This window comes from Suncus etruscus, chromosome 14, assembly GCF_024139225.1.
Source record: "Suncus etruscus isolate mSunEtr1 chromosome 14, mSunEtr1.pri.cur, whole genome shotgun sequence".
In the NCBI taxonomy this organism is placed as follows: domain Eukaryota; kingdom Metazoa; phylum Chordata; class Mammalia; order Eulipotyphla; family Soricidae; genus Suncus; species Suncus etruscus.
Genome location: NC_064861.1, coordinates 86660730 through 86728447, shown reverse-complemented (window position 1 = coordinate 86728447; position 67718 = coordinate 86660730). Strand labels below are relative to the sequence as shown.

At 55.9% G+C, this 67718-nt stretch overlaps 4 protein-coding genes across 5 annotated transcripts; 1 reads left to right on the top strand and 3 right to left on the bottom strand.

Annotated features, from left to right (window-relative positions):
* The first annotated feature begins 3828 nt into the window (after positions 1-3828).
* On the top strand, positions 3829-5038 carry CNFN (cornifelin). Its single transcript, XM_049787319.1, has 4 exons — positions 3829-3868; positions 4148-4261; positions 4729-4865; positions 4949-5038. The coding sequence occupies exons 1-4, from the start codon at positions 3829-3831 to the stop codon at positions 5036-5038; spliced, it is 381 nt and encodes a 126-aa protein (XP_049643276.1).
* Positions 5039-10345: 5307 nt separating this feature from the next.
* On the bottom strand, positions 10346-47115 carry MEGF8 (multiple EGF like domains 8). The gene is made up of 41 exons (XM_049787235.1): positions 46408-47115; positions 40453-40616; positions 40042-40248; positions 39256-39436; positions 39094-39182; positions 37663-38078; positions 36618-36763; positions 36395-36517; positions 34257-34411; positions 33904-34023; positions 33447-33591; positions 33121-33284; positions 31619-31819; positions 31065-31265; positions 29937-30170; positions 29001-29119; positions 28782-28913; positions 28575-28688; positions 28033-28281; positions 27502-27701; positions 27076-27286; positions 26745-26994; positions 25804-25936; positions 23622-23869; positions 23437-23547; positions 23234-23352; positions 22602-22809; positions 22062-22242; positions 21546-21709; positions 20774-20918; positions 18086-18317; positions 17519-17642; positions 17227-17440; positions 16930-17144; positions 16181-16388; positions 15904-16063; positions 14478-14670; positions 13961-14131; positions 13307-13437; positions 12967-13099; positions 10346-11733 (listed from the first exon to the last, which is right to left on the bottom strand). Exons 1-41 carry the CDS (start codon positions 46580-46582, stop codon positions 10459-10461), a joined length of 8361 nt encoding a protein of 2786 aa, XP_049643192.1. The 5' UTR covers positions 46583-47115; the 3' UTR covers positions 10346-10458.
* A 630-nt stretch (positions 47116-47745) lies between these two features.
* TMEM145 (transmembrane protein 145) lies at positions 47746-59880 on the bottom strand. Of its 2 annotated transcripts, none has more exons than XM_049787166.1 (15): positions 59682-59880; positions 59086-59160; positions 58927-59004; positions 58759-58845; positions 58570-58671; positions 58396-58480; positions 58223-58294; positions 58044-58112; positions 57114-57194; positions 56961-57039; positions 56760-56853; positions 55204-55376; positions 53564-53684; positions 48986-49195; positions 47746-48087 (listed from the first exon to the last, which is right to left on the bottom strand). In XM_049787166.1, the coding sequence occupies exons 1-15, from the start codon at positions 59799-59801 to the stop codon at positions 48007-48009; spliced, it is 1527 nt and encodes a 508-aa protein (XP_049643123.1). In that variant the 5' UTR covers positions 59802-59880; the 3' UTR covers positions 47746-48006. The 2 variants fall into 2 exon arrangements, with proteins under 2 accessions (XP_049643123.1, XP_049643122.1); XM_049787165.1 differs by lacking the exon at positions 47746-48087 and adding an exon at positions 48306-48570.
* A 2276-nt stretch (positions 59881-62156) lies between these two features.
* PRR19 (proline rich 19) lies at positions 62157-63303 on the bottom strand. The gene is made up of 2 exons (XM_049787197.1): positions 62685-63303; positions 62157-62602 (listed from the first exon to the last, which is right to left on the bottom strand). The coding sequence occupies exons 1-2, from the start codon at positions 63301-63303 to the stop codon at positions 62157-62159; spliced, it is 1065 nt and encodes a 354-aa protein (XP_049643154.1).
* Positions 63304-67718: the final 4415 nt, after the last annotated feature.

Sequence of the window (67718 nt, the reverse complement as noted above, 5' to 3'; positions counted from 1 at the left end):
TCCTTGTGAAAGCTATGTTAGGCAACTGGACCCAAACCTGTCCAGCTCCAGGGCTCAGAGCAAGGGGCAGGAACTGGACCCTGACGACTCCTCCTGTTAGATTTTTAATTTTTGTTCTTTGTTTTGGGTTTGGAGGCCACACCCAGTGGTGCTAAGGAATTTCTCTGGCGCTGAGCTCAGGGATCATTCCTGGCAGTGTTCAGGGCACCTGTGGGGTGCTAGGGATTGAACAGGGTTGGTCCCCTAGTGCTTTCCCCTTTGTGCTAGCTCTCCTGCTGATCCTTCCTTAATATGGGGGTCTCCATCAGGCGCAGGGGCCTTAGAGATCAGTGCTCAGGCCTCCTGGGTCTTGTGAACTATCAGGGCCACCCCCAGCAATTTTGAGGTTCAGGGTCAAGGATCAAATCTCTGCAAGGACAAGCTTCACTCTAAGAGTTTTCTTTTTCTGTGATTTATTTTTACCATTTTTTTTGTTTATTGTTTTGTTTTATTTTCTTTGGGGTTCATACCAAGCATGTTCTGGACTTATGTCTGGCTCTTTGCCCACAGGTTGTTCCTGATGGGGTTCAGGTCACCACCAGGGTACAGAATTCAAGTCAGGTTAGCAAGGTGAAAAGCAAGTGCTCTCCCAACTGTACTATCTAGCCCTGGAAATCCTGCAAATAAAAATGCAGGAAACCCAAATAAATCTGAATTTCAGAGAAACAAATCCAATTTTTGGAATAAGTATACCGCAAAATTGTTTGAAGCATAATTTAAAAGCACGTTTGGGGGGCCAAAGTATAGTGGGCAGGGCATTTGACTTGTACACTGTTGACCCAGGTTCAATCCCCGGGATCCCATGTAGTCAGTTTCCTGAGTGCCTCCAGAGTGCCACAGAGCCAGAAGTAAGCCCTGAGCCAAAAATTAAAATATTTAAAAATAATATATATTAAAAATAATAATACAGATAAATAGGGGGCAGAGCAATAGCACAGCAAGGAGGGCATTTGCCTTTCATGAGGCCAACCTGTGTTTCATCTCCAGCATCCCATATGGTCCCCTGAGCCTGCCAGGAGTAGTTCCTGAAGGCAGAGCCAGGAATAATACCTGAGCACTGCCAAGTAGGGTCCAATAACAAAAAAATTTTAAGTAAATAATAATAATAATCTAAGTAAATAAATAGAAATATACTTTGAGCTGGAAGCTAACACAAAGCATAGAGTGTAGGCTTTGTATAAAGAAGTCCTGGAGTTCCATCTCTGGTTCCCTGAGCACCTCAGAAACACACCTCTGAGCACTAAACTGGGAGTAGTCCCTGAGCACCTGCCTTACATGCAGCTGACACGGGTTTGACTACTCATACCCTACATGGTCCCCTGAGCCCTGCCCAGAATGATCATGAGTACAGAGCTAAGAATAAGCCTTGAGCACCACTGGGTATAACCCAGAAGCAAACCAAAACAATGTAATAAAAAAAAATAAAAAATAGGGGCCGGAGAGATAGCATGGAGGTAAGTTGTGTTTGCCTTGCATGCAGGTCGGTGGTTTAAATCCCGACATCCCATATGGACCCTCGAGCCTGCCAGGAGTGCTTTCTGAGTGTAGAGCCAGGAGTAACCCCTAAGCACTGCCGGGTGTGACCAATAAATAAATAAATAATAAAATTTAAAATCAGAATAATATTTTTAACTTAAGTATTGGCCAGTTGTGTCTGAATGTATGATCTAAGCCGGAGTCTTGTATCTGAGCTGGCACCGTGTTTGGGTGCATGGAAGCAGGTGTCATCCCTCAATCTCAGGCTTTCCCCTTCCTGCCCCCCTCCCCGAAGCCGGCCACCTCACCACCCTCCTAGTCCCGATTTCCTCATCTCCCTGACACACACTGTAACTAATTGGGGGCCCCAGGCTGTGTCAGCGAGGGGAGCAAGCGGAAACTCGGACCAGCACTGGCCACCTTGGAAAGTCACCTCCTCCTCCTCCTCATCCCTGGTTGTGACTCACCTGCAGCCTGTGGCCCAGGAAACAGGGGTGGGGACAGAGGCAGAGACCCCAGGACAGAGACCCCAGAGGAGACAGAGTTTAGGAGAAAGGCGGGAGATGGGGAAAGAGCATTGTGTTGAGGGAATTTGGAGGGGAGACTTGCAGAGGGGAGCGTTGGAGAAGTGACCCTCAGATATTCAGACTCCTCCATCCACCGAGAACCCCACAGGGACAGACGCTGATGCCTCCCCAAATTCTGGCAACAGAGACAGCAGGCCATGGGGTGGTGCCCAGAGGCCAAGAGGCCAAGAACAGGTCTTGGGTTTGGGAGGCCAGATTGTGGGGGTGTGGGGCGGCTGGGATCGCAGGCCAGCAGGGTGAGCCACTTGCCATCACCCCATGCCCAACTCACCCCACTCCGTGAAGTGATGCCACCACCTTCTCCATAGGGTAACACCCTAATTTTCCGGTGCCTCCTACATTTTTGGGGGTGACACCCGTGCTGGGATCCCCACCCGGCTCTAACATTGCTTCCCTCACTGAGTCACCAGCAACCCTGCCAGGCCTGTTGGGGGCCAACTCCGTGACTCAGACCACCCCCCAGCTCTCCCTCAGAAGCCCCCGGGCCCCTTGCCTCAGACCCCTCCTCAGCCCTAGAACCTGCACCTCTTCCAACGGCCCACTCATCCAGCTCCTGGGGTACCTGGAGCCCCTCCTGCTGGGTCAGATCCTGGAAGTCCTGGGCACGTCTGCATCCCCCAACCCAGCCTCTCCACTCAGAGTCCCCTCACCCAGATTTGGTGGCCATTGGCTTACTGCCCTCAGCTCCAATATGAGTCACCCCAAAACCATAGTGGCCCCCAGAGCACACCCTCTCTAAACACAGTACTTCTCTCCCAGGACCCTGGGGGCTTGGGCACAGGCCCTTGTTTCTTCACAGCCCTGAGTCTCCACTTTCTACTACTTCCTCAGCCCTCTTGCTTTTTGTGTGTGTGTGTGTGTGTGTGTGATTTCCTCCAGATCACTGCATTCCTCTGGTCGCCCCCACCCAACTCCTCATTCCTGGACCCCCAGGAGTGTTCCACAGACAGAGTCCCACGAACCAGGCAGGAAGGGGCTGCTGTGGGGGGCCCAGGGATGGAGGGAATAAGAGACAGCTAGACCGGCTTGGCTCCCTGACTTCGTCAGAGCCCCACCCAGGCCTTGGGGCCACCCTAATATAAGCTGCTCCTAATATAAGCTGAGAACTCAGAGTGCCGTGTCGTCGTCGTCTGTAAGTCTGTCCCACTGCCACCTCTGTCGTTGTCGCTCTCCAAGCCTGCAGGTAGGAGTCCTGTCCTTTGCGCCCAGCTCCCTGCACAACTGCCTACAGCTTTGGGGACACTCAACCCCCCCCCTCACCTCTACCTGGTGCCCCCTAGATCCTCCTCCTGAAATTGGGTGAAATTGGGTGGAGTCTGGAAGCTCTGGGATCTAGCTCTGCTCGCCTCGCCTCGGCTGACCGAGGTTGCTTCTCTCTGGGAAATGGACTGGTGGTGCATTCTCGGCACCTGGCACGGGGTTGGGGGTACTCTACTCGCAGCATCCTGGCACCTGTTCTGCATTGCTCCCTGGGCTGGGCCTCTGGTTTGAGGAGGGTCCTCTGGGGTCTGTGGGGCAGCTGGACAGCAAAGAGGGAGTTTCCCTCCCGCACCCCTCCGCCTCTCCTAGCTAGTGGGTTCACCTGGCCTCTTTCTCCCCAGCGCCCCCAACCCTGCCCGGCCCCCCGAGTGTCCCCTTGCCCACCCCCGTATCCAGTGCCCCTTGAACAGATCCCGCCGGCTGTCACCACTGCGGTCCCCAGCGCCGCCTCCACGGGGCCAGAGAGATGCAATTCGAGATGCAGGAAAGCAGCGTGAAAGGAAAAGGTGGGCGCCCTGGCTGACTCGGAAGACCTCGGGCACCTGCTGGCACCCCAGAGACCCCCCGACACACCCCAGGCCCAGACGTGGAGGCGGCAGCGACGCTTCTCCAGGCCCGCCCACCCCCACCTAACCACCCCCAGTGCAGGGACCTGCCCCCGCCCACCCCCGAATGCAGGAGGCCGGGAGGGGAGGCGCAGAGGGGTCCCCTGGAGCGGCCTCTGGCCCTCCCAAGCCTGGCAGAGGGGCGGTGAGGCTACCGGTGACCCGTGTCCCCTTCCACAGCCATGTCGTACCCAGTGACCAGCCAGCCCCAGTGCGCCAGCAACTGCTGCTACCAGACACAGGCCAGCGACTGGCACACGGGGCTCATGGACTGCTGCAACGACATGCCCGTCTGTGAGTGCGGCCCCGACCCCTCTTGGGTCCCCCTGGGCCCCCAGCCTCCCTCCTTTGATCCGCACCCCATCCTAGGACCCCTACTCTCAACCCTCCAAGGCTCCACTCCCCGCCCCACCCCACCCCCGCCAGGTGCATCCACAACTTTCCTCTGAGTCACCCCAATTCCCACAAGGGTCGGGGGATCCTCGATCTAGGCCCCCGTGGGCCCAGCTCCTGACCACGTCCTGACCCAACACCCCCCCACACCCAGGTCTATTTTTTTTTTTACTTTATTTATTGATTGATTGGTTGGTTTGGGGGCCACACCCAGCAGAGCTCAGGGGTTACTCCTGGTTCTGCGCTCAGAAATCACTCCTGGCAGGCTCAGGGGACCCTATGGGATGCAGAGGATCGAACCGGGTCCCTCCCGGGTGGGCCGCATGCAAGGCAAACGCCTTACAGTGTGCTATCTCCTCCTCGGCCAGGTCTCTGCGGCACTTTCGCGCCCCTGTGCCTGGCCTGTCGCATCTCCGACGACTTCGGCGAGTGCTGCTGCGCGCCCTACCTGCCCGGCGGCCTGCACTCTCTGCGCACCGGGATGCGCGAGCGCTACTGTATCCAGGTGGGCGCGGGGTTCGCGGGGGTGCACGGCGCGGGGTTCGGGGGAAGGCGCGCGGCCTCTGACCTCTCTCTCCCACCCGCCAGGGCTCCATCGGGCACGACTGTGCGGCCCTCACGTTCTGTCTGCCCTGCTCGCTGTGTCAGATGGCTCGAGAACTGAAGATCCGAGAATAAAGGGGTCCCCCACCTCCCCGGTCCCTACTTTTCTGCTTGGTCTCTCTGGACGCCTCTGTGCCCACCTGGGAGGGCCTGCCCTTTCACTCCTCTCCCGGCTGTCCCGTGTACACCCATAATAAAAAAATTAAAACCTGAAAGCCAGCCCCACCCAACATGTTTCTGTTCCCGGGAGGAATCTGGGTGCGCAAGGTCTGGCAAGGGCGGTGGGGACACAGGGATGGTGCCTGGGTGTTAGGGGATTGCCAGATCTTTCCGTTTCTATTTTGGTGCTGTGTTTTGTTTCTTTTGAGGGAGGTGGCTTGTTGGGGAGCCACTCTGGGAATGCTCAAGCGACCACGGGGTTCCAAGGGTTGGAATTGGGGCCTTTTGCATGCAAGTCAACTCCTTGAGCTATTTTCCTACCTAGATCATTGGGGGGGACCCACACCCGGCAATGCTCAGAGGTTACTCCGGACTCTGAGCTCAGGGATCACTGCTGTCTGTGCTCTGTGGACATTATGGGATGCCACAAGTCAAACCTAGGTGGGCTGCGTGCAGGGCAAGTGCCTGAATTATCATCTCACTCCGACCCCACCTTTTGGTTTTTGCATTTAGGGTGGGGGGTGTGGAGCAGTTAGTTGGCACTCAGGGTCCCACAAATGCCAGGTCCCAGCAAGATTTTTGTGACATTGGCAAGTGCTCCCCTTTCTCTCCCAGGGTCCTTTCTTCTTTTGTGTTTTTTGTTTTTCGGGCCACCCCCGTTTGATGCTCAGGGGTTACTCCTGGCTAAGCGCTCAGAAATTGCCTCTGGTTTGGGGGGACCCTATGGGATGCCAGGGGATCGAACCGCAGTCCTTCCTTGGCTAGCACTTGCAAGACAGACATCTTACCTCTAGTGCCACCTCGCTGCCCCCCCAGGGCCCTTTCTAATGAATTCCCCAACATGTCTGCAGATCACCAAAGGTTCTGCCCAGATACTAATAATCAGAAAGAAAGCTTTGGCGTTCCAGTTCAATTCTTTGTTGTTGTTGTTGTTGTTGTTGTTGTTGGGCCACACTGAGTGATGCTCAAGGCTTACTCCTATCTCTGCACTCAGGGATAACTCCTGGTGGTGCTCTAGGGACCACATGAGATGCTGGGGATTGAACCCCAGTATGCTGCATGCAAGGCAAACTCCCTACCCACTGTACTATTGCTCCAGCCCTTTTTCTTTTCTTCCTTTTCTTATTTTTTTTTTATTTTTTATGGTACGTGGGGGTGGGGATGAGCCACACATAAAGTTCAGGGACTACTTCTGGCTCTGTGCTTGGGAGTGACTCCCAAGAGTGCCCAGGGACCACAGATGCTCAGAATTGAACCAAAGTGAGCTTTGTGCCAGACAAGTGCCTTAACTCCTGTCAGATCTTCTGGCCTCCTCCAGTTCTAAAAATCACACTAGGGAGGGGTTGGGAGAGCATAAAGGGGAGGGCACTTGCCTTGAACACAATAGACCCGGGTTCGATCCCCAGTATCACATATAGTTCCCAAGTACTGCCAGGAGTAATTCCTGAGTACAGAGCCAGAAATAACCCCTGGTACCATGGAGTATGGCCCCCCAAAAAACAACATAGAACAACTAGGGACGCCGCATGGCCCACTGAATATGGTGGGAAACATGGGACTCACACAGGGGTTAGAAAACTGTCCAGTATCAGGTGCCTCCCCCAAGTTGAAAGAAACCCCTGAGTTCAATCTACCCTCTTCACAGCAGAAGCCATTGTTAGCAGAAATGATCCATCCAGTGCCCAAACCTAACAGACCCTGATTCAGGGGCTGGAGAGATAGCACAGTGATAGGATGCTTGACTTGCATGCGACCAATCCAGGAGATGCTGATTTGATTCCTAGCATCCCAGATGATCCCCCAAGCCTGCCAGGGGCAATTTCTGAGTGAAGAGCCAGGAGTAACCCCTGAGTGCCAGGTGTACCCCCCCTTCAAAAAATAACATACCTTGATTTAGTCTTGACTTTTGCTGAATTCACAGTCCATCCTGAACTGCTTCCTCCTCTGCGGCTGATCCTAGCAGAACCCAAGACTGAAGTGGGGAGCTCAGATGGGATGTGAAGACTCACAAGTGAATCTGACCAACAGTCACTACAGCTAATGGCATAATTAATATATAATTAAGTGATTTTCTATTCACAGTAACTCTAATCGGTGCTTTTCTCTTTCCTCCCCGTCCGCTCTCTCTGATCCATATACCCAATTCTCAGAGACACCTTCACTTGAAATATTGAAATGGCACCTCAGATCTAACCTGCAGAACCAGGTGCCTCCCCAGAGCAGCTCTTTACATTCTGCCACTCAGAAGGAGGGAGGGAGGGGAGAAAAGGAGGAAGGGAGGAAAAGAGGGAGGGAGGGAAGGATGGAAGGAGGGAGGGATGGAGGTAAGGAAGGAGGGAGGGCAGGAGGGAAGGAAAGAGAGAAGGAAGGAGGAAGGAAAAAAGGAAGGAGGAAGGAAGGAGGAAGGAAGAGGGAAGGAAGGAAGGAGTGAGGAAGGAAGGGAGGGAGGGAGGGAGGAAGTAGGAGAGGGAGGGAGGGAGGAAGGAAGGAAGGAAGGGAGGGAGGGAGGAAGGGAGGGAGGGAGGAAGGAAGGAAGGAAGGAGGAAGGAAGGAAGGAAGGAAGGAAGGAAGGAAGGAAGGAAGGAAGGAAGGGAGGGAGGGAGGGAGGGAAGGAGGGAGGAAGGAAGGGAAGAAAGGAGGGAGGGAGGGAGGAAGAGAGGGAGGAAGGGAGGGAGGGAGTTGAGCTCCTGTGCACTGACATGCCCTTATGTGCAGTGTGGTCTTAAATCACATGTAGCACTGGGATGACAGACTCCAGGACTTCTGGGATGAGTCTGGCACAGAGAATGGTGCCCAGCACCTGGAGACACTGGGGATTCGAACTCACAACCACATGCTAGTGAGAAGCGCTCATCCTGAGCTGTTCCCCCAGGCCCTCCAGCACACCCTGTTTCTCTGAAATACTGAGTAGCAGTATTCTGGCTATGCGCTCAGAAGTCCTTCCTGGCTTGGGGGACCATATGGGACACCGGGGGATCGAACCTCGGTCCATCCAAGGCTAGCGCAGGCAAGGCAGGCACCTTACCTCTGGCGCCACCGCCCGGCCCCAACTCAAACTCTTTGAACAGGGCCAGGTCACTGTCCCTCAGACCACTGGAGGGCCAGACTATAGTTAAAAAAAGGGGGTGGGGATGGCGAGATATCATGGAGATAAGGCATTTGCCTTCCAAGCAGAAGGATGGTGGTTCGAATCCCGGCATCCCATATGGTCCCCCATGCCTGCCTCTGTGTCTGGCCATTACCAACATACCACCATATTTAATGTGTTTGGGGGGGCACTTCCCAATAGTTCTGGGGTCACCAGAACTATCCCATGGTTGTCAGGAATTATATGGTGCTCAGGATCAAACACAAGATGCTGTCCTGCAAGATGTCATCCCACCCTCTGAGATACCTCCCTGCCCTGCCAGGTGTCTGAGAGCCCTGTCTCGTCTGTTCCTTTTCCTGAAATCCCTGAAGTCTTGGGAGGTCACACGGGGTAAACCTCGTACCTTTACCTCAGGGAGACAGCAGTGAGGGCTGGCACAGGAAGAACGGGCATTCATGGAGGACTCACTGGGGGTCCAAGCACAGTGAACCCCTTCACTCCTTCCTACTCACATAGGTGACACAGCCCTTGGGGTAAGCTGCTCCCCCTCCTGGGGAAACTGGCCTCAGCAATAGCAGAAATGCAGCACCTCAACACTTGTCTCCGAGGGCTGGACTCAAGCCTGAAGTCAAAAGCACCCCATAGCTCCCGAGGGGACAGCAATAACCTTTGATTCACTCCTCTGGGACGCAGGAGCACAGAGCCGCACCAAAGCAGCTAAGATGAGCCAATGAAACTGCAGCGGTGACATGCAGGCCAAGTGCCCGCACACAGCTTCGGGCCCTGCTGGCACCGGGAGGCCACAGCTCAGAAAGCAAGGCTCATGGGGCAGCCTGAGCACTGCCCTGGAACTGTCCAGAGTGTAAGACCTGGTGAGATTTGCAGACGACACCTCAAGCTGTCCTGCACCCCGAGGGCCAACTTAGTAGAGCGTGGAGCCTAGGTGACATTGTCCAGGATTCATGCAGACCCCAGCGTGGAAGGAGCCGGGTAGTAGCTACCAGCACTTTGCACAAGTCCCTTGCATACTGCCCTCAGGCTCTGGTAGCACCACCTCTCAGGGACAAGAGCTCTGGAGGCGCCACCTGGAGGCCACTTGCGGGCTCACCCCACCCCTGCACACAAACCGCTCCAGACACAAGCTAGGGTCTCCAGTGTTCTTTATTGTTGACCCCATCACTCCCCTCTCCAGACACCCCAGCCTCGACTCACAGGCCGAGAACCCATTCTGAGGGGAGGGTGCAAGTGGGACCAGCTCCCCCAGACCCCAAAGGGCAACTGGGGTTCAGGTTCTGGGAAAGGAGTGCCCCCAGTTGGAAAGAGGAGAAGTTTAGAAGCCCAAGATGGTGACCAGACTGCAGGAGGAACCCCAGGTTTCATCTCCCAGTGAATTGAAGACTGACAGTTTCGTCTCTCACAGCCTCAGTCTCCTTCTGAGCCCCTCAAGACCCTCCAGATCCAGGACACAGCTCAGGTATCAGTGATGCACCTCAGCTCCCCCTAGCCCTGGGTTTTGGGGGAGCAGCTTTGTACTCCTGCCCTGTCCCTGCTGGGGGGCAGCCCCCCAAAACACCCAATGCGACTCCTGCTGATCTTCCTCCTGGGGGCACCCAGGGCTGAGACTGGGCTCAGCTTCCTCGTACCCCGATCCATTTCAACCAACAACTTGCCACCAATACATAGTAGAGACTACAAAGTGGGGATGACCCTGTACTCCCTAGCCCTGGCGCCCCTCCACACGTCCTCCATCCATCTCTACCTGTTCTGCAGACAGCACCCCAATCAGGCACCGCCTCCTGTGAGTCCCCTGGGTGCCCCCAGTCCATCTCACCTATCTCTCCCATTGCCCTCTCCCCTGCCTCTCCCTCCCCAACCTGTCCCGTGGTTTTCCACTGCCCTGAGAATAAGTGGGGCACCTGGCCCCCAACTTCATCTGCTGTGCACCACCGTGGGGACCGAGGCCTGGCCAGCCCGCAGATGCTTCCCATGAAACCAGCTGGGGTTTGGCCTGAAGGCCACGGCCTTGACCTCAAACACTTCCTGCCAGGAAGCCCTTCCCTGACAGGTCTCGTCCCAGCCGGAGACCAGCGTCCATGTTATCTCGGTCACTAGAACAAAATCCCAGGACACCGGGAGTTGCCGTGTGGCCCGCAGGGCCCTCAGCAGTATCCGGCACACAGGAGGTTTCAATAAATAATGCTCGAAAGTGGGACAAAGACGGCCCTGGCCACCGGGTCCAGGTGGCAGGTCAGAGCGACATGCTGGTGAGGTTGTCCTGGCTCAGTAGCCCTTTGCGGCCCGCACCCGCCCCGTGCCCACTGCCCCCCGCGCCCCCGCCGCCCCCGCAGTATTCGTGCAGCCTGTGGCGCAGCGTGACCAGGGCCGAGCCCAGGCAGGCGCCGTTGGGCGCGTGGGGCCCGCCGGGCAGCCGCAGCAGCAGCGTGGCCACCCCGGCCATGCCATCCTCGGTGGGCTCAAGGGTGATGGGCCCCGCGCGCAGCCCGGCCGTGCTGGCGGGGAGGGCAGGCGAGCAGCAGCCGCCGCCGCCGCCGCCCCCAGGACCCCACGGCCCACCGGCTCCGGTCAGCAGCAGGGGCGCCAGGAAGGGCTCGGAGCGGCGGAAGGCAGGAGGCGGGAGGCCGGCGGGCTTCCAGGAGGAAGCGGGCGCCGGGGCGGCGGGGTCGGGCGGGAAGCACACGGTGACCTTGGCGAAGGGCCGGCTGGCCATCTTGGTCATCTCCTGCAGGTGCCGCCGCTGCTCCTGCCGCTGGTCCAGGGCCTGCTTGGCCTTCCAGAGCAGCACGCAGAGCGACAGGAAGAGAAAGAAGCAGGAGAAGAAGACGGAGAAGAAGACGAACAGGTCGATGTGGGCCTGGTCCTGCCGGAAGAAGAGGAGGCCCTGCGAGTCGGCCGAGCCGTTGGCCCCCGGCCCGCTGGGGTCCCCCACGCCCAGCAGGAGCAGGTAGACGCGGCTGGACTTGAGCGCGTGATGCTCGTGCGGGTAGGTGATGACCAGCCGGTCCCGCACGCCCCGCACCACCAGCACCGTGGACGGCTCCGTCACCGTCACGTAGGTGATCAGGCCCCGGGGCCACACCTCCCGCACCCGGGGCTCGGCCGGGGCTCCGCTGCCGGCCCCCAGGCCCGCGGGATCGGCTGAGCGGGGACCCCCGTCGGCCGGGGGAGGTGGCGGCGGGGGCGGCGGCGGGGGCTGGATGTGCACGGTGTGGACTCCCGTGTCGGGTGCCACGCGGACCACGAAGGTGTCGTAGGAGGTGGACACGTAGAGGTCCACGGCGCCGAAGGTCACGTCCAGGGTCAGGCGGATGTCCACGTTGGTGAACTTGGGCTGCACCCCGAAGAGGACGGTGCGGCCCGGGCCCAGTGCCCGGCGCTTGGGCTCGTGGAAGCAGTTGGTCTGCGACAGCGGGTCGAGGCAGCACTCCTGCTCCACCGAGATGAGCCGGTAGCACTGCTGGCCGCCCAGGGGGCTCCCGTGGAACGACTCCCGGCACTTGGCGCACTGTGGGAAGAGCCTTTGGGAGTCAAGGCTCGCGACACAGCGGGGCTCCCCCGTTACTCCCCCACACCTCGCTGACGGGGCAGGTGCCTCCCTGGGGCCCCCAGGCCCTCCCACACATGACCCTGGCACGGGGTGCCCAGGCTTGGAAGCACATCTGCCTCCCCTACTCATGAGGCTATGATGGGGACAGTGGGCCTGCAGGAGGCCCCCCTCTGCCTGTGAGGTGGTTCTCACTGGCTGAGGAAGGGGACTGGGGTTACACCCTCGCCTGCCTGAGGCATGAGCCCCCAAAAGCCCCACTCATCTCTTCCATTCCGTTTCCTTTCACCCCTAGGCCCCTGCATCCTTGTCCTTTCAGTCTGGCCCTAAGCATCATATTCAGACTCCTCCCTGGTCTCCTCCTTTGGACTCTTCCCTCAGACTTCCTCCCTCAGATTCTTTCTCCCTTGGACTCTGAGTCCAAGGTCAGGACTCAGACTGGACTTATGAGGGGTGTGATGAGAGCTGCTCTCTAAGTAGGGAGCATGAGGGGGCAAAACTGCCACAGGGCAACCAAACAGGTGCCAGAACAGGGGATCTGGGCAGAAGAAAAGGAAAGAGGCCTCAGGAAGAACAGGAATCTGGGGACTGCTAACGAGAGCCCTGTCGCCCAGTCATCAAAGGAGATTGCAGCCTTGGGATAAATGGCCTGAGAATGAAGCCTGCGTGGAAGAAGGCAGAGTGAAGGTGCAGTCAAAGTGACTCCTCACAGCACTGTCTGAGCTCCTGGGTCCAGCCACCCTGAAAGCCAACTCATGGCCTCGCCTTTGACAGTGCTGACTTTTTTTTTTCTGCTTAAGTTGCCATGAGAAATGGAAGGTAGTTAGCTCAGTGCACCACAGAACCCTTAAATGTACTACTATAGGTTGAAATTTCTGGTGTTTGTAAGCATTCATTTGCTTTGTTTTGTGACTTCTGTTTTGTTTGGGGGGGCACACCTTGGTGCTCGGGCCTGATTCTTGGCTAGAGCCTAATCCATGCACCATCTGGCCTGTCATTACTTCTGTCTCCTGCCAATCTGAGAGCCCTTGGTAGAGGAGGGTTTTCATTTCAGGATCCCCATCCCTTGAAGGCCTAAAACTGCCAGAGTCCAGGAATAGTCAAGGTAACCTGGGATACAAGACCCAAACATAGGAACCATGATGTGGAGCACCACCCGGTCCCCTTGCCCAGGACCCACATCTCCAGCCGCACCTGGTACTTGTAGCAGTCTCGGCGGTCACTAGGGGCACTGCCCTGGCATGTGCCCGTCTCTGTGTTGTTCTGACATGGGCATCCTGTGCCGTCCTGCTCGTTACAAGTGTCTGCGTGGCCGTTACACTGGCATCTGAGGTGGGAGGAAGACAGAGTCAGAGGTTCCCGATGACGGGACCTGGGTAGCCCAAAAAGGACACTGAGGCTCACGACTGTTTGTTGACAGAAGGGACCAGCAGGAGGGCAGGAGGGCAAGGCTGGTCCCCGTAGAGGGTCTCCCATGCACTTCCACCCCTTCCCTCTACTCCTACTTGGACTCTCCTCTTCCCCCAGTGCTCACTTGGTGCATTTGCCATCCAAGAGAAAGTAGCCATGCAGGCAGCTCTCACACTTGTCCCCGTAGCTGTTATTCTGGCAGTTCACGCATACAGCCTCATCTTCACTTGGCCCCTCGGCCACCCAGTTCTCAATCTAGTCAAGGTAGAAGGGGGGGAGAGGTCACGAAAAGAACCAGGCCTGCCCCACTCTCTCAGACCAAGAATCCGTCCCTCTTCCCTCAGACCTCTTCCCTCAGGTTCCAGGTCCCAGCCTCCTCTCTCAGCCCCAGGCTCCAAGCCTCAGCCTCTTCCCTTAGAACTGGCCTCCAGGACCCTAGTGTCCTCCCACCAGGGCTCCAGGGCCCAGCCTCTTCCCTTAGAACTGGGCTCCCCTTGGGGCCAAAGAGAAAGCACAGTGGTAGGGCATTTGCCTTGCATGCAGCCGACCTGGGAAGGATGTGATTCGATTCCCAGCACCCCATAGGGTCCCCCAGCCTGCCAAGGGCGATTTCTGAGTGCAGAGCCAGGAGTAACCCCTGAGCACCATCGGGTGTGGCCCAGAAATCAATCAATCGATCAATAAATAGTTTAAAAATAAAAGAATCTTTAAAAAAAGAACTGGGTTCCAGGTCCCAGCCTCCTCCAACAGCCCCGGGATCCAGGCTGTAGCCTCTCACCTCCTCTGGGTCCAGGGAGTACTTCTCCGGCTCCCTCCGGGCCATTTCGAGCTCCTTCCTGGAGACGCAGACATGGCTGTTGCCACGGCAGAAGGAATGGCAGGGCCGGCAGGTGCCGCCCCCCACGGCCGAGCCCACGAAGAGTGGGAGGCACTGCTCACAGTGGCTGCCCTGGGATGAGAAGAGTTGGAGTGATGGGGGCAGGGGCTGGTGCTGAGAGCACCCCAGGGTGCTTCAGGGGCTCAGGACCCATTGGGGATCATCTCCCACCTTATCTGCCCATAGCCCTCAGAGGGGTGGGCCTGGTGCCCTTCGGCCGCACAAGCCAATCTCCAAGGCCCCATGTCTGTCCCCCTACCCGCCCTCCTCCAGATCTAACCCAGGCAGGAAGTGCGGCCATTAGTGGGTACAAGTTGGACCATATCTCACGAGTCTGCTCACACTACTCTGAGTTCCTCAGGCACCCCCAACTGGGCTGACACAGATGCAAGCGAGGCCCAGGTCTGGGGCGACCCACCTTGGTGTGATTGCGGCAGAGCAGGCAGTGGTCCTGGGCCCCGACGCCCGCACACTCGCTGTGCCGGTTGCAGCGACATTCGGTGGAGCAGTTGCGGCCGACAAAGCCGAAGTGGCAGCGACAGTAGTCGGGCTCCACGCAGGAGCCATTGACGCAGCCCTGAGCACACACTGGGCGGCACAGCCCCGTCACACTGCAGGATGGGGCAGATCAGAGGGGGGCTGGGGGCTGTGGCCCACCACACAATGGCCCTGCCCTCCTCACCTCTCCAGCCCTCTCCCAGACCAGGGTACAGCCCCCTGTCTGCACCTCTACCAGCTACCCACAAACGTCTTCCCTGGGTTCCCTACCACAATTACCCACTAGGCTAGACGCACCCCTACACTTTCTGGAGGAAGACCACCTGTAGCCTTCAACTTCGACTAACAGCTCTCCTCCCTCTCCACCCAGTCCCATTGGTCCATGAGGAGCCCAAACCCCACCTGGCCACCAGGGGGCGAAGTCTCACTTGTTCCTGAGCTACCCCCAGTCCCCTCCTGACCACCAGGGGGCACAGTCTCGCATGTCCCTGAGCTACCCTCCCCACACCACTCCTGACCATCAAGGGGCACAATCTACCTGCAATCCCTTCCTGACCACCAGGGGACGCAATCTCACTTGTCCCTGAACTACCCCCACTTCCTTCCTGACCACCAGGGGGCGCAGTCACTCTTCCCCTGAGCTACTCCCCACTCCCCTCCTGACCACTAGGGGACACAGTCTATCTTGTCCCTGAGCTACTCCCGCTCCTCTCCTGACCACCAGGGGGCGCAGTCTCACTTGTCCCTGAGCTACCCATCCCACTCCCCTCCTGACCACCAGGTGGAGCTGTCTTGCTTGTCCCTAAGCTACTTACACTCCCCTCCTGACCCCCAGGGGGCGCAGTTTCACTTGTCCCTTGCTACCCTTCCCTTCCCACTCCCCTCCTGGCCACCAGGGGGCGCAGTTTCACTTGTCCCTTGCTACCCTTCCCTCTCCCCTCCTAACCACCAGTGAGCACAGTTTCATTTGTCCCTGAGCTACCCATCCCACTCCTTCCTGACCACCAGGGGGTGTAGTTTCACTTGTCCCTGGGCTACCCTTCTTATTCCCCTCTGACCACCAGGGGGAGCTGTCTCGCTTTTTCCTGAACTACCCCCCCAGTTCCCTTTTGACCACCAGGGGGCGCAGTCACTCTTCCCCTGAGTCCCATTCCACTCCTGACCATCAGGGGGCACAGTGTCTTGTCCCTGTGCTACCCACACTCCGCTCCTGACCACCAGCGGGGCATGGTCTCACTTGTCCCTGAGCTTCCCCCACTCTCCTTCTGACCACCAGCGGGGCATGGCCTCACTTGTCCCTGAGCTTCCCCCACTCTCCTTCTGACCACCAGGGGGCACGGCCTCACTTGTCCATGGTGTAGCCCGTTTTGCAGCTGCACTCGTAGCCATGGGGCCGATCATGGCAGTTCTGCGTCTCGTTGCAGTCATGGTGCCCATTGGCACACTCATCCTCAGGGGGGCAGGACAGGAAGGCCCAGGAAGCCCCAGACCGCCCACAAGTCAGCCCTGGAACAGAAGGAGGGTTTCCCTTGGGGGAGCAATGGGAATGGGGCAGCCTCTGCATCGCCCAGACCCCACCCTGAGGTCGCCCCTCTCTTCCCCTCACCCTCAAATCCACCTCACCTTCCCGGGGGCCGCTGAGGCCTCCCTCCAGGCAGCGGCCGCCACCGTCCTGGCCACCCCAAGCACACCAGCCACAATGGGGGCGCCGCAGGCACACGGCACACTGGGTTGCCTGGGCACAGCCCAAAGAGCAACTCTCAGGCCCCCGGAGCAGCCGGCCGCAGCCCCCTGCCATGCAGCGCAGAGGCAGGTAGGAGGGGCTCAGGCACTGTGGGCAAGAGAGGGGCACAGGTCAGATGTGGGGGTTCCCCCCACAAACACCCCTCTTCTGGGGGCAGAACAGACTCAGGAGGTGCCTTCCTACAACTTCCTCCCGCATTCAGAGCTTAGAAGAACACAAAGGAAAATGCAACAACACACAGGGACAGCTGGGGGAAGAAGCTAGTAACAGCAAGTGACACGAGAGACGGAAAGTGAGTATATGTATGGCTGCGTGCAAGAAGGCATGCATGTCTGTGTGTTCCTGCATGTGCATGCGTGTGCCTGCTAGTGACCAAGGCCCTCTAGAGTGATGATGATGGTGACACCATAGGGCAGGGTTAAGCAGGAAAGAGCAACCCTGACACCCCAGACCAGGGATCCTACACACTAGAGACCCAGCTCCTCCCTGAGGTCACAAGGCTTTGAGGTTTGCAGGAAAAGTGAAGCCCAGGTGGGGGGCTGAGCAAGTCCTGAGCAAGTCCCAGTGGGCCTAGGAAGGCGGTGAGATGGGATGGAGGGGCATGGGAGGGGAACGTGGGGCCTGGTACCTGCTGGAGGCTGCTGCTCCACACGCAGTGCTGCCAGCCACCATCTGCACCCTTGGAGTCCAGGCAGGCAGAGCAGTTGGGCAGCAGGTGGCAGGGGGTAGGGCAGGGCAGGGGGGGTGATGACTCCACGGGCATGGGGGACACGTTGAGCAGCGAGTGGCTGAAGCACGTCCAGTCGTAGGTGGGCTGCACGGAGAGGATGCGGCGGGTCTCCCCTGGGGAGGAGGTGCTGGGTGAGTGGGGCCGGGGGCAAGTCCCCGCTGACCCCCTGCACCACTTGCCCCTCCCCAGGCCCACCTGTTCGCTTAAACTGCCGCGTCCACATGCACTTGCCCTCCCGGGTGCAGTGGGCGCAGTCAGCCGCACCACACGCAGCCTCCGAGCAGTTTCCGGCCCAGAAGACCTCACGCTGGTTGATGCGACAGTCGTTCTCCGATGTGCAGGAGCCATCACGTCCGATGCAAGCGCCTTCAGGGCAGTTGGTGCACCACTTGCAGCGGGGAACAGAGGCCTGGGGGGTACCCCGTAAGGCTCAGTGGGGCCCTCCTTGTCACCCTGTCGCCATTACCACCGGGACACCCTCACTCACCTCTCCATCTCCAGGCTGCAGGCTCCGAGGGTGACGGGCCAGGCACTCGCTGCAGGTCCGCAGACGGCGGCATTCCTCTGGGGAGCGGGGCATCGGCGAGCAGGGGGCACCCCCACAGCCCAACCTGCGGACACAGGAGGCCTGGTTCACAAATATCTTGGCCCCTTCCACCTCAGGGGTGCTTTACCAAGTGACCCCCAACTGGACTACAACAAGCTTCCCCAGCCTACTTCTCCCATAACCCCTTGTCCCCTGGGCCTAAGATATCCTGCAACCTGCCCCACCCCAGGTCCCAAGGTTTCGTGGACTGTCCCAGCCACCAGCAGCCCTGGTCTGGCCTCCCTCTCCACAGCCCTGGGCACTTCCTGCGCAGTGGCCACTGTCCTTGCTGAGTTGTTCAAAACTTGTGAGGACATCCATCATCCACAACCCTGCACCCCAAATCCCTAGTGAGTACAGCCGTCACTATGTAACACTCCCAAGCAAGCTGAGACCATATTAGGCCCCTCATTTTGCACTGATCCCCCATATTCCCAGCACCCCTGCACAGAGTCATGTGTGGCCCACCTGTGGGCCTGGTCTCCGGTCAGACAGGACCCGTGGCACCAGGAGCAGGCCCCAGACTGGTTACAAGCCTCAGGAGTGGGCAGCAGGCGACAGGGATCAGGGGGCAGGGTGAGGGCCAACAGGCGGCCCAAGGCCACTCCCCCAAAGCCTCCAGAGATGTACAGGCGGCCCCCCACTGCTGCCACAGCATGGGCCACGGACTCTTCCATTGGGGATCCCACAGAGGCTGGGCCTGAGGAAAGATGAGTTTAGAGTTAAGAAAAGTCAGCGAAAGACCGACAGACAGGACTGAAGAGAAGACACAGCTGGGAGTGGATGTCAGGGCAAGAAGACCCACAAGACAGCATGAGGCAGTTCAGCTCATGGGGTAATGTCACACTCCATGAACCTCATGGCCTTTCTTTTGTCACTACTAAATCCCAGAAAGATTCTGGGTTTGGGGCTGGAGCGATTGCCTTGCACATGGTTGACCAGGGTTTGATCCCCAGCATCCCATACAGTTCCCAGAGCCCAAGAGTGATCCCTGAGCACAGAGCCAGGAGTAAAACCTGAGCACAGCCAGAGGTATCCTCCCAACACAAAGTAAAAAAGATGTCATTTAAAAATAAACAAAAAAAACAAACAAATAAATAAATGGACAAAATGATAGCACAGCAGGTAGGGCATTTGCCTTGCATACGACCAACCCGGGTTTGATCCTCAGCATCCCATATGGACCCCCAAGTCTGCCAGGAATGATTTCTGAGCACAGAGCCAGAACTATCCTCTGAGTACCGCAAAGTATGGTCCCCCAAAAAATAAAAAAACATTCCATATCTAAATTGTGTTTGGTTTGATTTTTGAGCCACATCTGGCAGTGCTCAGGGGTTACTCCTGGCTCTGCACTCAGAGCTCACTCCTAGTAGGGCTTGAGACAGTAGGAGATTCCACAGATCGATCCCACATCAGCCACATACAAATGGCCTTTCCTACTATGCTCTCTCCAGTCCTGATCATCCCTGCTAATCCCATCAACTGTGCCAGGAGACCCATGAGGTCCCCACCTTCTTCTGATCAATTGACCCAGCATGGTCCCTCCCAGGACAGGCTCCATTTATTTTATATTACTCACTCCCTTCTTATAATTGCCTCTGAACTCTTTATAAACTGGGATCCACTTCCTTTCCAGGATGGGCCCCACGTCTCCTACTCACCCACCTCCCAGAACCAACTAGTCTCTGAAAGCAGAAACTTCCCATTTAAGTAGCCCAAAGATGTGTATAATAAAAGACTCCCCAAGGGGTTGGAGAAATAACACACTAGGAGTAACCCGAGCATCACCAGGTGTGGTGCCCCTAAAAAACAAACAAAAAGACTCCCTAAGGCTGTGCTATGTGGGTCACTGGAGGCCTCTGGGTCAGTCTGACAAAAAAACGCTGCTTTAATAAAACCATTTTGCTCTGCCCAAACCTCTCACTCTCTGGGTAAATTCTTTGGTTTTGTTTTTGGGCCACATCAGTGATGTTCGGGGTTAGTCCTGGCTCTGAGCTCAGAAAAAGCTCCTGGCAGGCTCGGGGACCAGACGGGATGCCAGGAATCGAACCTGAGTCTGTCTTGGGTTTACCACCTACAAAGCAAATGCCCGATCACTGTACTATCTCAACGGCACCAAAATTCTTTTACCACCCCACAGCTTGGACCCAATGGACTCAGCTTCAAGCTCTTCCTATTCCTTCAGGATCTCATGGCCAAAAACTAAAAAGAAAAAAAAAAACAGACTGAAACAGACAGGGAGAGGCTGGAGCTGCGTGGCGAGTGCCTGCCTGGCATGTGTGAGGTCCTGGGTTCCAGTCCAGGCACCAATATGGCAGAGTAGGAGGATAAAGCAAAGGGAAAGAAGATGGCACAAATGCATTTGCCAGTTACATGGTCAGTAAGGCCAAAAGGCAGCTCCCAGGGCCCTTCTTACCCTTCTTTTTCTTACTCTTCTTCTCATGCAGAGGATTTAGGGGTTTCCCTCTCTTGCCATTACTGTAAATTTTTTGTTTGGGGGCCATACCTAGTGATGCTCAGGGATAACTTCTGGTTCTGTTACCAGTAATCACTCCTGACAATGCTCAGGGAATTGTATGGGGTACTGGGGATCAGAGGCAAGTGCCTTACCTGCTCTCCAGCCCTGCAACGGGTGATTTATTTTTTACCCATTGCTCCTGATTCTGTTCTCAAAGATGACTCTTGGTAGAACTTGGGGAGCCAGATGGGGTGTTGGGGAATGAACTTGGGTCAGCTGCGTGTGCAAGGCAGGTCTCCTACTTGCTGTGCTTTATATCCTTCCAGCCTACAATGAGTGTCTTTTTTTGTTTTTGTTTTGTTTTTGAGCCTCACCTGGTAGTGCTCAGGGGTTACTTCTGGTTCTGAGGTTAGAAATCATTTCTGGTAGGCTCAGGGGACCATATGGAATGCTAGGGATCGAACTCAGGCCAGCCACGTGCAAGACAAACACTTTACGTGTTGTGTTATAGCTCTGAGTAACATATCAGAGTGAAAAGGAACTTTTCTAAGAGGTCTTGGAGGTGGCTGAGACAACGGAGTGGGAACTTGAGTCTGGCACCTTCGACCACTCAGTCACTCTAAGAGACACAGAGTGGAGACAGCACTACTGGTGGGTGGGACGGGATCTAGGGACAGTGAGAGCCAAGGGGAACTCACGCGTGAGGTCAGGCAGGAGCCAGGCATTGCAGTTGACCTGATAAAGCAGCACGTCACTGCTGAATTCGTCTGGGTCTGAACGCCCTCCAAGGACCACCATGGTGTCCCCTAGCAGGGCTGCTGCATGGAAAAGCCGGGGTCGTGGCTGGGAGTGAAAGGGATGGCCAGTGAGAGTGGGAAACGCCTTACCTCAGGGCCTGTGTCCCCTCCTGCCTCCCACCTTCCTCAGAGCAGCCCCACAACTGTCTCCCCTTCCCGACTCCCAGACACCTGCCATGCCACTAACGCCCGAGACAGAACCCTGTTTCCCCATGATCTTGGCATGATCATGATCATGTTTCTCCATGATCATGGGCAGAGATCAGGCCTCAGGGAGGGCCTAGAAAGGGTGTGGAATCTAGAAGTCAACTGTCTCTAGGCCTGTGACTAGTTTAGGTGTCACATCCCCCAAATGCTGACTCTTGTGGCCTTGAGGCAGGAAGTATAATGCACCCCTGTTCCCATTTCATACTGGAGACCTAGAAGGGGGCTTTCAGGGCTGCACCCCGAGGGTCACAACCTGGAGCAGAACCAGCTTCTGACCTTTCATAACCTCTCAATCAAGGACCCTTTCCTTCAAATTAGGGGTGTAAGGGATATCCCAGGGAAGCCATGGGTCAAGGACTGGGAGGTAGGGAAAGCAGAAATCCAGAGGTGAGTTCACCCTGAACAAGGGTAAAGTGGAGAGCCCACAGCCCAGCCCCTCCAGAACCCTGTCTGGACTTTTTCTGACCTTTGCCCCCTGAGAAGGGGCCAGCAGGCTCCAGGTGCGGTCCGGGCAGTGCAGAGAGTAAAGTTCAGGTGATGGGGCTGCCAGCTCAACGTGGAAGCGGAAACCCCCAAACACATAGAGAGAGTCAGTGGCCTCATGGTAGACTGCAGAATGGCCATAGAGACCTGAGGAGTACAGGGAGAGAGCTATGGTCAGGAACATCTCCAACTCTACTGGGCTCCCCTTCTCAGGACATACACCCCACAACACTGCACCCCTGGTTGGCACTGAAGGACATGCAGAAAACTTGGTGAGCCAGAGGTGGCAGAAGAGCAGTAGTGTCAGTGGTGAGGGGTCTGAAATGGGGAGACAGGAGCCCCATTACTGGTGGGGGTGGACTGCTTATTCGGAAGACATGGCACCCTGAGAACTGGAAGGGCTGGAGGAAGACGGACACAATGACGCCTGAGGTAAGATCACCCCACCCCACCCCGGTGTGGCAGCAGCCCCGAGGTCCAGCTGTCAGCCCGGGCCCACCTGTGGGGGGCGTCCCACTCTGGGCTCCCGACACCCAGGTGCTGCTGGCCAGCTGGTATTCAAGCAGCTGCTGGTTGAAGCCATTTTCAGGGGAGTAGCCGCCCACCAGGATCAGGGACAGGCCACGGCGGGCAGTCAGGGTGTGGCCAGCCACTGCGGGTAGTTCCACATTCTGGGGGGCCTACAGGATGGTAATGGGGTCAGGATTGAGCAGCAGTTAGGAACAAAACTCAGCGTTCCTTTCTCTCCCGTTAAACCACAACAGTCAGCCCCAGGGCCTCCTGCCCTGCCAGGGTCCCCACAGAGCACGATCAGCCTTCTTGTATTAAGGGAGAGGTACTGGGGATCAAAGGAAAGCTTCCCAGGCCATAGCATCCCACCTTCGCAGTCATATAGGCAGCCAGGACTGGGGTAGCAAGGGGGCATGGCCCAGACTGACCAACCAGAGCAGGCCACCCCTGGACACGTGACCCTGCTGGCCAATGGGGTGCAAGTCTAGGAGCGGGGCGAGGCTGGCAGGTCCAGTTGGGAGATTCTCACCTTCTCCTGCCGCCACTGCAGGGTGGTGAGATTGAGGACCCAGAAGTCCCGGGCGACACCGGCCGCTGTGAGCCCCCCCAGCAGGTACATGGCACCGCGGCCAGCGGGCACATAGGCAGCAGCGTGGAAGGAGCGGGGCGAAGGGCCTGGGCTCCCGTCCTCGGCACCTGCCAGCATCTGTGTCCAGCGTCGCTCGCTCACCGAGTACCTGGGGCCCACACACACAGCCTTGCAGTAGCCCCGAGGGTTACCTCCCAGATCCTGAGCTAACCTCCTGTGACAAGTGTCCCCCATCCTTTGGGGAATCCTTCCCCTGTAAAGGTTTTGCTGCATAGACACCCCTACACCGAGAAAAGAGTTTCTTTCTTTCTTTGACTTTTGAGCGCAGTACATCCAATGGTGGTTAGGGCTTATCCCTGGCTCTGAGTTCCAGGGCTCGCTCTTGGAGGTGCTCGGGGGATCACATGAGATGTTGGAGACAGAACCCAGATCTGTCACTTGCAAAGCAAGTACCCACTGGACTACCTCTCTGGGCCAAGAAAATTCTTGTGTGACCAACACCTCAGCCCCATAGGACAGCTGAAGGGGACTCCCCCACTATCAGGAGCTCCACCTCTCAGGGCAATCCTCACCTGTACAGGTTTCCCAGAAGCCCCTGGGGCAGGCCCAGGCCCCCAAACATCCACAAAGTGCTCTCAGGTCCCTCCACCATGGTGTGCCCCAGGCGGTGCAGGAACCGGCTAGCTGTGTCCTAGGGATAAGAGGGGAAGCACATGAGCAGCTGGACTGCTGGTAGGTGAGGTGTGGAGGGGTCGGGAAGGCAGGCTCCACTCACAGCTGACAGACGACTGTCCATGAGGGTCTCCCATACCAGCTGCCCGCCGTCCAGCTTCGTGGCACAGTCAGGGCCCCCAAAGCCCTCAGCACAGATGCACACGCCAAGGCTCTGGGGGGACAGGAGGCAGCTCAAGGGGGATGTCCCCCACCAACCCCGTGCCCTGGCTGACCCTGCCTCCTTACCTGGTTACAAGTCCCTGCCCCACTCTGTGCGTGGCAGTTCTCTGGGCACAGAGCCATGCGGCAGTGTGGGCCAGCCCAGCCCTGGGGACAGCGGCACAGTCCTGCGCCCTCGGCGTCGTCCTGGGGCACACACTCCTGGGGGACAGGGCAGCTCCCGGGGCCCCCCAATCCGCAGCGAGCAGAGCCCACGGAGGCATTAAAGCCCCAGGACGATGAGCCATTGGCCTCCCAGTGCAACACAAGGAGCCCTGTAGGGAGAGACCAAGCCTTTAGTGATGCCATGTCCTGGGCAACCAGAGCATGGCTGCACCCCAGCTTTAACAAGGGCTCAGGGTTAGATGGGGAAGCACGGCCCCTTGAGCGTCCCTGCCAGTCATTGCTTCCTGCCACACACCCTCTTCCTCATCCACATGCCAAGTCCCACTGGTAAGAAGAACTAAGATTCTCCTGTGCCCTCTGCTGAGCTGGGAAGCTTCCACAATTGCTGGCCTGGACCCCAGAAATGCTCTCCCCACAGCCTTTCCTGGCAACCCAAGTGATCCTTAAAAATGCAACTCTTCAGAGATGGAGAGATAGGACAGCGGTTAAGTACCTTGTCTGGCACACAGCTAACCCAGGTTCAATCTCAGGAGATGCTCAGCGGGCTAAGGCATGTGCTTTGTATACAGAAACCTGAGTTCGGGGAGGCCCTACCATGTACCCTAAACTGCATGGTCTCCTGGGCACCACTGGGAGCCACCCCTGAACAACAAAAAAGTAAAAACCAAGGTGTGACTCCTGAGCCAGGGAGATAACTCAAGAGGATGGACCGCATGCTGGCATACACAGAGCTCCAAGTTCAATTATTGGCAATGCATGAGCCCCCGAGTATACCAGGGTGTCCTCAGCCCCACCAGGCCCAAGTAGCGCTGTATCACTGCACTTGAACACCTTTTGGTTTTCAACCATAGGCCTGCACGGGATCTTCTCGGCCTCTGAGCATTGCACAACCAACATCGATACGCTGCCCCCTTCAGGCCTTGAGTGGAATTTCACCTCTACAAAGAAATCTTCCCAGCCAGTCTCCATGGAAACCAGGATGCTGCTTGTAGTGAGACTGTTTTGTTTTGGGAAGTTGGGGAGCACATCTGGCGGAGTTCAGAGATGCTGCTTCTTTGCTCAGGAATCACTGCTGGTGGGACTCGGGGGTCAGATGGGGTGCTGGGGACAGAACCCAGAGTGGCCATGTACAAGGCAAACACCCTACCCACTGTACTATCACTCCAGCCCCTGTATTTGTTTTGTTTTATTTAGGGGCAACACCTGGCAGTGCTGGGTTTACTCTGCTGTGCTGGGGACTAGGGGTGTCCCTGGGGTGAAGAACTTTGAGGACCATATAGTTTCAGATGTCAAACCTGGGGCACCCTCAGGCAAAGCCTCATTTCTAGCTCTTTGGGCCACCTTGCTGGCCCCAAAGGCGACCCAGGTGTGAGACTTCTAGGTCTCTGACAAGGCTACTTTCCAGTACTTGTCTCAGGCTTCTCTCACCAGCACATGGTAGAGTCTCAGTGTGAGGGGCTCACTGAAGGGATAGAGGCAGGGGCAACTCTAGTTGGGGAAGCCAGACCCTAACTCTGATTCCTCCTTCAACTCACCCTCACTCTGACTTATAATGCAGAAGCAATACCGCTTGGGCCCATGAACTGCTATGGCTGACCCAGGATACCAGCCTGGCTGCATCAGACCAAACTGGTTTCTTCACCTCAGCACTAATGCCTATGTGACCCTGATCCTCTGCCTGAAGCATGAAGAACAGCAGGTGTGGCCTCCTCCGGGAGATGGCAACCCCCTCCTGAGCTCCCAAGTTCCTGTGTGCCTCAAAGACAAGTTCCTCCGGCCTTCTCCCCAGAAGGGCAGCCCATGGAGCAATTGCACAGGGTGGAGGCCACATGCCTAGCATGCAGCCAACCTGGTTCCATGCCCACATCCCCTAGGGTCCCTCTGCACTGCCAGGAGTAATTCCTGATTCGAGGTGTAACCCCTGGGCATTACTGGGTATGGCCCTAAAGCCAAATAAAGAAACAGAAAGGCGGTCAATTAGCAACTACATCTGCAGAGAAGACTAGACCCAGCTTTGGGCTGTGAACGGAGCCCAGCTCAGGCCAGAGCCCAGACCAGCACTCCCCTTCCCCAGCCCCCCTACCAGACAGGGCCTGCACAGTGAGTGGCCTGTCCCGTCGCTGGCCACAGAAGGCAGCAATGAGGCTCCGGTCCGACTGCACGACCCCTGTATCCAGGAAGCGAGGGAATCCATCAAAGGCCAGGACATAGCTCAGCTGCAGGGGAGCAAAGTAGAGGAGGAGAAAAGGGGAGAATGAGAAAGAGGTAGACTAGGGTTCTGGGGGGAAGAGGAGCTTAGGCCATCTAAGGCTGGGGATGAGCCACTAGAACATTCTGGCAGGCTGTAGCATATGAAAAAGTTTCCATAAGATGATTCTTGGAATTGTATATAAAAGTGTCTCCTTAGGATTGTTCTGTGACTTTTGCCCCACCTAACCCTTCCAGGTGGGGCGCTGTGGAGTTGGGAATAAATAGCTGGAGGGACAGGAGTTGAGGGTCCTTCTGTGAAAAGCTGCTGGCTGCAGGAGGATTCTTTGGCTCTCCTTGCCCGATCTTTTAAACCCTATCGTTCTGGTCTGTGTGGATTATTATTTGCTGCGGATAAATATTTCCAAGGTCTTCCCCCGAAAGGGGACAAGAGGATGGGAAGTAATTTCTCATTCTGGGGACTGTTCTTGGATTCACAAATACCCAGCCAAGATAACAGCGAAGATATCTTGCAGCAGGCCACTGGGCTAGGCCAAAGCACCGAGGCTGGCACTCACAGCCAACTTGGCTAATGGACCAAGAGCCCTTTTCTCAGAACTGGCACCAGGTCTAAATATTTCCCACTGGGGAAGGGGCATCTGAGAATCTGGGGATGAGTGGATCAGAGTCCAGGAAGCAGGAGGCAATCTCAGAAATTAAGGGGGAGTTCTCTGTCACATTAGAAATAAAGAGCTGGGGGATCTGCAGGACTGAGAATAAAACCTATAAAACCTCCAGGGTTCCAAGTTCAGACTGGGTGAGGGTCCCCAACCTCACCGTGCAGGGGGTGCTGCTGTCTGGTGAGAAGGTAAGGGTGAGAGGCGGGCAGAGGGTCCCAGGAACGCAGGGCTGCAGCGCTTCAGTGGCCGAGACCACCCACACACAGTAGGACAGGCCGGGCCCAGCCCTGGCCGCACTGCCCCCGGGGGGCAGCAGCCCCCCAACCCGGCGAGAGCCCAAAGCCACAGAGGACACGTTGGTGAGGAGGGCACGACCTCCACACTCCCGGAAACAGGAACCACCAGCCCTGGAGAAAGGGAGAGGCACATCAGAGCAGCCACCAGGGCCCTGCCACCCCCAAACCCAGCTGGCTGCTAGCTTAGCTTACCGGGGGTCCCCATAGTAGCCAGGGGAGCAGAGCTGGCAGTGGGCTCCCTCAGTATGGTCCTGGCAGAAGCAGAGGCCGCTGAGGCTGTCGCAGTGGCCACGCCGCGGGTCCCCATGCCCGTTGCACTGGCAGGGCCGGCAGCCGCTAGAGCTTGTGGCGTTGCCAAAGCTGCCAGGCCGGCATTGCTCGCAGTGTTCCCCCCATGTCCAGTCTGTGGAGCCCAGCAGGCAGGACATGGGATGAGGGGCAGCCCCAACCTGTGGGGCCCCCAGCCTTCACCCTCACATAAAGGTGGCAAGGCCCAAACTATATGGATAGGGGTTGTGGGGGAACCCTGACAGAACAGATTCCCACCACAGTGGGGGTCCCTAAAATCTGGGCTCGGAGCAGAGAGAGGAACATAGGAACGGTGAGGACAGTACTCACCCTGACACTCCTCACAGAAGCCAGGGCCCCGCCTGTGGCAGTGGCTATGAAAGTTGCAGCCGCAGTCCCGGGAACAGCGGGGTGGTGGAGGCCCTGGCGCCGGCGTGGGGGGCGGCAGGTCAGAAGTCCAGCCCAGGTCACACACACAGATGAAGTCAGGGGGTCCACTACACACCCCATGGCCACAGTCGTCTAAACACCTGGGGGAGGGTCCAGGTGGGAGCAGGGCCGGGACCCCCACTCCCCACCAATTCATTCACCATCCAAGACCTGTTCCTTAGGGGGCCTGGGCTTCTGTCTCCATGGTAACCCCCATGTTGACACCTTCTCTGTGGAAACTCCCTCTCAGCTGACCTCCATCTCCATGGCAACACTAGTGTCCAAGATTCAGTCCCGTCCAGAGTGATCCACAGTTCTGAGTGGGATCCCCATGACTCCTAGCCCACTGGGGACAATGGTTCCACAAAGGCCCTACAAGCCAGCGCCCCACCAGGGGTGCCCTCCAGGCACAGGGGGAGCCGGGTCACTCACGTGCGGTTGCAGTAGGTGACGCCGTCACCCTGGTAGCCCCGCTGGCAGTGGCACTCATAGCTGAGGGGCGTGTTGAGGCAGGTGGCCCGCGGGTGGCACCGTGCCAGCCCCAGGCGGCACTCATCCACGTCGGGACAGCGGGCATATGCCCAGCGGGCAGGAAGGGCCACCGACAGCCCCAGGCCCTCTCCTACCCACTGGGAACAGTTACCCCCACCTAGGGGCCCCGAAAAGTCCCCGGGGAGGCACCTGGGATGTGAATACCAGAGGCCAGAGAGAAGCAGGGACAAAAGGAAAGACATGAGGTGGGTGATGGGCAAGAAAGAGTGAAGAGAGAGGACACACGGGTACAGGGAGGGGACAGGGATAAGACCAGGTCAGAGGTGGGGAGTGGGGAGCATAGGCAGAGAAACAAAATACAAGGCTGTTAGTTTGGGTCTGTGAGAGGCGACAAGTCTGGGGGAGTCCCAGACCCTCACTGCACCCCCCCTGCCTCCTTGCCACCTCCCATCCCTCAGCCCCCTACCTTCCTCGCCCCTTACCGGCCCAGAGTGGGATTATCCTCATTGCCACACCAGCCGCACTCGTGGCTCTGCAGACACTCGTGGCAGGTGAGAAATCGCTCGCAACTCCTGCAGCGGGGCTCGGAATGCACGCTGAGAGAGTCCAAGGTGGGCAGGGTCAGCGCGAGGAGATTCAGCGGTCCCCTTCTCTACCCCCACTCCCCGCCGCCCCCAGCCCACACGCACCTGTCATCCCAGCCACGGCAGCCGCCATGGGGGTAGCGGGCCAGGTAAGCAGCGAACAGAAAGCATGTGTGAGTGGACTGGCACCAGGCGCACTGGCTGGAGTTGGCCAGGCAGTCGGCACAGGTCAGGCGCCTGGGGGGTCGGGGGGGATGTGCACAGGGTCACAGCACAGTCGACCCCAGCACCCCACTCTGGGCTCCCTGGCCCAGCCCTGCTTACTGGCTGCAAAGTGGGGGACACTCCTCTGGGCTCTTCAGGGCATCCCGGCCCCGGCCCCGCCGACTGCACGCGGCGTCCCCTTTGCGGCTGGTGCTCTGGTGCCATTCGCAGAAGGGGTCCTGGTGGGTTGGAGGAGGAAACGCCCCTCAGCTCAGCTTCTGCTGGGCAAGAGGTAAGCCCACGCCATCCCTCCAAGCCCACCCTTACACCCAGGTACATGCCCCAGATTGCCTGCTTAGGTTCATGTCATCCTTGGGCTCCACCTGCCTAGCATTCACCTGCTTCTCTGGATAGGAGACTCCCTTTTTCTGGGGGGCCTAGCTCTGCCTGATTCAATCCTTGCAACAGCAGTAGGAGGGGCCACACAAGGGTCACCCTCAGCCCTCATTGATTGGCCCAGGAGTGAGAATGGGCGGGCACAGGAAAGAAGATACCCAATGGCAGGAGATGGAGCTGGTCAAGGCATCTGAACACAGAGCTAAAGACCATCTCCTGGGGTTGACGTGATATAGCTCATAGGGGCAGTGTTTGCTTTGCATGCCTGAGGCCATATATCCCACCCCTGGCACCAGAGAGGCACCAACATGAGCGATATTCATGTTGCCTGAGACCACAAAAGTGCTGAGTTGGACTTTTCTGGCCCCAACAAGGGTACAGTTCTGACAGCCAGGGACACGCACCCCAATCCTATCCTCTGTGCCCCACAACTCTCTCAACAACTCTGGCTCTCTCCTACAACTCTAGCTCAAAGGGATGGTCTTGTGATGGTCCTGGTTCAATCGACCCTATTACTGGTCCCCCAAGTATTACCAGGAGCCAGCCATCCCAGAACCTCTGAGGGTGACCCCAAAACTACTCAAAAAAGGATAGCTCTCCGCCCATCACAAAGTTCCCACTGGTTTCCCATGGAAGAGCTGAGTGCCACCCGGTGGGTACCTGAGTGCAGGCATGGCAGTCACGGTGCTCTTCACAGAGGGGGCACAGGGCAGGCACCAGCACCAGCAGGGCCCCACCAGCTCCGGCCCCGCAGTGCACCCCACTCTGACGCAGGTGACAGGTGGCAGTGCTCAGGCACCAGCCGCAGCCCTGGTCGGCCAGGCAGCCGAGGCAGGAGGTATAGGAGGCACAGGCCAAGGAGCGGTAGGGCTCCAGGAAGAAGAAGGAGATCTCCTGGGAAGCCAAAGGCAAGGCAGAGTCTAGAGACAAAGGCTCAGGGCTCAGAGCCACCTCGGACAAGGCAGGCGCAGAGCACGCTGGGGTTCAGAACACAGCAACAAAACGGAACTGAAGAAGGATCTAGAAAGCAGAGATCAAAGGCCAGGGATGGTTTGGGGGGTGTGGGGGGGTGCTGGGGTCCAGAGACAATGGTGGAGGGTGCAGGGGGTTGGAGTACTATGTGCTTAAACCCCTAGCAGGAACAGCACTGTTAATCACATTGCCTCAAATAAAGTTTTTTTAAAAAGCAGGAAGTGCAGGGCTGGAAAGAGTGTGTGTTCCAGAACAAAATGAACAATTTAGATATAAGAAGCTGATGCTGGGGCCGGTGAGGTGGCGCTAGAGGTAAGGTGTCTGCCTTACAAGCACTAGCCAAGGAAGGACCTCAGTTCGATCCCCCGACATCCCTTATGGTCCCCCCAAGCCAGGGGCAATTTCTGAGTGCTTAGCCAGGAGTAACCCCTGAGCATCAAATGGGTGTGGCCCTAAAAACCAAAAAAAAAAAAAGAAGCTGATGCTGCAGTGGGGCAGGAGTGGGTAGGGGCTAGAATATGGGACCAGGAGCCTGGGAAATAATTCAAAAGGCTGGGACGAAGACCTAGCAGGTGCAAAGCCCAGAGTTCTATGCCATGAGCCAAGAGTTTAATCGCCTGACCCTAGGCCCACTGGGTCCAGTCCTGGGCCACTACCAGGCACAGAGCTGCCAGCAGCAGCCCCAGGCTCCATGACACTGAAGAGAGGATCAGGTCAGATGTTGGGTATAAAAGGTTCAAACAGAAGCTGTGTTCAGATCCTCAGAGGGGCATGCGGTTGGGACCAGGAAGCCAAAGTAGGGACCTGGGGACTCACACTGCCGCCTGGCACACCGGTCCGGTCCCAGAGCAGGGTGAGCTCGCTGTGCCCAGGGCCCGCTGAGCCATTGAGCTGCCCCCGGATCTCCACTGCATACTTGTGGCCACGGCCGGACAGTGGAAAGAGACGCGTGGAGCCGGGACGCTGCAGCCTCCTTGTCTCCTTCTCCTGCTGAGCCACCCAGCGCCCCACCTCTTCCTGGGGTGACACAAGGGACAGATGGGGCCTCCGGAATTTCCACCCAGCTCCCCCTGCAACCTCCAAAAAGCTACAAGGTGGATGTTCTTAGCATCCACCTTCTCCAGGGAAGAGGGTAAGCCACAGGGTTCCCTAGAGGCCAAATGCCCCTAAACCTCCCAGGGAAGCCCACCTCCTCAGAAGTTTCTCTTGAGAAATAGAAAGGGGCAGCTTTCTCAAAGTCCCCCAAAAACCTGTTCATACCAGAAAACTCAGGGGGAAAGGAAGTCTAATTTCTCCACTCAGGACTCATCCCTCCAGTGCTCCCCACAATGATGACAAACAGCACCCCCAAATGCGACAGGCCCCCTTACCATGCTTTCACTATCAGGGCCACGGGCCATGCGGGCCAGGACGTGCAGGCGCTGGGCCCGGGCCCACACGGCCACGTCCTCCGCCCCTGGCCCGCCGGGCCCTCCCGGCAGCAGCGGGTGGATGAAGCCACGATACACCAGCGACACGTCAGTCTCAGGGCTGGGGGTCAGCGTGATGGTTGTGCTGCGGACGATCAAGACCTGTGACAGCCAGGAAGGGGGGCATGTAGGAGGGTCCGGAAAAGATGAGGGGACTTCATAGGGCCTAGAGGCTGCTAAATGCTTGTCCAGGGTCACTGGGGGGAAGTCACGTCTCCCATTCAGACAACAAGGGGCCAGCCCAGGATCAGTTCCGTTTCTCAACACCATGGCTCAGACCCCTCTAGGACTCTGACCCTAGAACCCCATATCCCCAACCTAACCCTTAGAGTCTGGATACTACTTGAACTGTCAGGGACCACTGCTTTGCTAGCACAAGTTTTAACCACTGCAAAAGAATAAAGCCAGGTTGGGGGCAGAGAGATAGTACAGTGGGTTAGTAGTTTGCCTTGTACGCAGCCAAAGTGGGTTCAGTCCCTAGCATCCCCTATTGTCCCCTGAGCACCACCAGGAATAATTCCTAAATGCAGAGCCAGGAGGGACCTCTGAGCACTGCTGAGTGTAGAAAAAAAAATTTTTTTTTAAAGAACAGGGACATCCACATCTTCGTGAATGGCAAACAAAAGCATCCTCCCATGGAGTTTAAACTTAAAAGGAATATTACATAGCTGTAAAGTAGGGGTCTCAAACTTGTGGCCCGCGGGCCGTTTGCAGCCCTCCGTACAACATTTTGTGGCCCTGTCCTAGAGGAATCTTTTTTTGTTTTGTTTTGTTTTAGTTTGGGTCACATTCCCCAATGTTCAAGGCTTACTACTGACTTCGCACTCAAGGATCACCCCAACTTTGCCTCCTGCGGCCCCCAGGTAAATTGAGTTTGAGACCCCTGCTGTAAGGAGAGGGCCAGAGAGATGGTGCAGAGGGTAAGGTGCTCTCTTTATGACCTGATTTCCATACTCTGCACCCACATATAGTTCCTTAAGACACAACATAAGTTATCCTTGAGAACAGGGACAGGAGCCAGCCCTGGGTACCTGGGTACTACAGGGAGAGAGGCAATAGAAAGGGGAAGGGGGAAAATAAATTAGTCTATTGCCAGGATGCATTAAGAAACTAATAGCATGGGGCTGCAGTGACAGTACAGCAGGTGGGGTATTCCCCTTGGCATGTGGCCAGCCTGGGTTTCAACCCTGGCACCTCATATTATTCCCTGAGCCCCACCTTAGTGATCCCAGAGACAGGGCCAAAAGAAGTGCTGAGCACTGTCATGTAGGCCCCCCTCAAAAAAAAAAAAAGTAAGTTAAACTTGACCCTTGAACATGAAGACTCTCAAGGTCAACCCAGCTAGTGACCCATTTGGAGCGTGAAACCCCCCACCCCACAGGGGCCCTTCCCCAGCACTCCACCTTGTCAGGCTGGGAGGCGTTGGGCGGCTGCTGGAAGGTGAGCAAGTGCAGACCAGGCAAGAAGCTCTGGGTGACACAAGCCTCCAGGGATGTGACAAAGACGGGCATGGGCCCCCACCAGCCCACGGTGCCGGAGATCTGCTCCCCTCGGCAGCGAGCTTGCTCTGTGAGGCAAAGATGGGATCAAGGGTGGGTGATGTTGAAGGGATGGAATCACTGGGGGTGGGTAGGGTTGGGGCAGATCTGCGTGATCAGATGGGGGCGGGTCAGAGGGGCAGTCAGAGGGCACTACCACCAGCCTGCGCCCAGGCAGGGTACTCACTCACCAGGCCGTGGGAGGCAGCTCTCGTTGTGCACACACCAGCCCAGGGCACCAGGGCCCCTTGGTGGAGCAGTGGAGCTGCTGAAGGCCAGACAGGCCTGGCAGTCCCCCAGCAGGCGGCCCAGGCCCAGGCAGCTGGCAGCTGGACACTGCGGAGGCAGGAGGAGACCGGGTCATGGGAGGGGTTGTGGAAGGGTTAGGGGAGAGGAGGCTTGGGCAGGAGGAATCAGGACAGGGGAGAATCAAAAGCGGATCTGGGAAGAGGAAGAGGTAAAGGGTGAAAGATACTGAGGGATCTAGAATAGGGTGAGAAAGTCATAGGGATCCCAAGGGACAAGATGAGCATCATCTTGAACATTTTGACATCATAAGCAAGAGCTGCTACCCCCCACCCCCAGGGTGTTATCTGTGTTAAGGGAGACTGAGATGGATCTGAGGCCAGGGCCAGGCTCATCACTCACAGCACCCGAAGGGGTCCCAGGAGGGGGCGCAGCCTGACAGGCCCCCTCACACCAGCTGCACTCAGGGTCTCGAGAGCACACGCTGTGGTCCGTGTACATGGAGCAATAGTCCAGGTGATACTGAGGAGAGATGTGTGTGCAGATACCCCTCAAATCTGGTGCCCCCATGACAATCTCAAGAGGACCCCACTATTCTCCCTCTGCCCTGGGGACCTCCCTACTTTCTCTGGTACCTGCGGACCAAAGTGGTCTCAGAGCCGTGTGGCCCACACACCCACCACTCTCTCCCTCAGCTGTGGGGACTCTGGGACCTACACCCTGGCACCCCCACCCCGAATCGTCCCCGTGCTCACATCGGGAGCAGGTGCCTGGAACACGAAGGGGGGCACCTTGTAGGCCATCAAGTCCCCCCGGGGTTGGCCACTGTATCCGCCAGCCACCAACAGGACACTGCCTCCCAGCACAGCTGCCACGTGTGAGTACCGACCACTGGGAGGCGCTGCTCGGCCTAGGACAGGGCAGACCCCAATATTAAGCTTCTGTCACCCCATCACTCCCCCAGGCCCCAGGACCAGACAAAATTCTCCTGAGCTTAGCAAACTCCTCGGCTTCTCTTCAAGGCCTCCAGCCCCCAGGTTGGTGCCACATTGGAACTCACGTCTTGGAGCTTACCTACCCAAGACACACTCATCTTAAGGACAGAGCACTCATCTTAAGGACAGAGCAGAGTTTTTGTTAGTTTGTTTTTGGGTTTTTTTTTTTGAGTTGTGCCCAGCGGTGATCAGGGTTTACTTCTGGCTCTGCGCTCAAAAATCACTTCTGGCAGGTTCAGGAAACAATATGTGGTGCCTGGAATTGAGCCTGGATCAGCTCTACTATTTGATGTACTATCGCTTTGGCCCCAGAGCAGATCTGTAGTGTCAGAAAGATGAATTAAAATCCTGGGGCATTAATTAAAATCCTGTCATGCTGAACTGTCCACCCAGTGCAACTGTCTATTTCTCCCGTCTGGCAGTCCAGCTTCTCAGAGCCCATGGAACTCATAAATCTTAGTGGATATGCATTCTTTTCTTTCGGGAAATCTGGAAAAGTGTAGGACATGATCCAAGGACATCTGGGGGCCATCAAGAAAAGGCAACCCTGTGAGAGGCTGAAGCCTGAAGCATGGTCAATCAAGCTGTAGAGAGAAATGGCTGATGCTATCCTATGAAAACCTGGATCCAGCCAGATCTGAAGCCCAGAATTTTTATTAAAGAGTGCCAAGAGGGTCAGAGAGATAGCAGATAGCACAGCGGTAGGGCGTTTGCCTTCCACGCGGCCAGCCCAGGACAAACATGGGTTTGATTCCTAGCATCCCATATGGTCCCCTGAGCCTGCCAGGAGCAATTTCTGAGCACAGACCCAGGAGTAACCCCTGAGCATTGCCAGGTGTGGCCCAAAAACCAAAATTAAATAAATAAAATAAATAGTGCCAAGAAATTTTTCTTCCCACTAAAGCTGGTTGGGTTGGATTCCCATTGCACACAAACAAGAGACCTGACTGACTGGTCAATAGTAAATGACTTATGGTTCCCACACTTCCCTCCTGATCATTTGCTCTGCTGACACAGACCACCAGGCTTGGGGATGCAAACTGCAAAGGAGGCAGAGGTTTCTAGAAGCCTCACACTCTGGCCTACCCAGTGAAGCCTGCACCAGAGGGTTTCCTTTCTGACGAAACCTTTGCTCCTGCCAACCCTTGGGTTCTGGTCCTTCCTTTCACTGGTCCACTCTCCCCAATCTATTTGGTGAGGAAAGGAGGATAGAGGAGCTGCTGAGAGGCCCTGGAAAGAAGATGCCCAATCTGTGGAGCTGAGTTCGGGAGTGTTTTTCTTTTTGGTGGGGGATATCTCAAACAATACTCAAGAGGCCCAGAGGTCATGATAAGTGACTTGGCTCAGGCCAGGTGGTGTTCAAAGGATGAAGTGGGGTCAGTCTATTCAGCCATCTCCCTGACCCCCAAGTGTCTCTCTGAGAGAAGCCGGCACCTCTCAAAGCAGCTCTGATAGAAGAGCCTAGAAGGTTTCTCCACAGCCACCACAGCCCAGCCATGTACAGGGGGCCTTTGAGAGGCTTCACACATGGAGAGTGCTCAACCTCATCAGCCCTGGCCCAGATCCACAATCTCCATTCTACAAAGGAGACCACTGAGGCATGAAGAGCTCATGTCAGCGTGTTTTACTGGGGCTGGGGGTGGCTTGGTTTTGTCTGTTGTACCCAGGACTGAACTCCCGGCCTCACACAAGCAAGGCAGGAGCTCTACATGGGGTTCCATTCCCAGCCCTTAAATCATGGTTTCTGTGCCAGTCGTTATTAGGGTCACCCTCCTTGTCTGCCACTTTCCCACAGGGTGAGCTGGAGAAGTTTATGTCTGAGCCAGTTCCCAGAGGTTGCAGCCAATCCCAGCCTCACTGTTTCAGGAGCCTCTCCAGGAAACAAAGGGGTCACTCACCCTCAGGAGTTCCGGGGGGTGCCAACTCAGCCCCTGACACCCACTGGTGGCAGCCAAGGTGGTAGAAGAAGAGACCGTCCTCGTAGCACTTCTCCTCCTGGTAATGGGTGTGCACATTGCCCCCTGGGAAAGGAGAGAGCATGGCTGGCAGCCTGTAGGAGGCAGGGTCACCCCCATGGGAGTGTGAGTTGCAGGGGGGCTGGGAGCCAGGCAGTATCCTCACCGTACACCACCATGTAGTTGCCCAGGACGCTGGCTGTGTGGAAGGCTCGTTCCCGGGGGCCCTGCAGACCGGACCGGCCCTTCAGGGTGGTCCACACCCGCCGATCCACGTGGAAGAGCTCGGTGGTGTTCACCCGCACAGAGAAGCTGCGAGTGGGGCAGGGGAGGGCTCAGGGTGGGAAGAGCCATTCCATCCCTCAGCTCTCTGGCACACTGTGGTGACCCGCTGGGTCTGGGTACATGACCTGCTACTATCAGAAGCGTCCAGGGGACAGAAGGATAGCACAGCAGGGAGGGCACTTGCAGGGCAGGCAGCCAACCCAGGTTCAATCCCTGGCACCCTATATAGTCCCTGAGCCCATTAGGAGAGTTCCCTTAATGCAGAGCCAAGAGTAAGCCCGGCACACTTATAGCTGTGGCCCCAAAACAAAACAAAACCCCAAAAAACAACTAGAAGTGTCTCCATGGGGCAGGCCCAGGTTTGGTTCATCTCTGGGCTCCCTGTGAAATCTTGCCAGGGGGTGGTGAGTCATGGGGCAGGGGTGCCTGTCCTTCCAGCTACCTCCCTGACCCCCAAGTGTCACTTAGTTGAGGGGTAGGAAGGCTGAGAGGTGGAAAGATTAGAGAAGAAATTAATGGATGAGTGAACAAATGAATGGACAACTTGAGGGTGTACAAGGATCAAGATGAAAGTTCTGGCGCTGGAGTGACAGCACACTGGTAAAGCACTTGACTTGCAGCCGACCCGGGACGGACCCGGGTTCGATCCCCAGCATCCCATATGATTCCCCAAGCCTGCCAGGAGCGATTTCTGAGTACCGAGTCAGGAGTAAACACTGAGCGCTGTAAGGTGTGGCCCCCCCACAAAAAAAATGATGAAAATTTCTAAAGTTCGGGAGGACTCAATGAGTTGAGGAGAAGCTTTCCACAAGGATAGAGTCCCCCAAGTGACCCCAGGACTGACCCCTGAGCATGGAGTTGTGGTTAGCCCCCCAAAAAATTAAGAAAACAAAGACTAGAGGCCGGGTTGGAAACAGGTCACTCACCGAGCAGTGGACGGCCGGTGTCCCCCATGAACCAACAGGGCCCGAGACGGTGCGTGGAACACCATGGAGTGCCCAGTGGCCGCGGGAGGCCGCCCGCCGGCCGGAATCACCTTCTCCCAATAACCCCCGGAGGGGCTGTCGAGGCGGAAGCGGAAGAGGCCAGAAGAGAAGAGGTCGTGCTGGGTGCGGCCGCCCGACACGTAGAGCCAGACGTCGTCCACTAGGGCCGCTGCATGCCCTGCCAGGCCTGGGGGCCCCAAGGAGCCAGAAGCAGGGGGTGCCAGCAGCTCCCAGTGGCCCCCGCCCAGTGGGCTGAAGGCCCAGACGTCGCTGGTGAGGGAGCCATCGGCTAGCTCGCCCCCCATCAGCACCAGGGAGCCAGCCCAGGCCACGGCCACGTGGGAGTGACGGGCGGCCTGTGAGGGAGACACAGGAGATGGGGGGACAGAGAGAGGCAGAGACAGGGGCAACACAGCAAAGGGAAAGTCAGCAGAGACAGATACAGAGAGGAGATATAAGCCCAGGAGGTGAGTAGGAGACAGGGAGATAAAACCAAGTGAGATGTGGCAGAGAAAAGCAGAGAGATGCACAAAGAAAGAGAATGAGAACAAACAAGAGCTCAGAGGCAGAGACAACACAGAGAGATGGGGACCATGGGGAGAGAGATTCAGAAAGAGGGGAGAGGGGAATTAAAAACAAAGATCAGAGCTGGGAAAACTGAGCAGGCCTGCGAGGGGGTCATGTGAAGGGCTCAGAACCACCCATATGGACCCCACATCTACCAAATGAAAAGTGAGGGGCTACAAAGAGCTCAAATGGCTCCTGTAGTGTGGGCTTAGGAAGCACTCCACCATAACCTGACTACCAGGACTGCATGGCCCCTGAGCAATGAGCTGGGATTACCCCTGAGCACTTTGGGTGCCCCCTAACAAAAACAAATTTTAAAAAGGAGAAAAGCCAGGAAGAACGTATAGGAAAGGAAGTCAGAGCATTAGCACAGCAGGGAAGGCGTTCGCCTTGCCCACGGCCAACCTGGGTTCAATCCCCGTCATTCTATATGGTCTCCTGAGCCTGCCAGGAGCAATTTCTGAGCACAGAGCTAGCAGTAACCTGAGCGCTACTGGATGTGGCCAAAAAAGCAAACAAACTAAATGATAGTATAGAATTGAAGGCACTTGTCTCACACTTGACATATTGGGGTTCAACCCCTGGCTCTGCCTAGGGTCCCCTTAGTACCACCAGGAGTGACCTCAAGCACAGAGGCAGGAGTAAACCCTGAGCATCGCTGGATATGGCCTCCCACCCCCCCAAAAAAAAAATAGAAAGAAAGCAAGAGTAGGAAGAGTATGTCCCATGCCATACTGCAGGTCTAAATGGATCAGACAGAAAGTGGGAGGCACACAGGGGGTGGCAAGGAGGCAGGGTCCTTACCGGGGCAGGACTCAGGTGCCAGCGTGCCCAGGTGTTGGCAGAGAAGTTGTAGAGGACGAGATCCCCCAGGGCCCTGTTGAGGTCCTGACCTGCAAAGGGGGATGGGTCAGCCCTAGCGCCACTGCCAGCGCCCCACCCTGGGACGTGCAGCCAGGCACTCACCTCCAAAGACAGCCAGCAGCCCTGGCGGAGACAGGAAGGCCCCAGCCGCGCCCACACGGGCAGAGAAGGCGGGGTCCCCAGCACTCAGGTTGTGCCACCAGCCAGCCCCCTGGTTCTCCCACAAATGCAGGTCACAGGCACGCCCCAAAAAGCCTGGCTCACAGCGGCACGGCCCCAGAGGCTGCAGGACAAAGCACAGGCCAGAGTGAGCCAAAGGGGGTGAAAGAGAGAGTGAGACAGAGAGACAGAGAGAGAGAGAGAGAGAGAGAGAGAGAGAGAGAGAGAGAGAGAGAAGCAGAGGCAGAGGCAGAGGCAGAGGCAGAGGGGGACCCAGGGGCTGGAACTGGTGCAAAGGCTGGAGAGCAGGCAGCACACAGGAGCCCAAGTTTCATCTCTGAGGGTCCCCTGAGCATTGCCAGGGTGCCCCCTCCCCCACATAAAGAGAGAGAAAGATCTAGACAGAAAAAAATGACACATTGAAAGAAAGCAGGTGGGAGGAGGGTGGCAGTTAAGTGTTCCCGGGGTGGGAAGGTCAGGACTGGTGAGGACAAAGCGTGACCCCAAGCAGATAGACATGGCTTAAATGGGGTGGTCTGGATGTGAGCCAGTTCTGGGAGGACTGGCACAGGAGAAAGGAGGAGCCCGCAGGAGAGGTGGAGGGCAGTGAGGTTCAGGAGCAGCACAGGCTGGTGTGACTGGCAAGGAGAAGGGTACAGTGGGTGGCGGGGTGAGCCGCTGGCTGGGGTGGAAGGGGCATGAGGGCATCAGCCAAGGGTCCGGGCTCACCGATGCACAGGTGCCGTGGCTGCCACAGTAGGCCTGGCACTCCTGCAGGCTGCAGGCAGGGCCCCCCCAGCCAGGCTCACAGACACACACGCCCTGGGGCAGGCAGTGACCGTGGCCATGGCAGCCTCCAGGGCACAGGGTGAAACGGAAGGAGGCGTTGAAGCCCAGCAGATTGTAGTTGGCATCACTGAAGAGGTGCAGCAGCATCTGGAGACACAGAGGGGGCAGCTCTGGGAGGCCGCAGGCTCCCCCACATCTGCCTCTGTCTATACCTTCCTTTGTCCAGGTGTGCCCTGGCCTGGTGCCATCCGCCTCTCACTGTCTCTCCCTCAGGTTCCCACGAGGCCCACAGCCCACCCTGATCCTCCAGATACAACCCATCCACCCCAAACCCCAGCCAGAAGCTCTGACCTTGCCTGAGGAGGCCTCTATAGGGGGAGGCCGGGTGCTCCCACTCAGACTAGCCAGCAAGGGCCCACGTGGGGAGTCACCGTCATAGACGAATAGGTAGTCATAGGTGCATTCAGTGTCCAGGAAGAGGAACTCCAGCAGGATCCGGTGCTGCGGGCTGGGGGCTGGGTGAGGACAGGGCTTGCGTGAGCACTGGGAGCATGAGCACCACCTCCAGGAAGCCCTCCCGCAGATTCCCTGCTAGCAAGCAGCTCAGAGAAGGCCTGGAAAGGGGCCTTGACCTCTGCAGGAACATCCTGCATGGTTCAGAAGGTGACACAGGAAGGCCAAGATGGGAACCCCCATCCCCAGGTTGAACTGGAGAAGTGCCTGTGGGGGTAGCCTCAAGCACCCCTTGCAAGACCCAGGCCTGCTGGAGTCAAAGAGGACTTCAGGGACATGGTCCCAGAGCCCCAAGGGAAGAGGTTCCAGGACAAAGGCCAAACAAGGGGTCCCATCTTGGGGCTGGAGAGAAAGGACAGCAGGGAGAGCACTTGTTTTGCATGTGGTCAACCCAGATTCGATCCCCAGCATCTCATACAGTCCCCAAGCCCCACCAGGAGTGATCTCTGAGCAGAGTCAGGAGTAACTTGGTACACCTGAGTACCACCAGGTGTGACTCAAAACTAAAAACAAGTAAGTGGGGACCTGGAGCAATAGCACAGGGATGGGATACTTACCAGATTCGATCCCTGACACCCCATAAGATTCCCAGAGCACCATCAGGAGTAATTCCTGAGCACAGAGCCAGAAGTCCTGGGTATCACTAGCTGTGGCCCCAAAACGAACAAAAAGAAAAAAAAAAAAGGAGGGCTCTCCAGAGACTTTACAGCCTGTTCTCAGGGTGGCTAAATGCACAGAACCTGCAAGCGGCCCACATACAAATGTCACTGCTGTGTGACAAAGGACATGTCACCCAGCCTCTCTGCTGTCAAGTCAGGATATAATGATCCTTCTAGATCCAAACTTCCAGTACCTGGGAAGAGGCTCTAACCTCAAGCCTGCAGCTCACCCATAACACAACCATTGGGCTGGGAAGACGCAAATGGATGGATGAACAGACAGACAAGACAGCCAGGGCCAAACCACAGCACTGAGAAGGTGCCTCTAGGACATGGGAGGTGCTAACGTGTGCACGTACAGAGTATGTCCAGTTGGGCCTAGCACCCACACTCTTCCTGCTCACTGCAGGGTCCCTCCTGGTTCCAGAAGGTTCTCTCTCATGCTTCATCTGACACTGGAGACAATGTCCCCAAAATGTCACCGGGGAAAATCTTCCCATCCCTTCAGCTGTCACTGAGTGAGATTCTACTGTGCCAGTTCATGCCTCACCAGGCCCCTTCCCAGACCCCCTTCCAAGGGCCTTGCCCTGACACCCATCCCGGATGGGTCCTCCTATCTAGCCCTGCTCAAGAACTTCCAGAGGTCCCCACCACCCCCAGAACCAAGGCCAGTTCCTTAACCTGAGCTTATTTGGGGGGGGGGGGCACATTGAGCAGTATTCAGGGTTGTTTTGTTTTGTTTTTGTTTTTGTTTTTTTTGGTTTTAGGGTCATACCCGGCAGCACTCAGGGGTTACTCCTGGCTCTAAGCTCAGAAATCGCTCCTCGAAGGCTCAGGGGACCATATGGGATGCTGGGATTCAAACCAAAGACCTTCTGTGTCTAAGGCAAACGCCCTACGATGTGCAATCTCTCCAGGCCTTACCTGATTTTGTTTTGTTTTGTTTTGTTTTTGGGCCACACCCAGCGGTGCTCAGGGGTTACTCCTGGCTGTCTGCTCAGAAATAGCTCCTGGCAGGCACGGGGGACTATATGGGACACCGGGATTCGAACCAACCACCTTTGGTCCTGGATAGGCTACTTGCAAGGCAAACGCTGCTGTGCTATCTCTCCGGGCCCCCAATTTTTTTTTTGATTGAATCTTGAATCATCCTGAGACACAGTTACAAAGTTGATCATGGTTGAGTTTCAGTCATATATACAATGTTCCAACATCCATCCCTTCACTGGTATGCATTTCCAGCCACTAATGTACTCAGTGTCCAGGCTGGAGCAATAGAACAGCAGGAAGGGTGTTTATCTTGCAAACAGCGAACCCTGGTTAGATCTCCAGCATCCATATGTTCCCTCAAGTATCAACAGGAGTGACTACTGAGTCCAAAGCCAGGAGTAACCCTTGAGCTTGGACTCAAGCTTGAACTAAGAAAAACACAGCAATGTCCCACTTTTCCATCCCCCAAGACTATGGCAGATGTTGCTTTGCCTGCCTCTCTCTCTCTCTCTCTCTCTCTCTCTCTCTCTCTCTCTCTCTGTGTCTCTCTGTCTCTCTGTATGTCTCTCTCTCTGTCTGTCTCTGTTTGTCTGTATCTCTCTCTCTCTCTCTCTCTCTCTCTCTCTCTCTCTCTCACCCTCTCCTTTTTAGGCAATGTGGTCTGCAATATTGTTACTGAAGGGATATCATGCCTATCCCTTCCCTCCTTTCAGCACCCAGTACTTTTTTTTTTTTTTTTGGTGTTTGGGCCACACACTCAGGGTTTACTTTTGGCTCTGTGCTCAGGAATCACTCCTGGCAGGCATGGGAGACCATATGGGATACAGGAATTCGAACCACCATAGGTCCTAGGTCGGCTGCTTGCAAGGCAAATGCCCTACCGCTGTGCTATCTCTCTGGCCCCTAGCACCCAGTTCTTGTCCAGACTGATCATTCCCAACTATCATAGTCCCAAGTGGTACCGGTACCTCCCTACCCTAACTACACTCCCCCACTACACTTTGTGGCAAGCTTCCTGCCACGGACCAGTCCTCATGGCCCTCATTTCTATTGTCTTTGGGTCTTATTCTCATACTTTTATTATATTCCACACATGAGTGAGATTATTCTATGTCTATCCCTCTCCCTCTTACTCATTTCATTCAGCATGATATTCTCCATGTATAAGCAAATTTCATGACTTCATTTTTCCTTAAGCTACATAGTATTCCACTGCATAGTTATTCTACAGTTTCTTCACTTATCTGTTCTCGGGTACTTGGGCTGTTTCCAGATTCTGCTCTTGTAGCACTCTTGTGCTACAGTGAACAGGAGTGCAGAGGGCTTTTCTGCATTGTGTCCGGGCCCCTCAGATATCTAACCTGGGCTTTGAACTTTCACCTTGTCCCCTATCAGCCCACTGCTGGCAGCTCTAATGGATTGGGACAAAGGGAATTGCTCAAACTTCTGCTGTCCAGAGCAGTATCATCCCTGCCAGCACACCACCTCACTGCCTTAACCCTGGAAGATGCAGTATGTCCTCTCAGGCACATCCACATGCCAGGTTCCAGCCTGTCATATCCTGTAGTGAGCCATGCCAGCTCCTGCACAAGAACTTTCTGTGACTTTCCACCAGCCACACCGAAAAGCACTTAACACCCATGGTGAGATGTTCAAGACATGCCTTCCAGCTGCCCTCCAAGCATGCCAGACAAACACCTCAATCAGGCTCCTGAAATGTAGGCTCTTGTGTTCACAGAGGCTGTTCCCTCATAGCTCTGGGTAAACTCCTATGATACCTCAGAACCCTACTCCACAACCTCCTTGAAGAGTTCTCACTCCCTTAAGACTGTCTACCCAAACCCTGATGACCTTTCCATCACAGAACATGTGAAGGGACAGAGAGGTAGGCATGGATCTGTTTCCCCCATTGAACTCAAGACCACAAAGGGGGCTGGAGAGATAGCACAGCAATAAGATATTTGCCTTGCATGCAACCAATCCAGGTCAGTTGATGGTTCGATTCCTGGCATCCCATATGGTCTCCAGTGCCTGCCAGGAGTGATTTCTGAGTGCAGAACCAAGAGTAACCTTGAGCACCACCAGGTGTGACCCAAAAACAAACAAAAAGACCACAAAGGCATTTCCCTCCTCCAGGAACATTCTTGCTCTATGAGCTAGAAGACTCCTAGGCTTACTTTAGATTGCAGCTCAGAACTCCTCCAAGAAGCCCTCCCTACTCCCTCCCACCACCAAGTCAAACACCTCCCCTAGGAATGGGTTCCTTCATCACAATCCTGATCCCTCTGAGGTCACTATCTATTCATTCCTTTGCCTTCCCCTCTGGATTCCAAGTATTAAGTCACTGGGAACCTCGGTCATGTCCCAGAGGCAAATATAATGTTTGGCACATGAAACACTAGGTCAGGGCTGGGAATGGTAGAAAAGGATAGCAGAGGGGCCGGAGAGATAGCACAGCGGTAAGGTGGTTGCCTTACATGCGGAAGGTCGCTGGTTCAAATCCCGGCATCCCATATGGTCCCCCGAGCCTGCAGGGGGTGATTTCTGAGCGTAGAGCCAGAAATAACCCCTGAGCATTGCTGGGTGTGACCCAAAAACCAAAAAAAAAAAAAAGAAAAAAAAGAAAAGGATAGCAGGGAGAGCATTTGCCTTGAAGGCAGCAACCTTATGGTCCTTCAAGCGATGTCAGGAGTGATTCCTGAGTGCAGAACCAGAGTAAATCCTGAGCATTGCTGGGTGTGATCCCCTCAAAAAAAAAAAAAAAAAGACTGGGTCAGAAGGCGGGAAGGGTGTGGCCTAAACACTCTTATTAAAGTTATTCATTCTTGGGCCCAGAGAGATAGCATGGAGGTAAGGCATTTGCCTTTCATGCAGAAGGATGGTGGTTCGAATCTTGGCATCCCATATGGTCCCCTGTGCCTGCCAAAGGCTATTTCTGAGCAGACAGCCAGGAGTAACCCCTGAGCGCTGCCGGGTGTGACCCAAAAAAAAAAAAAAGTTATTCATTCTTGAGTTTTGTTTTGGGAACATATCCAGCAGTGCTCAGGGCTTATTCCTGACTCTGCATTCAAGAATCACTCCAGGTGAGCTCAGGAAACCCTATGAGGTACTGGGACTAGAACTTAAGTCAGAGGCATGAAAGGCAAGCACCTTACCTGCTGTACTATCTCTCCAGCTCCTTTTTTGAAGAAATTTAAAAAAAAAAAAAAAAAAGGCCCAGAAGGATAGTACAACAGGTGAGGGATTTGTTCAAGTTCCGGCACCACATATAGTCCCTTAATCCCTGGCACAGAACCAGAAGCAAACCCTGAACACTGCCAAGTATGGCCCCAAAACAAAACTAACAGTCAAGAAGGCTAAAGAGATAGTACAGTGGGCAGGGGAGCTTGCCATCAATGAGGTCCAACTGGGCTTGATCCCTGGCACTTCATATGGTCCCCAGAACTCTGCCAGAAGCGAACCTTGAACACAGAGTCAGGAGTAAGCCCTAAGCACAGCCAAGTGGGCCCCTCAAATAAAACAAAACAAAAGCTGGTAAGAAGGACTGGAGCAACCATGCTTAAGGAAAGAAACTTGCCTTGCACAAAGCTGAACCTGGTTCCATCCCCATCACCACAAACGGGTCCCTGAACACCATCAAGAGTTATCCCTATGCACAGCACCAGGAGTCGCAGCTCAAAAACAAAGCAACAATAACAAAACTAACAGTAATTATCCCAGTTCCATTTACTGAGTAAACAGGGCAGGGCAGGTTAAATACCTGTTCTTACTTAATCCTAGTCACTTTTTGAGCTGGGTTCTATCATCCCTCTAAGGATGGGCAAGTCAAACTTCAGGAAAAGGAAGGGAGCAGTCGGTCCAGAGTCACCGAGTGGGTAAGAAACCAAACCCAATTTGAACCCAAAGTGGGCTTGGAGCCCGAGTGTTTAACAACTGCAACAGTGGACCCCTCTTGCTCTGGGGAAATTGGGGCAGCACTTCTCAATCAGGTTGATGGGCCTTCTAGCGTAGCACTCACACTGGCTGCATTTCAGAGAAAAAGGCCGGGACTAAAAGGGAAACTGGACTGGGCAGGGAGCGAGTGGAAAAACTGGGGTGCAAATGAATGGATCAGCGGGCTTGCACCCCGCACTGCCCCACTCACCCTCGATGAGCCACTCGCAGTTGCCATTGACGCTGTAGTTGCCCGCACCATCCGTCACGAAACCGGGCGCCTCCCGCAGCACTTGCCGCTGTCCCTTGCAGTCCCCGGCCTGGGCCCCCGGGGCCAGCAGCCCCAGCACGGCCCAAGAGAGAGTCAGGAGGGCGGCCAGGGCCATCTCGCCTCCGCCAGCGCTGATTCTGACTGGACGGGACAGGACTTGAGGACGGGCCGCCTGCAGTGCGACCGCTACAGGAGCGACATGGCCTTGGAGACCAGGGGGGGTCCAGGGATCACGGTGTCCACAACGTGATGGGTTCTGGAAGGCGAGGACTGGGTCCTATCGCTCCATGCAAGCGTCTGCAAAGGGGGTCGCACGGGGCCGACCCCTAGGGACCGTGAGGGACCTCACACAAACGGGGACCCCTAGGCTGGCCGGCCCCATAGGCATAAACCAGCAGTTAGGAAGACAAGGCGCTGCAGGCCGCAGTGGCCCTTATTGACAGACGGGTCAGCAGGGGCGATGGGATCTACAGTCCGACCGGGCCCGGGCCAGACCTGGCAGGTTCGGGAGAGACCCCTCCGGCCGGGGGCGGGGCGAGATCGGTGGCTGGCAGGGGGCGGAGCCCGTCTTCGGGGGTTCGGGCCTGAGCCCCATAGACTGATTCGATCCCAGCCTCACCCCCGCCCGAGCCTCCTTCCCGAGCCGGATGGGACAGACCAGAGAGACGAAGGGATGCTCGGGCTAGAGCGGCCTCGGGAAGCCCCGCTGGGCGGGCAGGCGGGCAAAGTGGGCGGGGACTATGCGGCCGCTCTGGGAGAAGAAGCACGTCAACGAGGAGGCGAGAAGCTGCCGGTCAGAGCGGCCCTGGGAGGACTGAGGAGCTATCCAGCTTCCCCGCCCACCGCCAAAGGAAACTTCCGGAAACCTCTCCGCCTTCGTCTTTTCCCAGCCACATGCGCAGTAGTGGCCGCCTCGGCGAAGAAAAGGGACAAGTGCGCATGTGCAGTGCTAAAGGGTGCAGCTCAAGTCCTGGAAGCCGGGGGCCCGGGCCCAGCAGATGCCAGTGGAGGGCGCCTCTCCCTTTGCATGGGGGTGGCAAGTAAAGGATCGGTGCTGGGAGATATGCTGGGGCGGGATTAAATCCCACCCTCGGAGCTCCCAGAGTCAGGCTCCATCCAAGGTAGGTTTGTGCAAGCCCCCCTCGCCTTGCAAATGTCACTTCGCAGATGAACACGCCTGCAACGATTCCTGCTCACTCACACACACACACACCCCACTCCGAGCATCATCAGCATGTGCAAGCGGCTCTTATATTGAAAAAACTCAACGAATCCTCTTTTATTTTGGCCAGAAGGAAGGGGGGAAAAGTCTTTCTGCCAGGAACCAGAGGGCAGGCCCCAGGCCTGGAGATCGATAGGCAGGGGTGGACGAGAGCACGGGTCCGAGATCACTGAGCTCTAAGACGTCTCAGGACCAGCTTCCCAGTGTCTGTCCCGGGGGCGCAGCAGTGGCTCGCTCGGGATCGCGGAGTCCTGGAGGAGGGTCGCGGGCAAGGTCCCCGACGGTCGTCGCTGGTGTTCCGGGGTGTCCCGCGGGGGTCAGAGGTCTCGGAGGGGGCCGGGGGGCCGGAGGTCACGGAACAGCGGGAGACCGGAATCCGGCGCCGTTCGGGGCAGGGGCTGAGGGAGGGGACGGGGACAGCGGCTCCCGCGGGACCGTTTGGCACAGAGTCGGGGGGCTGGGGGAGAGGGGATGGACGGGCACCAGCACCCCAGCCTGGGGGTGGGATGGGACGCCCGGGGCGGGAGGGTCTGGGGCGGCCGAGCCCGGGGGCCGGGGCCTGGAGGGAGCGGGGGTCCGGAGCCTGGCCGGGCCCGGCTGGCTCGCGCGGGGGACGGGCGGGGACCGGGCCGGGGCGCTCAGACCGGGGGTGCGGAACCCCCGGCCGTGTGCATGCTGAAGTACTCGGTGAAGCCGGGGTGCGGCGTCGCCGTCGGGGGCACGAGCGGCTGGTAGGGCGGCGCCGGGCCCTCCCAGCCCGGGTCGGCCGCCTTGGGGAAGAGCCGAGCGGGCCTGGGCGGGGAGGCGCCGCCGCCCGGCTCGGTGGTCACCACGCGGCCCCTCGGGGCCACCACCGCCGTCTCCTCCACCTGTTTCCCGGCCTGGGGTGGGGGGTCAGGGTCAGAGGCGCGCGGGGGAGCCCACCACCACCACCCCCGGTCGGGCTCAGCCGGGGAAGGCGCGCGGCAGCGGGCGCCGGGGCAGCGGGGCCAGGTACTCGAGGGGCGGCGTCGGGGCGCGCGCGGCGAAGTCGGGGGGCGGCGGGAGCGAGCCCCGGAAGGCGGGCGGCGGGGGCACGGCGCGCGGCGTGGGCGGGGGCGTGCGCAGCAGCGCCAGCACCCAGTCGGGCAGGGTGGGCGCGGAGGGCTCGCGGGCGCGGGGCGCGCGGAAGGCGGGGCGCGGGCCGGGGCGGCGGGGCGCGCGCAAGGCGGGGGGCGGCGGCGGGGCCGGGAGCGGGGTCAGGTACTCCAGGGGCGGCGCCAGCAGCTCCTCGGGCGCCGGGGCCGCGGGGCTTACGGAGGAGGCGGGCGGGGGGATGGAGAAGAGCTCCGTGAAGTTGGGCACCGAGTCGCTGATGAAGGTCACGTTGCCGTAGACGTGCTGCGGGAAGGCCTTGTCGGCCGCCGACTGGCTCCCCGGGGGGCCCGGGGTCCCCGCCGAGGCGATCTGCGACGTGCGCACATGGTACGGGAAGTTCTTGTTGGCCGCCGACGGGCGCGTCATGATCTGGGGGCGAGCAAGGAGCCCCGCGAGGGTGTCCATCACCACCCCTCCAGGTTTCCCTCTTCCTTTTTTTTTGGTTGGTTTTTGGGTCACACCTGCCGCAGGGATTACTCCTGGCTTGGGGAACCATATGGACGCCGGGGATCGAACCCAGGTCCGTTGTTGTCCTGGGTCAGCCGCGTGCAAGGCCCTACCGCTGTGCTATCGCTCCGGCCAGGCTTCCCTCTGGACCCCTTCCACCCAACTGGACGGGCGCCTGTCCAGGGCTCTGCCCCTTCATCACAACTCGTGGCTCTGCCAGGCTCCCTCCTGGGCATTGCCATCCATGCACCACTGCTGTTGTAGGCTCCAGTCCCTGAGTTGGCCGGTCTGATAGGCATAAGGCCTACGAAGCGAATTAACATTTATAAATTTGGGGCCAGAGAGATAGCACAGCGGTAGGGCGTTTGCCTTCCATGAGGCAGACCCAGGAGGGACCTGGTTCAATTCCAGGCATCTCATATGGTCCCCAGAGCCTGCCAAGGGCGATTTCTGAGCTCAGAGCCAGGAGTAACCCCTGAGCGCCTCCGGATGTGGCCAAAACCCAACATATAAATCAATTGTTATTAAATGTTTTGTTTTCTTTTTTTTTTTTTTTTTTTTTTTTTTGGTTTTTGGGCCACACCCGGTAACGCTCAGGGGTTACTCCTGGCTATGCGCTCAGAAGTCGCTCCTGGCTTGGGGGACCATATGGGACGCCGGGGGATCGAACCGCGGTCCGTCTCCTAGGCTAGCGCAGGTAAGGCAGGCACCTTACCTCCAGCGCCACCGCCCGGCCCCAATGTTTTGTTTTCTTAGTCTCACTAGTCACTTTTTTTTTTTTTTTTTTAAGCAGGGAGGGAGGGTTGGATCACACCTGGCAGCTCTCAGGGGTTACTCCTGGCTCTGAGCTCAGAAATCACTCCTAGCCCTTATGGAAAACAATATGGAGATTCCTCAAAAAAAAACTGGAAATTGAGCTCCCATATGATCTAGCTATATCACTCCTAGGGATATACCCTAGGAACACAAAAACGAAATATAAAAATTTCTTCCTCACACCAGTATTCATCGCAGCACTATTTACAATAGCCAGACTCTGGAAACAACAAGATGCCCTTCAACAGATGAATGGCTAAAGAAACTGTGGTACATACACTCAATGGAATATTATGCAACCATCAGGAGAGATGAAGTCATGAAATTTTCTTATACATGGATGGACATGGAAACTATTATGCTGAGTGAAATAAGTCAAAGAGAGAGAGACACACAGAATAGTCTCACTTATCTATGGGTTTTAAGAAAAATAAAAGGCATTATTGTAATAATGCCCAGAGATGAGGGCCAGAAGGTCATGCTCACCTCAAGAAGGGGTGAGTGCAGTTAGAACACTAACAACTACCATGACAATGTTAATGAATGAGAGAAGTAGAATGCCTGTGTCAAATACAGGTAGGGGGTGGGATAGAGGAATATGGGATGAATTGGTGATGGGAATATTGGTGAAGGGGAGTGTACTTTCTGTGACCAAAACCCAACTACAGTCATGTTTGTAATCATGGTGTTTAAATAAAGGTAATAAATAAATAAATAAATAAAAGAAATTACTCCTGGGGCCAGAGAGATACCACAGCAGTAGGGCATTTGCCTTGCATGCTGCCAGGACCCTGTTCAATTCCCAGCATCCCATATGGGCCCCCAGCCAGGGGTGATTTCTGGATGCAGAGACAGGAGTAACTCTTAGCTCTGCTAGGTATGACCCAAAAACCGATCAATCAATCAACTAATCAATAAATATTAAGTTAAAAAAATCACTCCTGGGCCTGGAGAGATCGCACAGCGGCGTTTGCCTTGCAAGCAGCCGATCCAGGACCAAAGGTGGTTGGTTCGAATCCCGGTGTCCCATATGGTCCCCCGTGCCTGCCAGGAGCTATTTCTGAGCAGACAGCCAGGAGTAACCCCTGAGCACCGCCGGGTGTGGCCCAAAAACCAAAAAAAAAAAAAAAAAAAAAAAAAAAATCACTCCTAGCAGGCACAGGAATCCATATGGGATGCCAGGGATTGAACCCAGATCCATTCTGGGTCAGTCGCATGCAAGGCAAATGTTCTACCGCCATACTATCCAGCCCTCACTAGCCACCTAAAAGGGCTAACTAAAAAAAAAAATAATAATAAAAATAAATAAATTAGGAGCCGGTGAGATAGCATGGAGGTAAGGCGTTTTTTGCCTTCCATGCAGAAGAACGGTGGTCCCATATGATCCCCGATGCCTCCAGGGGCGATTTTTGAGCATAGATCCAGGTGTAACCCCTGAGCGCTGCCAGGTGTGACCCAAAAACCAAAAAGTAAAATTAAAAAATTAATTAAGGGGCCGGGCGGTGGCGCTGGAGGTAAGGTGCCTGCCTTGCCTGCGCTGGCCTAGGACGGACCGCGGTTCGATCCCCCGGCGTCCCATATGGTCCCCCAAGAAGCCAGGAACAACTTCTGAGCGCATAGCCAGGAGTAACCCCTGAGCGTCACAGGGTGTGGCCCAAAAACCAAAAAAAAAAAAAAAATTAATTAAAGGGGGGCCGGAGCGGTAAGGCATCTGCCTTGCCTGTGCTAGCCTAGGACGGACCACAGTTCAATCCCCCAGCGTCCCATATGGTCCTCCAAGCCAGGAGCAATTTCTGAGCGTATATTCAGGAGTAACCCCTGAGTGTCACCGTGTGTGGCCCAAAAAAAAAACAAAACAAAACAAAACAAAAAAGAAAGAATAAACTTTTAAAAAGGGCTAACTAGGCACACATCAGGGGTGAGCTTTGATTCTTCTCTTGAGCAGGGACCGGAAGGAAACCAATGAGAGATGCCAGATGATGGGTGCTGTGCTGAATTCAGGAGAGCATTTTTAGGCCACAGTGGAATGGAGTAGAAACAGCCCTTCCTCCACTTCTGCCCATAATTCCCCAAGTGTGGGATCTGGCGTGCCCTGATCCCACTCCCCAATCCTCCATGGGAAGGGAGGCTATAGAGATGAAAACACAAAAAGAAATGAAACCCTGGGTAGGAATTCAAAAGGCTGGTGCAAAGCCTGGCCCTGGCCCTGGAGGGTTCTGGACACCTCTCCCCTCTGACTTCCTGCGGAGCTTTGGAACACTACTGAGAGGAGCGGAAGTCAGTGCTTATGTCAGACTTTTTGGTAGAAGGTGAGGTACCTCCCATTGCTTTGCTACACAGAGCACATGGTAAGTGTCTGCTTCTTCAGGGATCCCCATTTCCTGTTGTGCCGGCCTTGTGTACTAGAGGACTGGACTCAAAGGATCTGTCCTGGCAGCAAAGACCATGGAATCCCACACATTCTCCTCTCTCCACAGTGACCGTTATCCCCTCTGTTCCTAAACCACAGACAGCCATAAATACTGATGGGTGCTGACTCCTAGTGCCAAACAGACTCCAGACCACACCCACCAAATGATTTATATATGGGTGGGAGGATGAGGGACCAAAGTGATAGCACAGTGGATAGGGCATTTGCCTTGCTTGCAGCTGACCCGGGTTTGATTCCCAGCATTCCATATGGTCCCCTGACCCTACCTGGAGTGATTCTTGAGAGCAGAGTAACCCTTAAGTACCACCAGTTGTAGCTCTGGAGGGGATGGTGAGGAATGGGGTTGGAGCAATAGCAATAGCACAGCGTGTAGGGCATTGTTCGCCTTGCACGCAGCCAACCCAGGTTCGATCTCTGGCATCCCATATGGTCCCCGGGTCTGCCAGGAATGAGTGCAGAGCCAGGAGTAACCCCAGAGCACCACCAGGTGTGGTCCAAAAACCAAGACAGTCGATGCCCAGTACCACATGGTCCCCCTAGCACCTCCTGGTGTGCCACACCCCAAGAACTATCAACCATAGGCCAAATAAGATCAAAAGTAGGGCAAAGAATAGGTTTGAGGCTGGTATTCCACAGGCCACTGGAATCTGAGCCCCTGGAAGCCCAGCCTGACCCACCTACTCTTCTAAACAACGGCATTTGGAGTAGAGAGAACAGGGAGTCTTGGGAAGGCAGCAAAGATACAGAAGAGAAATGAGAGGATCTGGGGACATAGGACTGGGAAAAGGGGTGCAAAGGAAGAAGGTGGGATGAGGATACAGGCAAGAAAAAGGAGCAGAAGGTGTGACCCAGCCAATGAGGAGAGTGAAGAGCAGCCCCGTGGCCAGTGGGGAGCCAGGCAGCTCACAAAAGTCCCCAGCACGTGTTTGCTGAGCGAATGAAGAGATGGAATGAAGGATGTGGGCCAGTGGCTCCGAATGGAGAAGGCAGCCTGGGCCGTCTTCACCCATCGGTGTCCCACCCCAGCCGACGCTCAGCCTCACCAGGAACACGCCATGGGCATACAAATGGATCCCCAGCTGGATGCCGTTAACAATCTTCTCCCGGGCCCACTTGGGGATCCCGAAATTGGCGATCAGGGCCATGATGGGAACTGCAAAGAACCTGAAGGGGAAATCCCAGGTCAGCAAAGGTACTTAGAGGAAACCCCTGACCCCTTCCAGCCTGCCTGTAATCTCTCTCTTTTTTATTTTTATTTATTTTTTAGTTTCAGATCACACCCAGTAGCGCTCAGAAATCGCTCCTGACAGGCTTGGGGGACCATATGGGATGCCGGGATTCAAACCACCATCTTGCATGCAAGGCAAACGCCTTACCTCTATGCTATCTTTCCGGCCCCCTGTAATCTCTCTCTCTGCCAAGTACACACATAGGCTTTTTATGGGGGTGAGGGACACCCAGCAATGTTCAAGGATTACTCCTAGCTCTGAGCTCAGAAATTACTCCTGGCTGTGCTTGGGGACCATATGGGATGCCAGGGATCAAACCTGGATCAGGTGTGTGCAGGTAAACACCCTACTAACTGGGTATTGCTCCATACCCAGGCACACACATAGGACTCAAGAAGGTAGGCAAGGGAAGGAAGCCAGTGTGACCTTAAGAAGCCAGCATTTCAAGAGGGCCAAGGATCTCAATGAACTGGAAAATTCTGGAGCCCAGGAATGAGATTGAACTCAGTTCCACCTCCACCCCAAATCCTGGCACCTGCATGCAAGGAGTCTGATGAGTGAATTGATGTGTTAAGGGCTGGAGTGGTAGGGTGTTTGCCTTGCACGCAGCTGACCCGGGACCAACCCAGGTTCGATGCCCAATATCCCATATAGGACCTCAAGCCAGGAGGGATTTCTGAGCACAGAGCCAGAAGTAAGCACTGAAAGCCACCAGGTGTGGCCCAAAAACAAAAACAAAAAAAGTTTAGTTCAGCCCTAGCCCCACCTCTAGGCATTTGGTACTCAGGAACTCACTTTTGCAGTGAAAGTGAGGCACATACTAGCCCCATGACTGGGGAGGAAACTGAGGCAGATATGTTCCTAATGTGAGGTCACTCAGTTTCCCAAGCATAGAAGTGGGAATAAGAGGCCTGAAAAATAGTCCAGTCAGTAAGATGCTTGTCCTGTACATGGCTAACAGTCTCAATCCCCAGCACCACATATGGTCAGTCCCTTGAGCACTGCCAGGAGTGATTCCTTAAGGCAGATGCAGGAGTAATTCCTAATATTACCAGGTGTGGTCCAAATACATAAACACAAACCCACAAAACAAGAGTACCAGGCTTAGAAGTGGGATATGCACCCCTTATGCAGCCTGGCTTAAATGCATGTGGGCTCAGTGGGGTTTTCTCCGCAAGAGACAGGAATAGCTGCCATAGCGCACATTTACTTAACACGTACCATGGGCAGGACACTAACCTTCATCTGCTGACCTCAGCAGCCTCCAGAGAACCCTCTGCAGGGAATACTGCCAGCCTTTCAGTCTGGGGAAGCCACACAAGGGCATTCTTTGACTTTGGGAAGGTACATTTTTTTCCATGACTGGCAGACTGAGGCCAGCTGTCTGACTAGAAAACCCACCTGCCCCCCACCCAGAGGCAGACACAGGTCAGGGGGAGCCCAGCACATCTCACCAGAGCGTGTAGGCTGCGAAGAACGGCACATAGAAAGGCTGCTTCTCCGGGAAGTGGCGCAGGGAGACGAGCACCGCGTAGCAGAACCACACATAGGCCGCCACCTGCAGCCCAATGAGCCCGTAGCCTGCAGGTGACTCATACGTGTACAGCACTTGTCCTGGGTCGAAGAACTGAGTAAAGGGAGCAAGGCATTGTCAGAGGCCCAGCCTCTGGCCTTCCACCCAGGCCCCCACTTTCAGCCCAGGCATCCATGGGCACTTGCTCAGAATAGACACCAGGTTGGAGACAGAAATAGAGGGAAAGAGGGTAGAGACAGGATGAGGACAGGGATCAGAGCAATAGCTCAGCAGGGAGGGCATTGTCTTGCAAATGGCTGACCAAGATTCAATCCCCAATGTCCCATATGGTCCCCAGAAGCCCACTAGGAGTAATACCTGAGCTCAGAGCCAGGAGTCAGCCTGGGCACTTCTGGGTGTGATTCAAAAAAAAAAAATGAACGAGGGGCCAGAGCAATAGCACAATGGAGGCCAACACAGGAAGGATCCTGGTTCAAATCCTGGCATTCCATATGGTCCCCAAGCCTGCCAGGAGCAACCTCTGAACACAGAGCCAGGAGTAACTCTTGAGCGCTGCCAGGTGTGACCAAAAATAATCCCTCCCGGGGCCGGGCGGTGGCGCTCGAGGTAAGGTGCCTGCCTTATCTGCGCTAGCCTAGGAGACAGACCGCGGTTCGATCCCCCGGCGTCCCATATGGTCCCCCAAGCCAGGAGCAACTTCTGAGCGCATAGCCAGGAGTAACCCCTGAGCGTCACCGGGTGTGGCCCAAAAACCAAAAAAAAAAAAAAATAATAATCCCTCCCCCCCAAAAAAGAACAATGGGGCCAGAGCAATGATGCAGCAAGAGGGCATTTGCCTTGCACACAGCTGACCAACAAGGAACCTGGGTTCAATGGTCCCCCAAGCCAGGAACGATTTCTGAGCATGTAGCCAGGATTAAGTAACCCCTGAACGTCACCAGGTATGGCCCCCCAAAAAAAAGACAGAACAGAGTGTGTCCCCACTACTCAGAGTCCCAGTGAGGTGGTGGCAGAGACACTTCACACCCTAGGGTGTTTCTGTCTGCAGCAACAAATGAAATGGTCTGGTTCCCCCTAACTCCCCGAGGGGAACAGACTCTGGTCAGCTTTTGGACTAAGTCATTCCTGTGAATGAGGCCTCAGGGGAGCTCCACGGGGGGCAGACAATATCCTCCTAATGTTGCAGCAGAGAAGATGGGGCCAGGGTGACAGCAGTCGGCTGGGTGCACCGGATACAACTCTTGAGCCCACCCCACCCCACGCACCCCTGTCACAATGACAGGGAGCACAAATGTGACAGACAGTGAGAGACAGAGGGAGGAGATCGGCGAGAGAGGAGAAAGACACATGGACAGATGGGGAGGCAGGAAAGCGGAATGGGGGGGTGCCTGCAGGAGCAGAGCTGGACAGGAGAAGTCTCCCCAGCTTGGGAACTGAGGACAAGGGCAGGGACCCCCTCATGGTGTCCAGACTCACCTCGGCCTCGTAGATGAGCAGCACCACGTGGGTGAGGGTGTACAAGGTCATGTAGACCGACAGCTTCACCGAGCCCGCGTGGCTGATGCGGCCCCTGGCGGCGGCCATGGGGGGGGAGACAGCAGCGGTGGGGGCTGTCACGGGGAGGGCATCCACCCCAAGCCCTCCCCCATCCCCTCCCTCCCAGCCCAGCCTGGGCACCGTGTCACCGTGAATCCCTTCCCCAGGAGGATGAGCATCAGCAGGAAGATCAGGGAGCTGGAGGAGAAGAGCAGCTTGGCTGGGGGCGAGGAGAGGGCAGCTCAGACCAGCTCCATGCCACCCACCCGTGCCCACCCTGCTGCTCCTTCTCACCCAGGATCTGCAGGCTCTTGTTGCCGACACCATCAGTGGCGTACTGCCCCCAGTAGATGCAGAAAAACAGGAGGCTCAGGACTGGGAGAACGGGCAGAGAGGGAAGGGCAGAAACCAACCTTGGGCCATTGCTGCTCTTCATCCACACTAATAATATTCAGCAGCCAGAAGACCCCTGCTTCTCCTCAGGCTTTATACTCCTCTCTCTACCCACTCATCTCCTGCAAGGGGGTCTGGAGCTTCCAGGATGCAACTCTGCATTTAACTTTGCCTCCTTCCGACCCAGGAGTCCAGCTCCAGCCTCCTCCCTCACACCAGAGTCCAGCCCAGCCTCCTCCATAAGACCCAGTAGTCCAGGGACCAGAGCCATAACACATTGGTAAGGCATTTGCCTTGCACGCGGCCAACACAGGACGGACCCCGGTTTGAATTGCAGCATCCCATATGACCCCCCAAGCCTGCCAGGAATGACTTCTGAGCGCAGAGCCAGAAGTAACCCCTGAGCGCTGCCGGTGAAACCCAAAAAGCAAAAAAAAAAAAGGGGGGGGGGCAAAGTAATAGCACAGCGGTAAGGCATTTGCCTTGCATGTGGCCAACATAGGACAGACCCCAATTCAAATCCCGGCATCCCATATGGTCCCCTGAGCCTGCCAGGAGTGACTTCTGAGCGCAGAGACAGTAGTAACCCCTGAGTGCCATCAGATGTGACCAAAAAAAAAAAAAAAAAAAAAAAACAGTAGTCCATCTCTCAGTGCCTCCTCCCTCAGATCCAGAAATCATGCTCCAGCCTCCTCCCTCACACCCAGGAATCCAGCACTCCAACCTCCTCCCTCAGACCCAGGGGTCCAACCCCAGCCTCTTCCCTCAGATCTGAGTCTAGCCCCCCAGCCTCCTTGGTCACGCCCAGGCAAAGTCAAGCCTGCTTCTCACCCTCCACTCCCGCCGCAGCCATGAACATCTTGTAAGTGGTGTGGAGCAGCTGGCGGCCTTTGAGCAAGTCTAGAAGGGCGCGGGGAAGGTGGTTCGGGGACCAGCTACAGCAGCTCCTCTGCACCTCCAACCCTGCAGACCTCCTGCCACCCCCCTCCCCGAGCAGGTGCTGGACTCACATCCAAAGTAACAGGAGAGGATGAAGATGAGGATGAAGATGAGAAGGAAAGTCACATCTGTCTCCAGGATCCCTGCCAATTTGGGAAGGGGGAGTCAACAAGGGATTCCAGCTGGGTGTCTCTCAGCTCTCAAGCCCCACACAGAGCCCTGCCTCTGGTTCCCGCACACTCACCAAACTCATCGGCAGAAAAGTGCCGAGTCCAGAAGGACTTGCCGTTGGTGAGCACCATCTCGTACTCCAGCTGCAGTCCATCTCCCTGTGGGCCATGGGGAGACCTCAGGGGCACCCTGGGCAAGGAGAGGGTGCAGGAAGGGAAAGCTGGAAGGAAAAGGCCCAGCTCCTTACCCCACACTTGCTGAGCGCAATGTACCACCATCGTTCCCGCACCGAGCGGAAGCTTCGGCCACTGGAGCAGCTCAGGTAGCGAGTTCCCTCTCTTGACACCACCTGGGGAGAGGGGCAGGAGGCTGAGCCTATGCACCCCTCACGCGGCCCATCTGTGTGGCCCACACCTTCCTGGCAGGACCAGGGTACCTGACAGCCGGACCAGGCATACTGGGTGGTGAGGTTGATAACCTGGTTGTTCTCGGGCCTGATCACCGACTCCTTGGCCAGGCAGTCCTGGGAGAGACAGGCCGTAGGGTCGCACACAAGCAGCCTTGGCCTCAGCCAGCCGCCCACCACCCTCCTCACGGCCCTTACCTTGGCCCCTGCTTTGTACACCGCCGGCCACTGCGACGGGTCGTCGAAATAGAGGAGGATGTTCTGGCAACACTTAGCCTGCACCCCAGAGATATGGGGATTGGGAAGAGTCAAAGGAGTTGGGGGAGACCCGCAGCCCTCAGGTGCAGGGGGACTCACCTCTGGGTACTGGAAGCGAAAGTCCAACCGGCCATAGTCCGAGAGGAAGCAGAACCTTGTCAAGAACACCCAGTCCTGGAAGGGCCCACACACACGCTTCTAAGTCCTTGGAACAAGATCCCCAACTCCAGAGCCCCCCCACCCACCCCACCCCCCGCCAACTTTTTTTCTATGCCCTGAGGCCTTGGTCTCCCAAGCAGCTTAGGTTACCCAGTTCTCTTCCCCATTCCTCCCAACTGGGACCATGATTCCTGCCAAGACCCCCCTGCTTCCCCTCACTTAAACCTGCCTCTGTGGCCCCCCTGGATGCTGAGGTCGGCCCTGGGGGGGTGTAGATTCCCCAGTCGGTTGGATGAACTCGGGGTGCTGTCCCTTCAGCACCACCCGGTCCGTCCCCTCCGCCCCAGCCGGGTCTCTGCAGCACCCAGCGCCCCTCACCCACGACCCGGGCCCAGCGCCGCATCGCATGGCCCCCGGACCCCTCTCTCTAGGTTCTCCGGGTGCAGCGAGGGGAGGGGCAGGGGCGGGGCTGTACCCCTCCCCCTTCCCGCGTGGGGGCCCCCGACGGGGGACTGCGGCGGGCCCGGGGTACTCACCTCCTTGGAGCTGAGGTTGCCCCGCACGTACTTGGCCCGGGCGCTGGGGGGCAGTGGCAGCAGCAGGAGCAGCAGAGGCGGCAGCAGGCGGCGCAGAGCGGGCGCGCGCGGGGTCTCCATGGGGCACCGCACCCACCGGGCCCGGCTCTCCGCTCGGGCTCCCCGCTCCGGCCCCGGCGACGGCGGCGAGAGCGCGCGGGAGGGCCGGCCGGCGCGCGCCCCCGATTAAAGGGGCCGCCGGGCGCCGTGCACCCCGCCCCCTGCTCGGGAAAGGCCCGGCCTGGCCCCCTTCCAGCCCCCCCGGGTTGGGGTGCCCCGCTCCGGGCCTCTGCGCCCCGCCCCGCCCCGCCCCAGCCCGCCCCTCTGAGAGGCTCACCGCTACCTGCGGCTCCCCGCGTCCTGAGCTGAACTCGCGGTGCCCCAGGCCGGCCTCCTCCTCCTCCTCCTCCTCGCACCCGCGGCCCTTCCAAATGGGTCCCCCCCACCCCACCCACGTTTCTTTGTTCGGGCACGCCTGCAGGGCAGCCAGTCCTACTGGGCCCTCCCCATCCCCGCGTCCAGCTCCTGGGCACTCGCCCGGGCTTCAGATACCCGCATTGCCACTTCCTTCAGTGGCAAGACCCCAGCCAAGTCGGGCCCGCCTGGCTGGTAGGATAACTCTTAGGGTTTTCCAGTTGGGCTAACGGGGAGTCCTTAGATCTCCTTTGTATGAGCTTGGGTTTGGGTTTGGGTTTGGGTTTGGGGGGGTCACAGCCGGGCTGTACTCGGGGCTTAACTCTTAGTCTCTGGGCTCCAGGATCACTCCTGGCGGTGCTCGAGGGACCATATGTGATGCAGCAGGGGCTCTAATCTGGGCCGGCTGTAGGCAAGAAAAAATGCCCTGCTTGCTGTATGTACTACCTCTCCGGGACCAGTCGAGCTCTGCTCTGCTCTGCCAAAATGGAACAACCAAGGCTGCATCCTGCAGTGCTTGGTGGGGTTCCAGGTCACATGGTGCTTTCTCCGAGCAAGGCACGTGCCCGCGTTTTTGAGCTCTCTCCCCAACCCCTCTGATTAGATTCCAAGAAACATTTCTACCTTCATCCTTACATCTTTGCTGCAGGGAACCTACTACTACTCGAAATAGGCTTTTTTTTTTTTTTTCCCTTTATCTTGCTCTAAGTGGTTACTCCTGGCTTGATACTCCAGGAGTTGCTTCCAGGGGTACCCCAGAGATTGAATCCCACGATTCAATGCACAGACCTGCTTTCAGCCCTTTATCACCCTGATCCCTCAAAATATTTTGGGGCCATATCCTGTAGTACTCAGGGTTTTCTCCTAACTCACTATTCCAGAGGGTAACTCCCTGCAGGGTTGTGGGGACCAGGGTTTCTACAAAGCTTGTGCTCCAGTCCTTTGAACCATCTCTCGGGCCTCAAAATAGATACTTTTGTAAAAGTCTCTAAGCCAAGGGACCCAGCAGGAAAGAGAAGTGGTTGAAACACTTTCAACAGCACACAAGCTCATGCAAAGGGGCTGCTACTGGGCGTGAACCACTGTTGCCAGGAGAGATAGTAGGTCAGCTGCCAGATCCCTTTTTATTTTTTAAGAGATGCCAGAAAAGCATAAAAAAAAATAAAAAGAAAAAGAAAGGCAAAGCAATTTGTAACAGTAGGCAATTGATTCAAACATTTCAACTAGCTAGTGGGCCAAAGAGAAAAGTCTTGGTGACAGATTTTAGGCCTCATCTGCTGGCCCTGTTTTGTTCCCAGATATACACTTTTCTCCTTCCTGAGCCATACAGACCAGGAGGTCCCAAGAAAGGCCCAGATTTCATGCTAGATTCATATAGAGCCCAGAAATATAGGTCATACATCCCCCCTGCTACTTGTCCTCTTCCAGGCCTGGCCCATGTTGTTTCCTGGGAAAGATATTTCTATCAGGGCTCCAATGTTGCTTTTTGCTCCTGGCAAGTGTCTAGCTACTCCCTGGTGAAGGGGGACCCCATCTCCTTCTAGACCTCCCTGGCCTCTGAACTACAACTACTGCATATCTCCTCGAGCTGCAACTTCAGGCTCACTCACCCTGAGGCCCCTTTTCTTCCCAAACCCGACATTGCCAAAGTCAAGGTAGAGCCCACAGTAAATGTTCTTGGAAGCCCCAGGTTGCCTCAGCTTTGAACCAAGAGAACGCTGTTCTGGTTTTCTTTAGTTTCTGGTTTGGCTTTCTTGTTTTTGTTTTCTGGCTACACCTGGCAGTGCTCAGGGCATACTCCTGGCTCTGTGCTCAGGGATCACTCCTTGTGGGCTTGGAGGACCATATAAGGACCATTCAGTATTGGCGAATGAAACTGGTCAGCCATATGCAAGGCAAGTGAACTACCCGATGACTACTGAAAACAGTTCTGGGCTGGCCACGTTGAGAAGACTCAGAAAAAGGAACTTTATTGAAGTGATTAGAATGTGTGAGTCCTGTCTTCAGCCTAGCCCCAGATCTTCAGTACAGTCGCATGGGTGGAAAGGACCAAGCCTCTGGGCTGCTCTGGGTTACTACCTGTGAGAGGCTGGGCAGTGAGGCTGGGGGGCTAGGACTCCAGTCCAGTGCAGAGGTTTGGGGCCATAAGGGTGATGGTGGTTGATGCAGGGGCTGTGGGCCGATTCCCCATGGGCGGGGAGCAGGTGGGGAGGTAACCAGCCAGATGCTTTTCAACATATCAAATGCTGTTGGGGGGCCCAAGACGGCACCCAATGGTGAAGACAAAGAAGTCAAGGGTGGTGGACAGGGATCTCTGTGCGGTGGAGTGCTGGAGGCATGATGTATGTCAAAGGTGGGTTTCCTGGGCCCCTGTCTCCGCAGATGCCTTGCCTCCCCTGGGGAATGCTCCAGGCTATCGATCCAGGTGGGTGTCATCCTTTGTTTCTCAGGGGTACCTGGCTTGGTACCTAGGCACAGAGGAAATACTTGTAGGGAGCAGCTGGCCTAGAGCACATAGGAAGGGAGACATAGGAGGTGGGGGATGCTTACCTGTCAAGGGTGGCTGGCCACCCCGAAGCACCAGGGTCAGGTCAGGCACAGCTCCATGGCACGCGTACAGTGTGCTCACTATGATATTCCTGGTTTCTTGTATGACATTCCGCCTGGGGAAGGCTGGTGGCAGACTCAGTTGACACTTCAGCTCCTCCAGCAGATGCTCCAAGCATGGGAGCTTGGAGGAACTGGGGGGGCCTGGACCCGAGCCTCCTGGCACCTGATTCTCCTTGCCCTGGGATGGTGGGGCTATTTCCTGGGCCCTGTCTGGATTTGGAGAGGGTCTGATGGGGAGTATAGGGGTACTAGGTTCCAGGGAGCCACAACTAAGCAGTCGAGTCACATCCAGGGATTTCACCTCATGGTTAAAGAGACCTCGGTGGTCCCTACTCAACCGGCCCTGGGTGATGACCATGAGCCTGGAGGCAGCAGAGGCTCCCGGATCCCAGAGGGCCCCAGGTGGATCTCGATTGGCCCCAAGAGGATTCTGAGGGACCAGTGACCGACGACTCCCCATCAGCACCTCATTCCGCTCCCTCCGGGTCTTCCGACGGCGAACACGACCAGGTTTCTCAGGCCTCTGGAGGGGCTGGGGGGCTGGGCCCTGCAGGTCCATGGGGTCCTGGAAGATACAGAGAATCATCAGCATGCAGAGAAATGAGGATCCCTAAAAGTGAACAGATGATTTGGGGTGAGGAGAGGGTACTACTGAGACACACTATTGTGAATAGGAAGAGAATAAGCCAGATAAAGGGTTCCAGGGAACATACACTTAAGAAAATAGCTAAAAGATGGGGGGGGGAGGGGGACAGCAGGGGCTGGGGGCAAGAATCCCTGAAGTGTGCTGGCCGGAGGGATCCGACAACCAGATGCTCATCTTTGTACCGAAGCAGATCAGATATAGGAAAATGGAGAGAAGAGAAAGAAAGGCAGGAGAGAGACCGGGAATGCCTGGGGAGGACAAGGGAAGTATCAGGGTGCGAGACCTGGCCATGTTGGAGGAGCAGACAGAGCAGTTGAGTTGGGAAATCGGGTACAGTTGGTAGGAGCAGGGCAAGGGAGAGGCACCTCACCTCTTTGGGTCCCAACGAACCCCGCTCCCCACGAGACTATGGGATGCTGAGCTGTACTGCGGTGAGCCCCCCAGGCACGACGCTCTAAAATTGTTTCGAGGCTTCGGAGGGCCTCGCCCGCACCACGCATGTGCGTGACCTTCCCATGCCCTCTGACCTCTACCTTCTGAGTGGCACGAGGTCCTGGACGACGGCTATAGGCCCGCCCCCTAACTACGCGCTTTCAGGAGCCTTTCTCATTCGTCCATAGGCGCCTCCCAGCCACCAATAGGATGGCAGATTCTGTAAACCCAGCTCCTTCCTGAACAGCGATTGGCTGAGGCCCGGCTTGGGGCATTTTATGGAGTCTCGGAAATGAACAGAGGCAGGTGAGTGCCATGTTGTCCCGAGATAGTCAGAGACGCCATCACTGGGACTCAGTCTAATATTGCTAGGCAGCACTAGGCTCTGAAGCTAAACTGTCCAAATGATCCACTTGATCTGTGTGATCTTGCAAAAGTGTTACTGCTCAGTGTTACAGTTTCTTAGCTGTAGAAAAGGTTTGGTTATACACGGTTGGAGAGATAGTACAGCAGATGAGGAAAGTGCTTGCCTTGTACCTGGCTGACACGGTTCAATTACTTGCAGACACCAGAAGAACATCGTTGGGTGAGAACTAAACACACACACACACACACACACACACTCACACACACACGCACACGCGCGCGCACACACACACACACACACACACACACACACACACACACGGTAATAGTTCCTTTTTTCACACACTTGCTCAGTGAACCTGTGCATGTAAGTTAGTGGGTGAATGCCTCCCAGCTTTCTTACTAAATGTTTCAAAAATTGCTTCCCACCTTTGTGTGTGTTTGTGTGTGTGTGTGTTTTTGCACAGGGGATGGAAACCTAGAGCCAGAGTCTTGAGTATTTTTCTTTTGTTCATTTTGAACCACAGCAGCTCAGGGCTTACTCTGGCTCCGTGCTCAGGGAACATTGCTGGCAGTACCCAGGGGACCATATGGGATGCCAGGGATTGAGCACAGGTCAGCCATGTGCTAGGCAAAAACCCTATCCCCTGTTCTACCTCTCCAGAATTAGAGTCTGATATTTTTGCTCTCTAACATTGAGCTGCTGCATTCCTGGCATCCCTTCAGACTTTAGTATCAGGCTCTGTGAGACTATGTCCTATGCCTCCAATAAGTTATAGATAGTATCCATGTCATAGCGCATACCCAATTCTCATCATCTTACCACGTCCGCTTAGCCACTCCCCTCACTTTATAGCACAGGAGGTAGGGCATTTGCCTTGCACAGGGCAAACTGGGTTCAATCTCTTGCATCTCATAGGATTCCCCAAAGCATGGCCAGAAATGACCCCTGAGCACAGCCAGGAGTGGACCAAAACCCAAAATATTTAAAAATAGGGGCCTGAGCAATAGCACAGTGGTAGGGCGTTTGCCTTGCACACAGCCTATCAGGGATGGAAGGTGGTTCAAATCTCGGTGTCTCAGATGGTACTCCAAGCCAGGAGCGATTTCTGAGTGCATAGCCAGGAGTAACCCCTGAGCATCAGCAGGTGTGGCCAAAAAAAAAAAAGGGAGGGGGGAAGCGCTAGCACAGTGGAAGAGCATTTGCCTGGCATGTGGCTGACCCAGGATGGACCTCAGTTCGATCCCCAGCGCCCCTGAGTCAGGAGCGATTTCTGAGCACATAGCCAAGAGTAGTCCGTGAGTGTCAGCAGGTGTGGCCAAAAAATGTTTAAAAATAATACAGGGAGTGCCCCAAAAACCAAAAAAAAAAAAATAATAATAATACAGGGAAAAAAATAATAATACGGAGGGGGGCGGCGAGGTGGCGCTAGAGGTAAGGTGTCTGCCTTGCAAGCGCTAGCCAAGGAAGGACCGCAGTTTGATCCCCCAGCGTCCCATGTGATCCTCCCAAGTCAGGGGCAATTTCTGAGCACTTAGCCAGGCGTAACCCCTGAGCATCAAATGGGTGTAGCCTGAAAAACCAAAAATAATAATAATAATAATACAGGGGAAAAAATAAAAAAGGGGTACCAGAGAAATAGCATGGAGGTAGGGTGTTTGCCTTGCATGTAGAAGAACGATGGTTCGAATCCCGGTGTCCCATATGGTCCCCTGAGCCTGCCAAAAGCGATTCCTGATCGTAGAGCCAAGAGTAACCCCTAAGCGCTACTGGGTGTGACCTAAAAAACAAAAACAAAAACAATACAGGAGGGACCAGAGCGGTGGCACAGTGGTAGGGTTGTTTGCCTTGCATGCAGCTGACCTAAGACGGACCATGGTTCGATCCCCCGGCTTCCCATATGGTCCCCCAAGCCAGGAGCGATTTCGGAGTGCATAGCCAGGAGTAACCCCTGGGCATCATTGGGTGTGGCCCAAAAACCAAAATAAATAAATAAAAATAAAACAGGGGTCGGAGAGATAGCACAGCAGCAGGGCTTTTGCCTTGCACGTGGCCGACCCAGGACAGACCCAGGTTCAATTTCCAGCATCACATATGGTCCCTGGAGCCTGCCAGGAGCTATTTCTGAGCATTGAACCAGGAGTAACCCCTGAGTGCTGCTGGGTGTGGCCCAAAAACCAAATAAATAAATGAACATATATATAATACAAAATTGAAAATTAGAGAGAGATAAATAGGGGCTGGAGCAGGTAGGGTGTTTGCCTTGCATGTGGCCGACCTGGGTTCCATCCCCAGTATTCCATATAATCTCTGAGCCTACCAGGACTGATTTCTGAGCACAGAGCTAAAAGTAAACCCTGAGCACTGTTAGGTGTGGCCCAAAAACCAACAAGGTAAAACACCTCACTCACAAGAGGTCTACCGTATTTTCCGGTGTATAAGACAACTGGGCATATAAGACAACCCCCTAATTATGCAGTTAAAACATAGGTTTAGGCCTATATTCACTGTATCAGACAGAATGTTCCTGTGCTGCAACTGTATGTACCACAGTGAGCCAATCACAACAAGCAAAGGTTCAAAGGTTATACTGTAATAGACGTCCTCGTCCTCTCTGACTCTGGCCAATCTGAGCAGGCTTTTTACAGTGTAGGTACATTGTCTAATTTGCATGCATAAAAAGCCTGCTAAGATTGGCTGAGTTAGAGAGGTGCTGTCTGAGCAGCCTTGCAGTGATTGGTGCAGGATCAAGTTGGAAAATTCGTTTTGTGGCAATATTCAGACAATTTTCATTTAACAGCATATTGAAACATTTTTCGGGATATACTCGGCGTATAAGACGACCCCCAATTTTCGGTTGACTTTTTTTTTTTGTTTCAAAAGTCGTCTTATACGGGCCCAGAGAGATAGCACAGCGGCGTTTGCCTTGCAAGCAGCCGATCCAGGACCAAAGGTGGTTGGTTCGAATCCCGGTGTCCTATATGGTCCCCTGTGCCTGCCAGGAGCTATTTCTGAGCAGACAGCCAGGAGTAACCCCTGACCACCGCTGGGTGTGGACCAAAAACAAACAAACAAAAAAAAGTCGTTTTATACGCCGGAAAATACGATATTTCTCACACCAGCCACATGTTCCCAACATTGATGAAGTCCCTGAAACCTCTTTAATCCCTTCCTTGCTTTTTCTTTTCTTTTTTGGTTTTTGGGCCATACCCAGTGATGCTCAGGGGTTACTCCTGGCTATGCGCTCAGAAATTGCTCCTGGCTTAGGGGACCATAATGGACGCCGGGGAATTGAACCACGATCCGGTCTGTACTAGGTTAGTGCATGCAAGGCAAACACCATACGGCTTGCTCCAGCCCCTACTTTTACTTTATTTTATTTTATTTATTTATTTTGGTTTTTGGCCACACCCGGTGATGCTCTGGGATTACTCCTGGCTATGCACTCAGACATCGCCCCTGGATTGTGGGACCATATAGGATGCCAGGGGATGGAAACGCCGTCTGTCCTAGGTTAGTGTGTGCAAGG

What these genes read in the sequence shown, in the direction of transcription:
- CNFN (XM_049787319.1), top strand. Translation starts at nt 3,829, where the DNA reads ATGCAATTCGAGATGCAGGAAAGCAGCGTGAAAGGAAAAG. An exon ending in CTGCAACGACATGCCCGTCT is followed by an intron (nt 4,262 to 4,728) that starts GTGAGTGCGGCC and finishes CTCCTCGGCCAG; the next exon opens with GTCTCTGCGGCACTTTCGCG. An exon ending in GCGAGCGCTACTGTATCCAG is followed by an intron (nt 4,866 to 4,948) that starts GTGGGCGCGGGG and finishes CCCACCCGCCAG; the next exon opens with GGCTCCATCGGGCACGACTG.
- TMEM145 (XM_049787165.1), bottom strand. Translation starts at nt 59,801, where the DNA reads ATGGAGACCCCGCGCGCGCCCGCTCTGCGCCGCCTGCTGCCGCCTCTG. An exon ending in GCAACCTCAGCTCCAAGGAG is followed by an intron (nt 59,161 to 59,681) that starts GTGAGTACCCCG and finishes GGGCCCTTCCAG; the next exon opens with GACTGGGTGTTCTTGACAAG. An exon ending in TCCCCCCGCCCGCCTCCTCC is followed by an intron (nt 48,571 to 48,985) that starts GTAAGCCCCGCG and finishes CCCCCACCCCAG; the next exon opens with GCCGGGAAACAGGTGGAGGA.
- MEGF8 (XM_049787235.1), bottom strand. Translation starts at nt 46,582, where the DNA reads ATGGCCCTGGCCGCCCTCCTGACTCTCTCTTGGGCCGTGCTGGGGCTG. An exon ending in GAGCTGCCTCCCACGGCCTG is followed by an intron (nt 33,285 to 33,446) that starts GTGAGTGAGTAC and finishes TTTGCCTCACAG; the next exon opens with AGCAAGCTCGCTGCCGAGGG. An exon ending in GCTCCTGCCTGACCTCACGC is followed by an intron (nt 18,318 to 20,773) that starts GTGAGTTCCCCT and finishes ATCTTTCCTCAG; the next exon opens with GCCCAGCCTCTGTGGGATCC.
- PRR19 (XM_049787197.1), bottom strand. Translation starts at nt 63,303, where the DNA reads ATGGACCTGCAGGGCCCAGCCCCCCAGCCCCTCCAGAGGCCTGAGAAA. An exon ending in TGGCCAGCCACCCTTGACAG is followed by an intron (nt 62,603 to 62,684) that starts GTAAGCATCCCC and finishes CTCTGTGCCTAG; the next exon opens with GTACCAAGCCAGGTACCCCT.